The 72,089-nt window shown below is 38.0% G+C and overlaps 3 protein-coding genes and 1 long non-coding RNA gene across 4 annotated transcripts; all 4 read left to right on the top strand.

Annotated features, from left to right (window-relative positions):
* Window positions 1–23,090: 23,090 nt before the first annotated feature.
* On the top strand, window positions 23,091–26,662 carry LOC107780929 (BIIDXI-like protein At5g11420). The gene is made up of 3 exons (XM_016601555.2): window positions 23,091–23,282; window positions 24,929–25,429; window positions 25,879–26,662. Exons 1-3 carry the CDS (start codon window positions 23,195–23,197, stop codon window positions 26,460–26,462), a joined length of 1,173 nt encoding a protein of 390 aa, XP_016457041.1. The 5' UTR covers window positions 23,091–23,194; the 3' UTR covers window positions 26,463–26,662.
* Window positions 26,663–30,588: 3,926 nt separating this feature from the next.
* LOC107780928 (la-related protein 6A-like) lies at window positions 30,589–36,791 on the top strand. The gene is made up of 11 exons (XM_016601554.2): window positions 30,589–31,081; window positions 32,408–32,489; window positions 32,917–33,011; window positions 33,146–33,217; window positions 33,305–33,384; window positions 33,475–33,559; window positions 33,879–33,926; window positions 34,020–34,085; window positions 34,179–34,436; window positions 36,149–36,272; window positions 36,363–36,791. The coding sequence occupies exons 1-11, from the start codon at window positions 30,869–30,871 to the stop codon at window positions 36,488–36,490; spliced, it is 1,251 nt and encodes a 416-aa protein (XP_016457040.1). The 5' UTR covers window positions 30,589–30,868; the 3' UTR covers window positions 36,491–36,791.
* Window positions 36,792–38,595: 1,804 nt separating this feature from the next.
* Window positions 38,596–44,776, top strand: LOC107780930 (phospho-N-acetylmuramoyl-pentapeptide-transferase homolog). Its single transcript, XM_016601556.2, has 8 exons — window positions 38,596–39,034; window positions 39,128–39,205; window positions 41,204–41,427; window positions 41,637–42,084; window positions 42,169–42,233; window positions 42,787–42,980; window positions 43,194–43,402; window positions 44,273–44,776. The coding sequence occupies exons 1-8, from the start codon at window positions 38,867–38,869 to the stop codon at window positions 44,453–44,455; spliced, it is 1,569 nt and encodes a 522-aa protein (XP_016457042.1). The 5' UTR covers window positions 38,596–38,866; the 3' UTR covers window positions 44,456–44,776.
* A 3,542-nt stretch (window positions 44,777–48,318) lies between these two features.
* On the top strand, window positions 48,319–50,099 carry LOC107780931 (uncharacterized). The gene is made up of 2 exons (XR_001646920.2): window positions 48,319–48,517; window positions 48,899–50,099. It is a non-coding gene; the product is annotated as an uncharacterized LOC107780931 (long non-coding RNA).
* Window positions 50,100–72,089: the final 21,990 nt, after the last annotated feature.

Raw genomic sequence — 72,089 nt, forward strand, 5'->3', positions numbered from 1 at the left:
CACAAAATTAAACATCAATTAAAATAAAATCACACAATTTGAACATTAAATGCTAAAAAATGCAAAAATACATATTTTTGTGATTTTCCATTTTTGTATAACAAACTTGATTACTCCTAATTGTAGAATTAAATCCTAAATGCAAATGCGATATATTTTTTGTATTTTTTATTAATTTAACAAATAAACATGTCATACAAAAAATGCAAATAATACAAGGAAAATAACAAAAAATTCACAACAATTGCAAACAAATTAAAAATTATTTTCTTTTGAATTTTTTGGGAGTAATTCATATGTAGGGCAAGAATCACATGCTCACAGTCTTAAAAATGAGCATTTAAATAATTTAAGCCAAGTATAAATTACTAAGCGACCGTGCTAGAACCACGGAATCCGGGGGTGCCTAACACCTTCCCTCGGGTTAATAGAATTTCTTATTCAGAATTTCTGGTTCGCAGACTTCAAAAGGAAAGTCAAACTTCCTCGACTCAGGATTTTAAACCGGTGGCTTGGGACACCATAAATTATCCCAAGTGGGGACTCCGAATCTTTGAATAAATAAATCTCATTTCGATTGTCACTTTAATTGGAAAAACTCCCTTATATACCTTCGGGTGTAGGTAAAAAAGGAGGTGTGACAGCACTGACGACTCTGCTGGGGGAGGGAACCCAAAATCTCTAGTTCAAGGTTCAATAATTTGAGTTTAGAATAATTGTTATATTTGGCTTCTTCTTTTTTTATCTAGTTTTGTTCATATGTTTGTGCTTAATGTGCGAAATTTTGCTTTTTACCGCTTTGATATTATCTGAACTGTATATATAAACTGTTGCGAAACCTTTCTTCTTTCTGAGTCTTCTGAATTTATGGTGCACACGTGCGCGTGGCTCACCTTTCTGTTAGAAGTCATACCAAATAGAACGAAGTTGGGCCAAGTAACTAGGCCGGGTAGACTTTTGTGCTCCCGGTATGTTGCCCCCACTTCGGCTCAAGCTGTCCGCTTGGGTAAACCAGGTCTAGAACAGTATACCCCAGGTTTTACACTTAGAATAACTCAGCTTCATGCCGGATCCCTAGTAGGAATGTTTATTTGCATCATGTGCATTTGACTTCAGAGACTCAATACAGGGGTTGGGTCTGTCTAGGACAGGTGTACCCTGAAATGAAAAGACCATCCTGATGCATCTAACTTGTGCATTCATTTGTTTCAGATTTGCATGTTGACCAGCTTATAGAAAAAGTTAGAAAAGGAAAATCAAGGTGAGGACCGAGAAAGAAAATTGGCTATTTTTCGAAAAAAAAAACAATTTTCAAAATATTTTGAGATTCCTTCGAAATTTTGAAAAAAAACAAAAGAAGAAAATTTTGTGTTTCTTTTAAAAATAGTTTTATTATTACAAACTACGTAAGTTTGATTCTCGCCGGATGTGAGATACGTTCACATCCCACATCGGGCCCAACTATTTTTAAAAAAATAAAAAATAAATAAATTGATAATAAATAATTAAAATATGGGTACATAAATGTCATTGTGTTTTTGCAAAAACAGTCGCCTTTGGTCGTTTTTTTTTCTTTCAAAAAAAAATATATTTTACCGGCTAGTAAACACAACCTTTAAATCTTCTTCATCGAAGTGTTGTTTTATGAATTTTTTTTAGAAATATTAATGATTTTTTTCAAAATGAATCTTGATTTTGTTTTTTTTAAATTAAAATCACTCACACGTACAAAATGAGCACCATTCAAAACCCACCGTTCAAAGATGTAGATGGGTTTCTATTTCGGCTTCAGGTGTGGTAGTATGAGATGTGAGGAGATGGTCAGAAATGGGTCATTAAGTATTTGGGAGCTCTCATAGATATTGTGAAAGTTAAACCGCGCAATGATTTGATTACGGCACTAGTGACTTTTTGGGACCCTGTTCACAATGTCTTTCGTTTCTCTGATTTCGAGCTTACTCCCACATTAGAAGAAATAGCTGGATATTCCGGTTTTGACGGAGATTTGAGAAACCAGAATCTTATATTCCCAAAAGCTCCCTTAGTACATCGATTCTTTGATCTTCTGAATACCAGTAATCAAATCAGAAAAAGCAACGTTGTCAAAGGGTGTTGTTCTTTCAACTTCCTATATTCAAGGTTCGGAAATCCGGATGGATTTGAAATTCATGAAAAGGGACTTATTAACAAACAAACAAGGACACCTGGCAGATTCACCGATGTTTCGCTTTCATGGTAGCTTTTCTAGGAATAATGGTCTTCCCAAACAAAGAGCGGACGATTGATATTCGCATAGCCAGAGTCGTAAAGGTCCTCACTACCAAAGAACATCACACTCTTGCCCCGATCATTCTCTCAGACATTTATTGGGCGTTGACTTTGTGTAAATTTGGGGCAAAATTCTTCGAAGGTTGCAATATTTTGTTGCAAATGTGGTTGACTGAACATCTCCGACATCACCCCAAGATCATGCATTATGGTCCAAGCAAGGACAATTTCATCGAGAGTTATGAAGTTGGAATTTTGCATGAATTTAGGTCTCTGAACCTTGTAGTTAAATGATGCATAATTTGCATAGGGCCCTTGATTTCACTAGGAGTATATTTTAACATAGAATGTATATGGTGTCCAAGTGTGCTTTGCATATGATTAAGGGAGTCAATGTTTGGTTCAGGTTTAAAGATTTTATGAAAGATGTAGTATTCCCTCATTTTTTAAGGTTGACGTATCAAATTCGGTTGCCAGCATCAGTCCCTTTGCGCCAAACACCCCTCCTCCTTTATGCATTTTCGGTTCTCGATTTGTGCGGCATTATGAGCCCAATGGTGCTCATGTTTGTTAAGTAATAGGTCATTAGCAATTAGGCTTCAGGCCAGGCCAACCCTTGGAATAAAATAGAACGGATTCCACGTGTTGTTTTCTTGGATTAGCAAATTAAGTTTAAACTTTAGACGAAAGTAATTATAATTTCTTTAAGCCTTTCCTTAATTACTTAATTGGGCTCTTGAAAGTGCGCCATATTAGGCAAGATGTAGTTATGGCCCTCAAAAACGTAGTTTGAATTTCCTTTAGAAAATTATAATCGAGGTGCACCGTGCCAAATAAAATCTCAAAATGTATGACCTTTCGATAATTAATACTAACTCCTTTAAAACCGGGGTGTGCCATCAATTGAATTTTTCATGGCCTCCGCAAATTTCTTTTGTTATTTTGAACGATCGTAGTTTGCTTTAGAACCAATTTAGATTAGTAACATGATTATGTATACGCTCGCGTAACATAATTGCAAATTTAACTCTAAAAAGGGACTCGAGGGATGCGTTCGTGCAACTTCAACTAAATATTTTTTAAATAAACAAAGCGTTATTCATTATGGACACGTTCGCGTAACATGATTTTTGACGCGCCAAAAGAAAAGAGTATATGTACACGTAAGTCAATTCTTTAACTACGAGTGATCAAGTGATTTAAAAGCGGTAAAGGGTAAATGCATATAGGTCTTAAAAATGAGCATTTAAATAATTTAAGCCAAGTATAAATTGCTAAGCGACCGTGCTAGAACCACGGAATCCGGGGGTGCCTAACACCTTCCCTCGGGTTAATAGAATTACTTATTTAGAATTTCTGGTTCACAGACTTCAAAAGGAAAGTCAAACTTCCTCGACATGGGATTTTAAACCGGTGACTTGGGACACCATAAATTATCCCAAGTGGCGACTCTGAATCTTTGAATAAACAAATCTCGTTTCGATTGTCACTTTAATTAGAAAAACTCCCTTATATACCTTCGGGTATAGGTAAAAAAGGAGGTGTGACAAGGTGTTCTTAAGAATTTTATTGATTTTGATGCTAAATTCATAGTTGTTGATGTTATATAGATGATTTGATCGTACGAGCAAGTCCGTATGATATTTTTGGACTTGCATGCATGTTTGGTTTGGAGCCCCGAGGGTTCGGGTGAGTTTTGGATAGGCCGCAAAGTGTTTTAAACTTAGGAAAAAATTGCTGATGTGATTGCAGATCTGCAGACTTCACATTTGCAAAATCTGGCTCGCAAATACGAGCACCATAATTGCGAAGGTTTATCGCAATTGCGAAGACTGGGCTAGGCAGGGGACCTTCGCAAATGCGAAGTTCATCGTCGCAAATGCGACATGCACAATTGCCGCAAATGCGAACAATGTTCGCATTTGCGAAGACAGTAGGCCAACCTTCGCATTTGCGAAGCCTTGACTGCATTTGTGAGTTCGCATTTGCAAATCTATCATCGCAAATACGACAATTGCGACTGTGTTAATCATAACTTAGACAGAATTTTCATCATTTTTCAAATTCTCTCCAACCCTAAGCTCTTATAGGCGATTTTCCAAAGAGAGGTTCTTCCCCAAATCATATGTAAACAACTTTTAACTTATTTCTTTCAATTTAGTTCATCTTTTTACAAGATTTCATCATGAAATCTAGGGATTTTCATGGGAAATTGGGTGTTTTTGGGTGAAATTTGGGAATTTAGACCTCAATTAAGGTCGATTCCCAAAACCAATTGCATATCCGATCTCGGGGGTGAATGAGTAATCGGGTTTTGGTCCGAACTTCGGGTCTTGACCAAGCGGGCTCGGGGTCGATTTTTGGCTTTTTGGGGAAAATGTTGGGGAAAACTATAATTAAGCATCAAGTGTGAGTTCTTTAGAATTTATTGATGTTATTAAACTAATTATGACTAGATACAAGTGAATTGGAGGTGAAATCTAGAGGGAAAGCGATAGTTGAGGCTTGATTTGTGGCCGTAGAATCGAGGTAAGTGTTTGATCTAACCTTAGCTAGAGCGAATAGGTGTTGTGTCTTATTTGCTATGTGCTAGTGTTGTGTACGACGTATAGGTGTGATGATGAGTATCTATACGTTGGTGTCAAGCATGCCCATGAGTCTTATACTGTGATCGTTGTGATTCTTATTAAGTACTATCAATGCCTAAATTGATGATTATCCATATTGACTAAGACTTATGATCATTTCTCTTGGTATTTGTCCATTGTTGAGTATTCGCTCCAGTTGAGGTTCATTTTGTGAAGTTAATTGTTGGAAGAAGTAGTTGATTCCCTTGTCGGGACGTATTTATTTCTTATTGTTGATTCCCTTGCCGAGATGTTGTTGTTACCACTATTTGGGTGAGGAAAGAGTGATAAAACACGAAGGGTGATGCCGTGCACAATTACATTGATGTTGATGCATATGGTGATGAAGAAAGATAAAGCATGAAAGGTTATGCCGTGCACATTTCTAATATTCATATGATGATGAAAAGTGATAAAGCACGAAGGGTGATGTCGTGCACATTTTCATTATTGATTGCATGGTGAGGATTGAGAGTAAAAGCACGAAGGGTGATGTCGTGCATGCATTATCTGTTTGGTGTGATTACTTGTTGCTATTGGTTCAAGTGCCTTAATTATTTCATTTCGTTATTTCTGTGTTTCCTTATGTTGTTATCCCTCATAGTATGTTGCCCCTTCCCCTTAATCCATGTTTAGTTTCTATTATTGTTATTCTTTTAGATATTGTTTAAACTGCACAGGTTATGATGTTTGTATGTCCTAGCCTCGTCACTACTTCGCCGAGGTTAGGCTCGACAGTTACCAGTACATGGGGTCGGTTGTACTGATGCTACACTTTGCACTTTTTGTGCAGATCCCGGTACTGGAGCATACAGACCATAGTTAGAGGTTGCTGCCTTCAGTCCAGCGGAGACCCGAGGTAGTCCTACAGGCGTATGCAGGCCTTGGCGTCCCCTTATATCCTGTTTCTTTCTGTTCTTATCTATTTCGGAGATAGACATGTATTTTCTTTGTTCAGACCACTATTTGTAGTATTCGTAGATAGTCTGTGATATTGTGACACCAATCCTGGGTGAAGTATTATTATGGATTTCGTATTGGTATTAGCTAAACTGTTAATTTTTGTTCTTCTGCATTTCTATTTCCGCTGTTCACTTGCATTACTTGGTAAATTGTTAAAGATCAAGGTAAAAAGATAAAAAAAAATAAAAATCAGTAACGTTGGCTTGCCTAGCGGGTTCAATATTAGGCGCTATCACGGTCCCGACGGTGGGTAATTGTGACGACCCGGCCAATCATCTCATGAGTTACCGCTCTATTTTTTCAATTTCTGCTTCTTTATGCTTTGTTTATCCGTGTTATGTGATATCGGGTTGGTCAGATCAAAACCAAAAGGAATTTGGTAAGGTTTGAGACACTTAGTCTCTTTTAAGGAAGTTTAAGTTGAAAAAGTCAACAAGATGTTGACTTATGTGTTAGAGGGCTCGGATGTGAGTTCTGATGGTTTGGTTAGCTTCGGGAGGTGATTTGTAGCTTAGGAGCGTGATCAAAATGAATTTTGGAGGTCCGTAGTAGATTTAGGTTTGAATTGGCGAAGTTGATATTTTGGCGATTTCCGGTTAGTAGGCGAGATTTTGATATAGGGGTCGGAATGGAATTCCAAGAGTTGAAGTAGGTTCTTTGTGTCATTTGGGATGTGTACGCAAAATTTTAGGTCTTTAGGATGTGGTTTGGTTGGGTTTTTGATCGATAACGTAATTTAGAAGATTTTAGAAAGTTTGGCTTGAATCCGGTGTGTTTTGAGTGATTTAATGTTGTTTGAGGTGTTTTGATGATTGGAACAAGTTTGAATAAGGTATTGGGATATGTTTGTGCTTTTGGTTGAGGTCCCGGGGGCCTCGGGGTGATTTCGGGTGGTTAACGGAAAAGTTGAAAGGTTATTGCAACTGCTGAGATTTTTCTGCTTTTGGTATTTTCGCACTTACGGTTTGGGGGTCATAGGTGCGGCGTCGCAGAAGCGGGAGAGGCTTGAGGAACAGGAAACCGCAGAAGCGGCTAATGGGAGATTGCATCTGTGGAATCACAGATGCGGCTAGTGGACCGGTAAGTGAATTCCGTTGAAGCGGAGGGTTAGACCGCAGAAGCGGGTTTTGGACCGCACATGCGGGAACCCCTGGGCAGAACATATAAATTGTCTTTTTCGCGATTTTGAGCTATTTTTACCATTTCTACTTCGGCTTAGGAGCTTTTTGGGTGATTTGGGAGAGGGAATTCAAGGAGACTTCATTGAGGTAAGGATTTTGGACCTAAAACTTATTACTATGCTATTATTTCATGGATTAGAGCTATAAATAAAGGAAATTAAGGGTGAAAATTGGGGGAACTAGGGCTTGAGAACTTAGGCCTTTAATTGTGGATTTGAAGGACCATTTAGGGTCGGGTTTGAGGACTTTTGATATGTATGAACTCGTGAGGAGATAAGGAACCTATTGATGTAAAAATTATCGAATTCCAAGACATGGGTCCGGGTGTCGGGTTTGGTCAATTTCAGGATTTTCGGTATTTTTCGATTTTTTTTGCTTGGGCTTCGTTCCCTTAGCATATTTTGACGCTGTGATTCTGATTTTAAATAGATTTGACTTAAGTAGAGGCCAATTCGAGGTGCAAAGGCGTCGCAAAGTAGTATTTCACCGGTTTGAGATAAGTAACAATTGTAAGTCTAGAACTGAGGGTACAAAACCCCGGTATTTGACTTGTTTTTATAAACGTGATGGCGCACATGCTAGGTGACGAGCGTGTGGGCGTGCACCGGTAGGGATTGTAACTTGGTCCGCCCCGTAGTGACTATTAAGCCGCGTAGTTGATTTGGAAATATTATGTTATTCCGTATTTTGGGTACGTATACTGTATTATGGGTTGTATGCCATATTTGGGGCCTTGTGCCGACCTGTAGAAACCCTTATGGGCATTTTTGACTATTTTTCCTCACTTTACTTGGTAGAAGCAAATCCTCAGTCATGTTTTACCTACTTAAATGTCTAAAACTGATTTTATTACTCTACTCCTAATTGCGAGTATTGTTGGGCTGAGTTCCCTAATTTCTATTGTTGTGCCTGAGAGGCCATGAGGTTAATGACTGAAAGAGGTTGAGAAGCTAATTGTGAGGATATTTGTATAAATGTGAGTTATGGATCGGGCTGCACGCCGTAGCGATACTCATATGGATCAGGCTACACGCCGCAACGATATATATATTGGATCGGGCTGCGCGCCACAGCGATATGACGCTTGGGTTGTGCTGCGTGTTGCAGCGATATGACGCTTGGGCTATAGGAGCCCCTCCATAGTCTGTACACCCCCAATGAGCGTAGTCGATTATAAATAACGGATCGAGATGCACGCCACACAGTTACTTAATTTCTATTATTATGAGATACTAATGAGCCGAGTGTTGAGAGTGAGTACTGTGTGATGAGAGTTGAGTCACGAGTGACTGAGAGGATACCCGAGGGGCCATATTCTGAGTGATTCCCTACCCGAGAGGCCTTGTTATGATATTTTCACTGATTTCACTCTTCTTATAAATAAGCCTCTGTTTGATAAACCGCTAAGTATTTGATTCCAAACGTTTAAATTGGAAATGTGATTTTATAATGAAAACTGATTTTAAACCGTAAAGATGATCTGATATTCTGTTGATTTTTCAGTTATGTATTTTTGAACTGCTCGTCGCTGCTTTCACCCCATATTTACTCAAATTACTTACTTAGTTGGCGTACTCACGTTACTCCCTGCACCTTGTGTGCAGATCCAGGTGCCCGAGCGGCCGAGTGAGGGCTTTTAGCTGTTCCAGTATTTGACAGAGACTTTGAGGTAGCTGCATGGCCTCCGCAGCCCTGTTCTCTCCCTCCTATCTTATTATTTTTCTGCATTTCCTAGGCTATTGACGTATTAGGTATTCAGACTTGTATTAGAGGCTCTAGACTAGTGACACCAGATTGTTGGGGCTGTGTAGTTTATTGTTATTTTGACTTTCTGCATATCTTTTGTTGCCTTATTGCTTATAATGAATTTGGTATATAAAACTTGCGTTAGAAAATGGCTTAATGTTATTAGAAAGAGGGTTGTGGTTATTAATTAGTTGGCTTGCCTAGTAATGTGATAGGCGTCATCACGACCAATATTCGGGGCTGGACAAGTTGGTATCAGAGCCTAGGTTACATATGTCTCGCGAGTCATGAGCCGGTTTAGTAGAGTCTTGTGGATCGGTACGGAGACGTCTGTATTTATCCTCGAGAGGCTTCAAAACCTTTAGGAAAAACTTCATATTCTTGAAATTCTTGTCGTGCGAATTTGTTGATCCGAGTACTAAACTTCTGTTATTCCATTCTCTCACAAATGGTGAGGACATGTGCTACCGGGCAAGGTGGACGACCACCAGTTCCTCCAGTTGGGGCCACCAGAGGCCGAGTACGCGGTCGAGGCTGTAGTAGGGGCAGAGTAGCTAGGGCAGCACCTGCAGATCCACCAGTTGCCCCAATTCCCGATCAAGTCCCAGTTATGGACACTTCAGCAGCACCAGCCCAGGCACCAGCTGTGCCTATTGTGATTCTCGGTCTTTAGGAGGCTTTAGTTTAGATCTTATTAGTGTGTACCGGTTTGGCTCCAGCAGTCTCAGTCACTACGGCCGCAGCTACTTCCCAAGTTGGGGGAGGCACCCAGACTCCCGTTGCTCGTACACCTGAGCAGGTTGTATAGGGACTCCAGACACCAGGTGCACCTTCAGCCCAGCCGGTTGCACCAGCTCAGGAGTTTGTGGTACCAATTATGCCGGATGATAAGCAACATCGACTTGAGAGGTTTGGTAGACTCCAGCCTCCGACATTCAGCAGTGTAGAGGGCGAGGATGCCCAGGGCTTCTTGGATAAGTGCCAGCGGATGCTTCGTACAACAGGGATTCTTGAGACCAGTTGTTTGTCATTTACCACCTTTCAGTTTTCTGGGGCTGCCTTCACTTGGTGAGAGGCGTATGAGAGGCGTAGGCCTATTGGTGCAACGCCCCTTACTTGGCAACAGTTCTCTATTCTCTTTTTGGAGAAGCATATACCACAGTCGCGCCGAGAGGAGCTGCGCATGCAGTTTGAGTAGCTACATTAGAAGGAGATGACGGTGACGCAATATGAGATGTGGTTCTTTGAGTTAGCCCGTCATGTGGTTTGGATGGTTCCCACATATCGAGAGAGGATCAGGAGGTTTGGTGATGGCCTCACGTACCAGCTCCAGATTCTCATGACTAGGGAGAGGGTGATAGGTGCTACCTTCGAGGAGGTTGTTGATATTGCCCGTGAGATTGAGTCGGTTCGCCGGCAAAAGCGAGAGGAGAGGGAGGCCAAGAGGCCTTGGGGATCTGGTAGCTTTAGCAGTGCTCCTTGGCGGGGTCAGTCCCAGCAGGGCAGAGGCCATTCTTTCAGGCAGGCCTATTCAGCTCACCCAGGATACCGTGGAGCATCATCGGGTCATGGCTTTCACAATTCTCATTAGGGCCACTCATCACTTAGTGCCTTCCCAGCCCAGAGTTCATCCCGTGCTCCATCAGTGCATGGTTCTGCCATGTCAGGTCCTTCTACTGGTCAATCCGGTGCTAGGGGTTCCCTTCAGTCCCTATCTCCAGCATTGGGGAGTTGTTATGAGTGTGAAGAGTTTGGGCATATGAGGAGGTAGTGTCCTCGTCTACATGATGGTTAGTCTCAGCAGAGGTATCAGCCTTCGACTTCTGCCCCAGTTACTTCACCGCCCGCCCAGCCAGCTAGGGGTGGAGGTCAGTCAGCTAGAGACCGCCCTAGAGGGGGAGGTCGATTAGGGGGCGGTCAAGCCCGTTTCTATACATTCCCAAGCAGACCCGATGCTATTGCTTCAGATGCTGTCATTACAGGTATTTTTTTAGTGTGCCACAGAGATGCCTCTGTATTATTTGCTCGTTATTTAGGTACGCCCCGTGAGTTTCTTGTTTTACCTGTTCATGTATCTACCTCGGTGGGCAATACTGTTATTGTAGACCGTGTGTACCGGTCGTGTGTGGTGACTATTAGGGGTCTGGAGACCTGAGTGGATCTATTATTATTGAGCATGGTGGATTTTGATGTCATTTTGGGCATGGATTGGTTATCTCTATGTCGTGCTATTCTGGACTGTCATGCTAAGACAGTCACATTGGCTATACCAGGTGTGCCACAGATTGAGTGGCGGGGTGTGACTAATTATGTTCCCAGTAGAGTGATCTCATTCTTGAAAACCCAGCATATGGTTGGGAAGGGTTGTCATTTGTATCTAGCCTTTGTGAGGGATGTCGGTGTTGAGACTCCCAGTATTGATTTTGTTCTAGTTGTGAGGGATTTTCCCGATGTGTTTCCTACAGACCTGGCGGGCATGCCACCGCATAGGGATATTGATTTTGGTATTGACCTGATACCGGGCACTCAAGACATTTATATTCCACTTTATCGTATGACACCAATGGAGTTGAAGAAATTAAAAAAACAGTGTCAGGAACTCCTTGATAAAGGGTTCATTCGGCCTAGTGTGTCACCTTGGGGTGCGCTGGTTCTATTTGTGAAGAAGAAGGATGGCACTATGAGAATGTGCATTGATTATAGGCAATTGAACAAAGTAACAATTAAGAACAAGTATCCATTGCCTCGTATTGATGATTTATTCGACTAGCTTCAGGGAGCAAGAGTGTTCTCCAAGATTGATCTCCGTTTAGGTTATCACCAGTTGAAGATCAGGGACTCGGATATTCTTAAGACAGCTTTCAGGACCCGATATGGTCATTATGAGTTCTTGATGATGTCTTTCGGGCTGACCAATGCCCCAGCAGTGTTCATGCATTTGATGAACAGCGTGTTCTGGCCTTATCTTGATTCGTTCGTGATAGTCTTCATTGATGATATTCTAGTGTATTCGCTTAGTCAGAAGGAGCACGCAAAGCATTTGAGAGTTGTGTTGCAAAGATTGAGGGAGGAGAACTTTATACAAAATTCTCCAAGTGTGAGTTTTAGCTCGGTTCAGTGGCTTTCTTGGGGAACGTGGTGTCCAGCAAGGGTATTCAGGTTGATCCGAAGAAGATAGAGGCGGTGCAGAGTTGGCCCAGAGCATCCTCAGCCACAGATATTCGCAGCTTTCTTGGTTTGGCAGGCTATTATCGCCGGTTTATTCAGGGATTCTCATCCATCGCATCGCCCTTGACCAAGTTGACTCAGAAGGGTGCTTCATTTGTATGGTTGGACGAGTGTGAGGAGAGCTTTCAGAAGCTCAAGATAGCCTTGACCACAGCTCCAGTGTTAGTTTTTCCATCAACTTTAGGTTCATATACCGTGTATTGTGATTATTCGAGAGTTAGTATTTGTTGTGTATTGATGCAGGAGGGTAGAGTTATTGTTTATGCTTCTCATCAATTGAAGCCCCATGAAAAGAACTACCCTGTTCATAATTTGGAGTTGGCTGCCATAGTTCACACGCTGAAAATTTGGAGACATTACTTGTATGGTGTGTCTTGTGAGGTGTTTACTGATCATCGCAGTCTTCAGCATTTGTTCAAGCAAAAGGATCTTAATTTGAGACAGCGGGAGTGGTTGGAGTTGCTTAAGGATTATGATATCACTATATTGTACCATCCCGGAAAGGCCAATGTGGTGGCCGATGCCTTGAGCCGAAAGGCGGTAAGCATGGGGAGTTTGGCATATATTCCAGTTGGGGAGAGACCTCTTGCAGTTGATGTTCAAGCCTTGGCCAATCGGTTTGTGAAATTAGATGTTTTGGAGCCTGTCGCGCCCCCTTTTTCTCGCGAAATCGGGTTTATGACATTTGGGAGGACAACTCGTTCCCTTTTGGGAATTGGGTTTTTTTTATTTGAAGAGTCGTCACCTAATGATTAAGTGCATTAGGACACTAGGAAGAATTTGTTTAGAAAAATCAGAGTTTGGGTAAGGGCTAGAAATTATCTCAAGAAGAAGGTGTTAGGCACCCCTCAAGATCCACTAGAGTGGTTCCCGGCCATGCTACAATTGTGATTAAGTACAAACAATAAATAAGCAATTAAGGGTTTCAAATATGATGGGTTGTCACATTGTGATTGCAAATAAGTTAAAGTTTGTAGAAACGAGTAAGTTGAAATTTGAGAAAAAAGAGTTTGAAATTTTGAAAGTAATAAAATAAACAAGTAAAGGGAAGGGGGTCCTAGGTTTATAAATAATATGGATCACATCAATGCAATACCCGGTAATCACTCCTCAGAAGAGGGGTTACACGTGGTATTAGCGCACCGGTCATCATATCCATATCTACCCTTTCCCACCCCGTTGAGGTATTTAAACGCGGAATAGTTTCGTTACTTAATGCAAGCTAGTACCCACCCCAGTCCTATCAGTCCCGGAGGCATTTGGGACTACTAGTCCTAAAGGGAAGGGAAATGTGGGTTTTGTGTGGTTTAAAATGATAAAATTCTAAAGCGACAAACAAAAACACATACGACAGATTATGGGAAACACATAACAATTTAAAAGGCTCAGATGGGCCTCCTCACTTAAAGACAGATTGTTTAACATGTCTTACAGATATTGGTTATGGTCTGAATTAAACTTAAACGTTAAGGAGGCAGACTGGTCTATTACACATTTCAGATAAAAAACCAGAATCAGACCTGCCTGCTAGTTGGAATTAACAGTGTCTGATTCAATTAGCTAATTTTACCTTATAGCTTGCCTAAGTGAAACCTACAGTCATGACATCTAATAATGCAGAAGTGTACTGATTTTTACAAGAAGAAGGAATGTTGATTATAGAAAACATAAGTTCTGCAGACATTGAGTAACGTTACTACTGATTTTAGACTTGTAAACGATTCAGATCAGTTGGTTACTCCTATAGACATGCTTTCTAAGTGTTATTGAGTTTAACCTTTACGAAAATGCAGAAATCCTATAGGCATGGTGTTTAAAACGTTGATTTTTATTATTTAAGCCTATAAATGCGTTTGCCTAGTAATAAATGCATATGCAGAATTCAGGAAACTCTATAGACATGTTCTCTATGTGATAGGCAGAAACGCAGAAACCTATAGACATGGTCTCTATGTATGAAATGCAGAAGCTATAGACATGGTATCTATGTATGAAATGCAGAGGCTATAGACATGGTATCTACGTATGAAATGCAGAACCTATAAACAGGATTTCTATATGAAATACAGAACCTGTAGGCATGGTTTCTATATGAAAACGCAGAAGTGCAGGACTTGTAAACATGATTTCTATATGAAAAATGCAGAAGTGAAAACAGGACATGATTGCAACGGTAAATACATATGAACATGATATCTACCCTTATGCATACATGAGTGACCCTCCCTTTTTCACTAAGACCCCATAAGTTATTACAAATCATTACAGCCCAGAATGAATAAAGAAAAGTAAAATAAAATTACATTAGAAAGCTAAAAATCCCAACCAAGTAGAGCCTGATTCAGACTTTTGTGTGAAGCATGAAGTAAACCAACTCCAAAGATCAAATTCCAAAGCCTTTCTCCTATTAGGGATGTGTCAGAGTTCCCTAAGAGTCTCAAGTGGACTCCGAGTAGTGCTTACACCCAAATATATTGCAGAATTGGATTATAGTACAGTGTGGAAGGGCCAGCCCTCAAATGTCCAAGTTCAGAGGGAGCTCAAGGTCCCAAAGCAAGGCTCATAGGAGGGGGCAGAACTTAGTATCTAAGAGAGAGTGCAAGTGCATAGAGGGGTTTTTGGGGAAAGCCAAGACAGGCTGGTGGTCATACCCAACAATTGGAAGTGCTGGCACACCCCAACCAGCCTGTTAGCCATATTGTTTGGGAGTTAGGATCCATTAAAAGATCACGTCCAGACATGAGCAACAATTTGGATGTTGCCATGCTTTGAACTTTAACTCAAACACATAGAAGGGAATAAGGGTATGGGAAATTCATACAGCAATAGATGCAAAGAGACATCATATTCAATACAGAACATAAACATCAAAGTAGATAAGATTGTTGAAACTGTAAAGCAAACACATAGGGATGAAGCTAAAAGTTAGAACATACCAGTTTCAGGGAAATAAGAAGAGAAGAGTAGTAGTAAAGCCAAATTGCAAACACACAGCCAGAAGATTTCAGAAGAGAATAGAGAGTTGAATTGAGAATGTAAGAGTATTGAAATTGAAAGTGTTCCATAAGTGTTGTCAGAGTATTGAACTCAAGGTCTTAAAGAGTATTGAATTGGAAGCGTGTAAGAGTGCAGAAGGGTCGTGCCCTTTATAGTGCAATAAACAAGTAAGAAAAGGTAAGAAAATAGTTTCGAAATCAATCACATAAGGTCTCCCTTCAATTAAGGGATTCTGATTTCAAACGGGCAAGATAATTAAGGAAAAAGTTTGATCAAAATCTTTTCCAAAGTAGCACAAGAAGGGTAAATACATATAAGTTATTTAAGGCAAAAGTCCAGTGGTACATGGTTTGTGCAAATAAGGAAAGACGATCACTCAACAGCCAGTGAAATCAAAATTGCAGGCTTTGTTCGAATGAACCAAGTCAGGAAAAATGAGGAAAGGGTTTTACTTAAGGAAAATCAGTAACAATCAATCAAACCTTATTAAAAGGAATTCCGAATCAATCACAAGTTGACAAAACCTTTTGAAGGAAAAATTCCTCATATATAAAGCATACATACATATCGAACAAAAAAGAATTATCATGTGAAAAAGCCTAGTATAGAAGAGTTTCAGGTCATAACAAAGAGGCTCAAATCCAGTACATAGAATCAGAATGAGTTTGAGAGTGTCCAGGGTCCCAAAACACAAGATCAAACTCGCCAAAAAAACCCCAAATCCCAGGGTTTTCAACTCGAGTCAGATACAGAGAAGAGAAGACAAATAACTGAAACAGGCTCAGAGGTCTCTTTTAGGGGTTCATGTGAAAACAAATAGATAAAATAGCAGGTTCAAGGTAAATAGAATGAAGAACTGATTTGAAGCATAAAGAACACGTTTTAAGAAAGTTTGGAACTTAAACAAGTTTCATAAGAGAAATGAGATAGTATAGCATTTAAGAGAATAGTATAGGAAACATGTTTAACAAAGAACTTAAACAAAATCCAGAAGAAGGCAACTAAAGACCTAAAAGCTTAGTAGAAAATACAATAAAGGAATATAGGGTTAAACGAACACATAAGATAAACATGTGAAAGCATGATATAGAAGCCAATAGAAGAAAGAACGAAACACAATAGAAGGACATGCAAAATAAAGCAAACATAAGAACACAGGAGAAGGACATGTGAGGTAGAAAAAAGAACATAAAAACATAGCATAGACAGATTCACACAAAGAGAAGAAGAAGAGGAATTAGAAAACGTTTTAAAACCTTTTCAGAAACCCTAAACCGAAGAGAAGTAATTTTTGAAAGAAAATTAGGGAAAACGTTTAAGAACTCAAGTAGAGCACATACATAGCATAGATATAAGAAAACAACCAGAGAAAAACCTCGAATAGCTTATGGTTTCAGAGAAACCCTAGAAATGAGAAAGGCTTGGAAGAAGGTCCGATCTTGAGTCGGAGAGGTCAGAAATAGGCTTCTGATGCTTGAATACGCTGGAGCCAAGCCGGAGAGGCCATAGAACCTTAGATCTGTAAAGATATGAAAGGACACCATCGAGGTCGCACCTTGAAACTTCGAACACCTAGGGTTTAATGGTGGAGGAGGGTGAGTACAGGCCATCCATGACCTGAGAAACCATGGGTTCCGGTGAGATTGCGGTTGAAGGGGGGTGAGAGAGGCTAGGGTTTCAGGAACCTCCGAGAGAGTTTGAGAAAGGGAGAGTATTCAAAGGCGGCTGAGGGATGGAAATGAGGGGATTAGGGTAGAGTTAGTGAATTTAAAAAGGTAAGGGGTAATCGTGGTCGTTGATCTAAATGATCAACGGCCTGGACTGAAAGAAAGGGCCAGTCAGGTTAATCGGTTGGGTCGGGGATCGAGTTAGATTAGGATTGGGCCGATACAATTGGGTTTCAAAATTGGGTCAATTAGGGGGGATCAATTTGGCTATGATTGAAATAAAAATGGGCCAGGTTTTAAATAGCCAGTTTTTCCCTTTTTATTTTATAAAAAATAGCAAAATAATTTTGAAAGTAAACTAAGAGTACTGTATCAGTTAATAATATATAAATATATATTTAAAAATGTTGTAACCAATTTTATAATTATAAAAATGCTATTAAATCTTAAAGTAGGCTAGAATTGCAATTATATGCAATTTAGCTTTAAAAATACCAAATAAATTTGTAAAAATATATAAAACTTACGTTAACTATATTTTGGTATAAATATGAAAAATAAAACAAATTATCCACCAAAATGATAATTTTGGGAAAATATATTGATTTTTATACTGCTAAAATGAGCAATAAATTGATTTTAAAAATATTTAAAAATTGGAAAAAATACTAAAATACTTGGGCATGCTTATATATGTGTACATATATTATTTTGAAAGTATTTTGTATATATGAAAAATATACAGGGAAAAATTGGGAATCAACAGATCCCAGTCGGGTATTGGCTTGTGTGGTTTCTCGGTCTTCCTTATATGATCGCATTAGAGAGCGCCAGTATGATGATCCGCATTTGCTCGTCCTTAAGGACAGAGTTCAGCATGAAGATGCTAGAGATGTGACCATCGGTGATGTGGGGTATTGAGGATGCATGACAAGATTTGTGTGCCCAATGTGGATGGGCTTCAAGAGTTGATTCTGGAGGAGGCCCATAGCCCGCGGTATTCCATTCATTCGGGTTCCGCGAAGATGTATCAGGATTTGAGGCAGCACTATTGGTGGAGAAGAATGAAGAAAGACATTATGGCATTTGTAGCTCGGTGTTTCAATTGTCAACAAGTGAAATATGAGCATTAGAGACCAGGTGACTTGCTACAGCAGATGGATATTCCCGAGTGGAAGTAGAAGAGGATCACTATGGACTTCATTGTTAGACTTCCGCGGACTTTGAGGAAGTTCGATACTATTTGGGTGATTGTGGATCGACTGACCAAATCTGCGCACTTCATTCTTGTGTGTACTACCTATTCTTCAAAGTGGTTGGCAGAGATCTATATCCGGGAGATTGTTCGTTTGCATGGTGTCCCAGTTTCCATTATTTCAGATAGGGACACTCAGTTTACCTCGCAGTTTTGGAGGTCTGTGCAGCGAGAGTTAGGTACTCAAGTTGAGTTGAGCACAACTTTTCACCCTCAGACGGAAGGACAATCCGAGCGCACTATTTAGATATTGGAGGACATGTTGCGTGCTTGTATCATTAACTTCGGAGGGTCATGGGATGAGTTTATACCGCTTGCAGAGTTTGCTTATAAAAACAACTACCAGTCGAGTATTCAGATGGCTCTATATGAGGCTTTGTATGAGAGACGATGTAGATCTCCAGTTGGTTGGTTCGAGCCCGGTGAGGCTAGGCTATTGGGGACTGATTTGGTGCAGGATGCCTTATAGAAGGTGAAGGTGATTCAGGAGAGGCTTCGTAAAGTGCAGTCTAGGCAAAAGAGCTATGCTGATAGGAAGGTTCGGGATGTGTCCTACATGGTTGGCGAGAAGGTTCTATTGAAGGTTTCACCTATGAAGGGTGTTATGAGATTCGGGAAGAAAGGGAAATTGAGTCCTCGGTTCATTGGGCCTTTTGAGGATTGGGGAGGTGGTTTATAAGCTTGCTTTGCCACCCAACTTGTCGAGTGTACATCCATTATTTCATGTTTTTATGCTCCGGAAGTATATTGGGGATCCATCTCATGTTCTGGATTTCAGCACGGTTCAGTTGGATGATGACTTGACTTATGATGTGGAGCCAATAACTATTTTGGGTCGTCAGGTTCGAAAGTTAAGGTTAAAGAAGATAGCTTCAGTAAAAGTGCAGTGGAGAGGTCGTCCTGTGGAGGAGGCTACCCGGGAGACCGAGCGGGAAATGCAGAGCACATATCCTCACCTGTTTGAGTCTTCAGGTATGTTTCTTAATTCGTTCGCGGACGAACGTTTGTTTAAGTTGGGGAGGATGTGACGACCCAGCCAGTCGTCTCATGAGTTACCGCTCTGTTTTCCACATTTTTGCTTCTTTATGCTTTGTTTATCCGTGTTATGTGATATCGGGTTGGTCCGATCGAACCCGGAAGGAATTTTGTAAGGTTTGAGACACTTAGTCTCTTTTAAGGAAGTTTAAGTTGAAAAAGTCAACCCGATGTTGACTTATGTGTTAGAGGGCTTGGATGTGAGTTCCGATCGTTCGGTTAGCTTCGGGAGGTGATTTGTGGCTCAAGAGCACGATCGGAATGAATTTTAGAGGTCCGTAGTAGATTTAGGCTTGAATTGGCGAAGTTGATATTTTTGCGATTTCCGGTTGGCAGGAGAGATTTTGATATAGGGGTCGGAATGGAATTCCGAGAATGCAGTAGTTCCGTTTTATCATTTGGGATGTGTGCGCAAAATTTTAGGTCATTCGGACGTGGTTTGGTTGGGTTTTTGATCGAAAATATAATTTGGAAGATTTTAGAAAGTTTGGCTTGAATCTGATGTGTTTTGGGTGATTTAATGTTGTTTGAGGTGTTTTGATGATTGGAACAAGTTTGAATAGAATTGGGATATATTTGTACTTTTGGTTGAGGTTCCGGGGGCCTCGGGGTGATTTTGGGTGGTTAACGAAGAAGTTGAAAGGTTATTGCAACTGCTGAGATTTTTCTGCTTCTGGTATTTTACCTGCGGTTTGGGGGCTGCAGGTGCGGCGCCGCATAAGCGGAGATTTGGCCGCAAAAGTGGGAGAGGCTTGAGGAACAGGAAACCGCAGAAGCGGCTAAAGGGGGATTGCATCTGCGGAATCATAGATGCGGCTAGTGGACCGCAGATGCGATATTTGGTCCGGTAAGTGAATTCCGTAGAAGCGGAGGGTTAGACCGCAGAAGCGGGTTTTGGACCGCAGATGCGGGCACCCCTGGGCAGAACATATAAATTGTCTTCTTCGCGATTTTGAGCTATTTTTACCATTTCTACTTCGGCTTAGGAGCTTCTTGGGTGATTTGGGAGAGGGAATTCAAGGAGACTTCATTGAGGTAAGGATTTTGGACCTAAAACTTATTACTATGCTATTATTTCATGGATTAGAGCTAGAAATCATGGAAATTAAGGGTGAACATTGGGGAAACTAGGGCTTGAGAACTTAGGCCTTTAATTGTTGATTTGAAGAACCATTTGAGTTCGAATTTGAGAACTTTTGATATGTATGAACTCGTGAGGAGATAAGGAACCTATTGATGTAAAAATTATTGAATTCTGAGATGTGGGCTCGGGGGTCGGGTTTGGCCAATATCGGGATTTTTGGTATTTTTCGATTGTTTTCGCTTGGGCTTCATTCCCTTAGCATATTTTGATGCCGTGATTCTAATTTTGGATAGATTTGACGCGAGTGGAGGCCAATTCGAGGGGCAAAGGCGTCGCGGAGTAGTATTTCACCGGTTTGAGATAAGTAACCATTGTAAATCTGGAACTGAGGGTACAAAACCCCGGTATTTGACTTGTTTTGATAAACGTGGTGACGCACATGCTAGGTGATGAACGTATGGGCGTGTACCGGTAGGGATTGTGACTTGGTCCATCCCGTAACGACTATTAAGCCACGTATTTGATTTGGAAATATTATGTTATTCCGTATTTTGGGTACTTATACTGTATTATGGGCTGTATGTCATGTTTGCGGCCTTGTGCCGACCTGTAGAAACTCTTAGGGGCATTTTTGACTATTTTTCCTCACTTTACTTGGTAGAAGCAAATCCTCAGTCATGTTTTACCTGCTTAAATGTCTAAAACTGATTTTATTACTCTACTCCTAATTGTGAGGACTGTTGGGATGACTTCCCTAATTTCTATTGTTGTGCCCGAGAGGCTGTGAGGTTAATGACTGAGAGAGAGTGAGAACCTAATTATGAGGATATTTGTATAAATGTGAGTTATGGATCAGGCTGCACTCCGCAGCGATACTCGTATTGGATCGGGTTGCACACTGCAACGATATATATATTGATCGGGTTACGCATCACAACGATATGACGCTTGGGCTGTAAGAGCCCTCTGGAGTTTGTACACCCCCAATGAGCGTAGTCGACTATAAATTACGGATCAGGCTGCACGCCGCAGCGGTTACTATGATTTCTATTATTATGAGATACTAATGAGCTGAGTGTTGATGGTGAGTACTGTGTGACGAGAGCTGAGTCACGAGTGACTGAGAGGCTACCCGAGGGGCCATATTCTAAGTGATTCCATGCCCGAGAGGCCTTGTTATGATGTTTTCACTGATTTCACTCTTCTTTTAAATAAACCTCTGTTTGATAAACCGTTAAGTATTTGATTCCAAACGTTTAAACTGGAAATATAATTTTATAACGAAAACTGATTTTAAACCGTAAAGATGATCTGATATTCTGTTGATTTTTCAATTATGTATTTTTGAACTGCTCGTCACTGCTTTCAGCCCTTATTTACTCTAGTTACTTACTGAGTTGGCGTACTCACGTTACTCCCTGCACCTTGTGTGCAGATCCAGGTGCCCGAGCGACCGAGTGAGGGCTTTCAGCTGTTCCAGTATTTGACGGAGACTTCGAGGTAGCTGCATGGCGTCAGCAGCTCTGTTCTCTCCCTCCTATCTTATTATTTTTCCGCATTTCCTAGGCTATTGACGTATTAGGTATTCAGACTAGTATTAGAGGCTCTAGACTCGTGACACCAGATTGTTGGGGTTGTGTAGTTTATTGTTATTTTGACTTTCCGCATATCTTTTGTTGCCTTAACGCTTATAATGAATTTGGTATTTAAAACTTGCGTTAGAAAATGGCTTAATGTTATTAGAAAGAGGGTTGTGGTTATTGATTAGTTGGCTTGCCTAGTAATGTAATAGGCACCATCACGATCGGTATTCGGGGTCGTGACAGTAATTTGGGTCGTAACAAAAGAGTGACATTTCTTTAAATTAGGTAAAAAGAAAAGCATGACAAATAAATTGAAACCGATGGAATTAATAAGTGTATAAGATCTGAACAGTTCAACAAAGTTCCACTATTTCAAAGAGAAATTGTGCAAATCTTTTATCTTTATTACTTTTAATGATGTGATAATTTAAGTCTAAAGATATTGAGATCTTAGAAATAACAGTATGAGACATAAGTTAGTACTACTATTTTATGTACTGTACATGTCATTTGGCCTCATTGGTGTACGACCTGTATTATCAACACAAATTGGCATTAGTAATGGGATCAGGAGGAGCGTAAAAGGCCAAGCTGGCCACAAAAAGAATTTTTTTTGCTGTTTCTCAAATCAAATTTTAGAAAAGCAACATGATATCCTGATGGAAGAACAGTAATTCTGATCGGTGCTTTGTATCGTGGATGTAATACCAAAAGGAAGTTTGATGTACATAACAGAAAGATGTAGGGGTGTAAATATGAATAATATGAAGTTAGAAGAATCTTAATTCTCTCTCAAGAAACACCTTTTCTTATTGTACTAGGAAAAGCATAGGTCCTTCATCATTCATTGATCAAAAGAAAAAGCTACTCCTAAAAGCAAAGTAGCTAGCTGGTTTAAGTGGACGAAAAAACCCTTATCCCTCTCAACCCCAATCAAAAGCAAACAAAACAAACTTAAAATTTATAAGTATCAGAGATTAAATAGTACTCTAGTAAATACTTTTCTTGAGTCTTGACCCTATAACACTTTGTTTAAATTAATTTGTTAAAAAAATAATATTTTTTATAATTAAAAATAATTTAAATTTATCATTTACTTCTTAAAATATTTTTTTATAATCATAGAAATGCCATTACAAGTTTTAAATCACAAATTTTAAAATCTTTAATTATTATTTAAACTCTATGTTTAATCAAATATCATCGTATAAATTGAAATGAAAAGAGTAAATTTATCATAATTATAAATACTTACCTTAAAGTCTTAGTCTTAAATTACTGATTTGATATCATTAGCAAGTTAGCAACTAGTACTCCTACTTTACAACTGGTGGAGCAAATGAGATAGATTAAAAAATTGAAATGAAAAAGAAAAAGAAAAAGGAGGAAAAGATACAAAAGAGCCTGAAAAAAAGAAAAGAAAAAAAAGAGAGGTTGAACCTTGGTTAAAAGGACATTTACTCTTGCCCCTTTTCTTCACTCAAAGCTGTGTCTCAGTCCCCTTCTGTTCTCTGCTTATACAAGAGAGAGAGAGAGAGAGAGCATTTTCTTTTACTAGCCATGGAAATAGGTCGGAGCTCAAGATACAAATGGGTTACATCATTTCTTGTTCTACTAACTTGCTCAGCTGCTGGACAAGTTGAAGATGGTACGCCCTTCTTCTTCTCTTTCTACTTTACTCTTTTAAGCTACACCAAATTAAACTGCATTATTTTTTTCATTAATTAATTTCAATCTTGATGAGATGTATGTACCTGCTTGGAATGAGATCTGATGAAGAATTCCTTTTTGTCCTCATTTTCAGCTTAAATGTATGTTAATTTAAGCTTATAACAAACACTCTGATGCCATTTGGGGACTCAAATTCTAACATTGGCAGAAACATTTAATTTAAACAATACTGTGTGTGTTCTTAGATTTTGTTACCTCTGTCTCAAACAGGATTACTTTCCTCCAATTTCGGAGCAACATTTTAATATGTTTATATCACATGAAAATATTAGTATTAGTTACAGTTGATTTTTATAACATCAAAATATGAAATAGAGTTATTAAAGGCAGTATTATTAGCATTAATAAGTAATCATGTTGATGTTGATGATCATGAGGTGTTATTGCGACACCCTGTAAGAAACTAAGAATCATAACAATGCAGGGCTTATGGTCCTCACTCTACACAATTAGACCGCTATTTCTGTTTTGATATTTTGTGTACGTTTGATTTACATATTATAAGTTTATTTTAATTTCTTGATGTCGTACACAGTCATTAGGAGTGAGTTGTTCGAAGGGTTGAAGGGGAGGCAAGCTATAGTATCATGACTAATTTCAATAATTACCATTGGTTACATTTTTAGGCCTACAGAGTTACTACCCATGGGACTTATTTGTAAATGTTCCTTCATATGTGACCATATTTGTGAAAGAGCAGTGCCGTGTGAAGTGAATGTTCCTTCATATCGTGACATTATTTTGTGGTACGACTTTTAAATGGGCTCAATAATAAATACATTTTCTTTGTATGGGTGAAGACTCATTCCCTCTGTTTTTCGCATAATGTGTGCAAAAATATAAATTCATGTATATTTAAGTGTTAAGATAATAGACACTAAGCTTAATTTAATTCCAAAAATTAGCTTATGAAGCTTAATAAGATTCCATAAAGGAGACAATATTGGAAACAAATATAACTAAGTGGGCGTTTATAAGAATTGTAAAATTTTTAAAAAAGTGAAAAAAATTCAAATGAAAATGGTATTTGAAAATTAAAGTTGTGTTTAAACATGAATATAATTTTGGGTTATTTTTGAAGTTCTGTGAATGACCTGAGTGAATTTTGAAAAATAATTTTTGGAAGTGTTTCTAATTTTTTTAAAATTTCAAAATTCATCTTAGCCAAAATTTTATGGCCAAATATTAATTTCGAAAAAAATGAAAAAATTCTTATGTCCAAACGGGTTCTAAATCTCAACTACAATGAATTTATATTGCCTAAGTGAAAATATATTTTAGTTATATATCTTGAGTAAAAAATTTATTATGGAAATTCTGTGTTATCTTCTCTCAGTGCTGAAAGTAAAGAAAAACAAAAACAACCCCATAATATTTACTAACTTCCTCCATTTTAATTTATATGAACTTATTTAATTGAGCACCAAGTTTAAAAAAAATAAGACTTTTAAGTTATTTGTGCAGTAATTAAAAGCTTAAGTTAAATTATTTTCAAATTTAGAAAAGATTTTCTCTGCGAAATATTTTGAGTATTAAATTACCAATCCAACCTGGGTTTTGCAGGTCCGTTAGTTAACGGTGATTTTGAGACACCTCCATCAGGCGGTTTCTCTTCCGGCGACGGATTCTCTGATGGCCCTCTCGTACTCCCCAGCTGGAAAACAAACGGCACGGTGGAGCTAGTGGAATCAGGGCAAAAACAAGGTGGGATGATCCTCATCGTACCACAAGGTAGACACGCAGTTCGGCTCGGAAACGACGCCGAGATAAGCCAAGAGCTCAAAGTGGAGAAAGGCTCCATTTATTCAGTCACATTCAGCGCGGCTCGCACCTGCGCCCAGCTAGAGTCACTGAACGTGTCGGTGCCTCCGGCATCACAGACCATCGATCTTCAGACTCTGTATAATGTCCAGGGCTGGGATTCCTACGCGTGGGCCTTTCAAGCTGAGGAAGATGACGCGCGTGTCGTTTTCACAAATCCTGGCATGGAAGATGACCCTACTTGTGGGCCCATTATTGATGATATTGCTATCAAGAAGCTTTTCACTCCAGATAAGTCCAAAGGTAAGGTCACTTCTGTTTCTTATTTGGGCCCATTTCCAGCTGTTTATCACGACGTTTTGGTCAAAGATTTGATTATGATTGAAATATCTATGTGTTGGAGAAAAAAATAAGAATGACAATAAGGAAAAACAAAATAAGGTTTGGCATAGAAGTACTGCATATCTCAAAATTAGTTTTGATGTTTTCATAACTTCTCGTATTACTATATAAGAGAGTTAGAAAAAAAATTCAGATGATCAACATGAAGCCGAGAAATAGGTGGATTCATTCACCTTCTAGCTAGTTTTTCGACGACTTTAATGCATTTCTCACATGGCTTGTACTTGAAACTCGTGATGGATGCATGAAGAAAGATATTCTTTTGATGAAAAAAAAACATGAAGCAGAATGCAACATGTAAATAACTACAAATGTTGCTAACTTGTTCCTTATGTTGGCTATTGGAACAGATAATGCAGTACTTAATGGCGATTTTGAAGAAGGTCCATGGATGTTCAGGAATGCTTCCCTCGGCGTTTTGCTTCCAACCAACCTCGACGAGGAAACATCGTCACTACCTGGTTGGATAGTTGAATCAAATCGTGCAGTTCGGTACATTGATACATATCACTTCACAGTTCCAGAAGGGAAAAGAGCTATAGAATTGCTTTCAGGAAAAGAAGGGATTATATCCCAAATGGTTGAAACCAAGCCCAACAAGCCATATAGATTGACATTTTTGTTGGGCCATGCAGGGGACTCATGCAAGCAGCCACTGGCTGTTATGGCGTTCGCCGGTGATCAGGCCCAAAACATCCATTACACTCCCAATTCCAATTCTTCATTTCAGATTGCTAATCTGAATTTCACGGCTAAGGCGGACAGAACACGTGTCGCATTCTATAGTATCTATTACAACACAAGAAGTGATGATATGAGCTCTCTTTGTGGACCTGTTGTGGATGATGTGAGGGTTGAAGTATCAGGGTCTAGCACATTCAGGGTTTTGGGGTTCGGGTTTATGTTGTGGCTGTTAGTCTTAGTATTGGTTTAAATTGAATAGCTAGCTGGTTTACTCTATATATATGGTATCCAATGTTGTACTACAGCAGGGAGGTTCAGATCGGACACCACCCACGGCAAAAAAAGAAGTTAGCTGTATTAAATAGCAGGTATAACTGTATGTCTTCTCAAGTCCAATGTAGTATGTCTTGGTAATTTTGCAATCAAAATCTGAAAGTGCTTCCAGTTTATTAAGGTCAGTATTCTTGGGCTCCTTTATTCTCCTGTGGCGCTATGATAGATAATAGTACAACTACATTTCTCTTTGTCACCTTGGCTCTGTTTGCAGATTTCAAAATATTTCATCTATAATTAATCACTTAATAAGAGTAGTATTATTCGTCGAAGATCAAAGCTAATTTGTTACTCCATTTGAGTAATAAAAGTAAGTCAATTCAATTTCAGTCAAGGAGATATGTAATTTCTATTGAGTACTACTTGGCAGAAATTTGATCATTTCCGCCGAATAGACACCTTCTTCACGAATGCGTCTCTGCACCTGTTGAAACACCAACTCATTAGCTATAAATTCAGGTTTTGTCTTAATTTGAAGAAAGGGGAGAACATGACTGGAATGTGGTGCTAAAGAACATGTGACAAGATCGTGAGCAAGATTTGGACCATTGCTCCAAGATCTTGGGTTTGAGCTATAAAGACTTGCCCACATCCTTAAAACCTTGCTTCCTCTATCTATTCTGCACTTTTCCCGGAGGACTATGAAATTCCTGTATTCGAATAGATTAAAGTGTGGGTAGCTGAGAAATTCATAAGCCGAAGAGTAGAATTGCATTTGGAAGATGGAACAACTCCGACATCTCCAAAGAGGTGCCCTGTCTTTGTTTGTTCGATTCTCTGTTAATTATTGGGGTTTTGAAGAATCTAATATAGTAACAAGGCACTACCCCGTTGAAGTCAATCAAACATCCAAACTTTGGAGACAATGGATATATGCTACTGGAACCCCAAGTTTATGCAAGGTTGGTGCTCATCTCTGGTGTCAAACTATGAGCACGTTAAGGTTTCGATATTTCTAAACGCACCTTTAAACTCGCTGTATTGATTCTTCGCACATGTTAGAAATGACGTTGTTCAATAATTGCCTAAATATATACCTTTTTCAAGCAATACACACTAAATAAGTACAATCAATTGAGAAAATTCAACGGCAAATTTATATTAAACGCAACAAAAAATCATCCTCCAAGATGTTTAATCAAACTCTAGATAAAAAATTTAAGTTACTCATAATTGTATGCGTAACTACAATATTAGAATTCAACACCAATAATAGAAAAAGGAAGAAGAAAGATAAAAACTAGTTTTCGGATCTTCTCCTTGCTCCTTGCTTGTTCTTGCCTTCAAAGATGTTGTGTAACCCTTAATAAGTCATTTTTTGATATATTTATATTCCTTAGCATTTGTATGGGTGGAACTAATCATTCCATTCTCGGATAGGAAAGATGGAATCTGCGTCGCGCATCTATAGAAGCAGACTTAGTTTTTGATTTTCTTCCATTTCGCGAGGCGATCCGTGCCTTTGCTTCATTTCACTGTTTTGTGAATGCACTTGTCTCTTTTCGCGAGAATAGACGAGCTTCCAATTCTTCCGTCCTTTGCTTTTTTGCAACAAATTGACGTATTTTGATCCCTTATCATCCGAACTCACTCTTGCACACAAGAAACGCGTAAGGTGTATATTTCACTTCAAAAACCATGTAATCTCCAACAACAACAACAACAACAACAACAACCCAGTGTAATCCCACAAGTGGGTAATCTCCCAAAATTCTTATATAACTAATTCCTTCATAATTAAATCATGCATAACAAAACCGTACATAACTAAACATGCTATTTACATAACTAAACATGCTATTTGTATATCATGCCTCTTTACAATTTGTAATTTAAGAAAATAATTTTTTTTAATCTCTTATGTGTAAAAGACTGATCTTTATGTGTAAAAATAATTCTCTCATGTGTAAAAAAAGAGGTAGAGTCATAAAATTAAAAGCAATTATAAAGAGCCACAAAACCAATTGATCCACATAACTAAATCATGCATAATTAATTTCTATATAACTATATTATTAATACCTGCATAATTCTAACCGACAACCAAATGACCCCTCAATGGCTAGGTTCTTAAGTCATCCATCCTGACACTTTTTAAAGTTGAAAGTTTGACATCCACAATGGCATGTAGCAGAAGCAAAATTTAAATATTTATATTAAGGGTAACATTGTTTACTTTTATTAAATGTAGTACGTAATACAATTTTGAAGTGATAAATTCTCTTCTTTTTAGGAGTTAGAAAGAATCGCCCACGATGTTTCCCAATGCCTCAAGAGAGATTACGCTCCTTGTAGAGGTGATAATTTGGATGTTTGGGTTGAAAACAAGTCACGACAACCTAAGCTACGGTTTTGTACTTAGCTTAAATGGACTGGAAATGCTCATTAAATCCTTCTAACCACTTCTTAAAAAGATCACTTCCTCAACTACATTGTGCACGGTAGTCATTTGTAAAATATGACCTACTGTTGCATTAATTATTACTCCCTCCGTTCACTTTTACTTATCTACTATATTTTTATTTTTATTTGTCTATTATATTAAATCAAGAGAAAGACAATCTTTTTTCCCCTGTTTTACGCTTGTAATTAATTGCTCATTTTCAAAATAATTTGCCAAGACTTTTTCAAATGCTATCATTATTAGGGGTTATGTAATAAAATAAATACTACAATTATTATTTTTTAAGGGGCGTAAAAAGTCCAAAGTACATAAGTAAAAGTGAACGGAGGGAGTACATTAGTACGGATAAATTGATCAATTGTAATTCTTCTTACATTATTTTTATATAGGTTAAATATATTGTTACAAAAAAACTCAAAGTAAGGAAGTAAGCATAATATTATGTTCATCAAATCCCTCTAAACACCAAGGGGTCGTTTGGTTGGATGCATTAGATAAAATAATGCTTACATTAGCTTTGTGTATTAATAATACCTTGTTTGGTAGACATTTTGAACTTATGCATTAGTTATGCAAGCATTAGTTACACATCCTATTTGGTATTATCTTATGCATAACTAATGCATAGAAAACCATGGTATTAGCAATGCAATGAGTTTTAATGCATGCATTAGCTTAGTTAAAGACAAAATTGTCCTTCAAATTTATGCTTGATTAAAATATGCTAGTTATTATATTAATGCAAGTTTAAAATAATTCAAATAGTGGGAAATAAAATTATATCTCTAGTAAATAAATAAATACTTAGCATATTTCCTTTTTTATAAATAAATATTTAGTTCTATATTACAATATAGGTAGAAAAATCAAATAATTTTTTAAACTTTTTCATATAAAAATATTTCTCAACATATGTTTCTTTTAAAAAGTTTTAGAGTGATGGACTGGTTTTGAGGGTATTTTTGTAAACAAGCAATTCTTTAAGAAATTGTGTAATGCTTTAATACATCAAACCAAACAATGGATAAGAAATATGTCAGCATAACTAATACCAGCATAACTAATGCAAGCATAACTAATACCAACATTACTAATACACCATATTCAGCATTATTCTTATGCATCCTACCAAACGACCCCTTAAGATGCTATGGAGAGGTCTGTATCACAAGCTATTTTCTTTTCTATAGGTGTTTTTTGCTGAGTTTATTTTGCAAAATATGAGGATTAAAATATATATTCTTTTACCATTTTTTTTATAAAAAAATTCTAATACATGGGGTTATTTTTGTTATTGTAATCGCTTATTTTATTTTCTATCTCCGCATAAAATAATATATAAATTCTTTGTACCAAACATTACATTGCCAATTTTTTTTTTTTTTATGCAACGCAAATATCATAATTACCTTATAATTGCAGCCGGACGATTCACTAAGAAATCACTTTGTCAAGTCTAAACTACGTTAGGCATAGATCTACTGTGCATTAGTTCATTAGTAAAGATACATTATGTAGTTGTAATTTTTGTATTTCTAACAAATAAGTTAAAATAATTATTACAACAAAAAAAAAAAAAAACTCGAAATCAGGAAGGTAAGCAAGTATATATCATGAAAATGATTAACCTGTTACATCTGTTTGAAAGCTGAACTAAATTGACTAAATGATTCACTGAGAGTAACCAAAGTAAGAAAGGAAAAAAAAAGAGTGAAAAAAAAAAGGAAAAAAAAGTCCTTTCGTCTGAATTCATCTTTCCCTATATATACTTGCCGATTACCAGGGCGTTCTTTCGAGAGATTCAGGAGAAGAAGAATAACAAGGAAACTAAGGACGGAGAAGAAGAAGAATAATGGATTTTCTCCTTTAACCTTTCAGTTTTCCAAATAACTTCGCTCCTCTCTCTCCTCTTAACAAATATGGAAGCAGACGGTGAAGGAGTAGTCCCAGTACCTTCCCACTCCCACAGCGTTTCATCTCCACCGCATGATGATGATCATCCTGATTTTTCACCCGTTGGATCGCCTGAGTCTCACTTCATTGACGATCTTTCTCAGCCGTCTGATCAACACCACGCCCAAGTCACCGCCACTCTCCTCACCGACGATCTTCGTAACAAGATCGTCAAGCAGGTTTCTTTTTTCATATGGGTTCTTGCTTTCTTGGTGTTTTTTTTTATGTACTGGGGTGTTTTGTTTTTGGGTGATTTATTCAGCTTTAGGGTTAGTCAAGCTAAAAGGTCAAGACCTGGAGTGAAGTTTAGTCAGTTATATTGATGATTTGCAATTGGATGGGCGATATGCTTTTGAAGTTTGATTCTTTCTCTAAATGTAGATATGTTGACAGTGAAGTTATTCAATTGGATTGATGTGGTTGGTCGGTATGTGTTTTAATATGATTCTTGTAGTTCTTGAGACTTGAATTCTTTTGCTAAGTTAGGGTTTTTGAATTAGCTGATTAATATTTAAAAGTTAGAAATATTTGCTACGTCAGATAGAAACTGTAGAGTTATAGATTGGGAATTGCTTCATCTAATCTGAGACTTCCGCATTTGATTTTACAAACAACAACCACCCAGTATAATCCTACTTAGTGGGGTCTGGGGAGGGTAGTGTGTACGCAGACCTTACCCCTACCCTTCTAAATAGACCCCCGGCATCCTTCACTCCCCACCTTGCTCTTGGGGAGACTCGAACTCACAACCTCTTGGTTGGAAGTGGAGGTTGCTTACCATCAGAGCAACCCCTCTTGTCACAACCCCGCATTTGATTTTGATAATAAAAATTTGATTCCAAGTTTAGTTCTTTATCGTTAGATGTCCAAGATCACATATGGTTCTTGATATATGAACAGAACTTGAGAAAAGTTTGAAATTTCTAAGTTGTTTGAATATTATAGTTTTGTAAGCTATTCATTTCTCGTAATTCTGCAGCATATTACTGAAACTTGCAAATGAGCTAAGTATATGATAATGCTTGGAGTGGAACTTATAATTTTCTTGTGCAACTGTAAACCCCGGAAAAGAGCCTACGAACAAAGTGGTAAATTGTGCACTATCTTGAATTGTCTGTACTGTAAACTGATATTTCTATGACTCTTTGGTGAATTTTCTGGACTTCCGTATGATTTCTGTAAAAGATTTTCTGCATCTATCAGAATGGATAGCAAATGCATGATTTCACTGTCTTGCAGAAACCTTTCTTTAGCAAATGCATTTGTTTTCTCAGATACATACTTTTGTATTCCCATATGAGCATTTGGCTGTGCACAACCTTCAGATATTAGAGTTTAGCAATAACTCTAGCCTTTTACTATTCCTTGGTGGCTATATCTTTGCTGCCTGTCTTAGTGGCTAAATTAGTAGTATTAAAAAGCATATAATTTCTACTACATGGTTGTTTTTATTATAAAAGCATGAACGAAGAAAGCATGTCCCTGAAATTTTCTGTGTCTTGCAGGTTGAGTATTACTTCAGCGATGAAAATTTGCCTACGGACAAGTTTCTGTTGAAATATGTGACGAGAGACAAGGAAGGTTTTGGTAAGTATTGGAGCGTATTTATTTATTTATGATGAGGAAGGATCTCATACTGCCTTCATGTTGCTTTCCTACCCCCCTTTCTGTGTTCACCCATTCTTGAAACTGTTTTGGGGTCTGTATGTTTTATATCCTCTAGTTTCTCTCCTATACCACTGCACTCCACTGCCTTCTTATATCTTTACTTGTTACCTTATTTTCCACTTATTTTTCAAAGCTATAAATACCCTAAGTCTTTCATTAACAAGACACGAACAATAGTTCAGAACACACACACACACATTCAAACTCTCTCTTCTTTTTTCTACACCCATTCTTGAAACTGTTTTGGGGTCTGTATGCTTTATATCCTCTAGTTTCTCTCCTATACCGCTGCACTCCGCTGCCTTCTTATATCTTAAAATCTCAACTGAATGGCTGTATCTTGCAGTCCCTGTGAAAGTAATTGCTTCTTTTAGAAAAGTCAAGAAGCTCACGAAGGACACAGCAATAATAGCAGCTGCACTTAAGGAATCTTCTCTTCTTGTAAGTCTAACTGCTTCTCATTGACTATGAAGAATGTTGCTTTGTCCTCCTTTTAGTACCTTTTGTCTTTCTACAAATATTCCTAGGTTATTAACGTCTTTCATTCTCTTTGCTCTTTTTTTCTTATTCTGGAGGTTGTAAGTTCTGATGGGAGAAAGGTGAAGCGACTTCATCCTCTTCCATTAAGTGAGATTATAGATCCCAAGGTATTGCTCTACTTTTACAGCAACTTGATAAGTATCATCTAGACTGTAGTTGGCAACGAAGTTATCCTTCTACTTACCATGTTCTAGGTTTGTACCGTATTGGTGGAAAATTTACCCGAGGATCATTCTGTGGATAACCTTCGGCGCATATTTGGACAGGCTGGGAAGTATGTTTCTTTTCCCTTTCTTACTCTATTTTCTTTTTGATTGTTATTATTTTCTTAAAAGCAATGGTCTTAAGAAATTTGGACTTCCAGTGTAAAGCATATTACTGTACGTGATCCACACACTGAAAGAGATTCGCGAAAATGCACAACTGCAGAGAAGCTACTCAGTGGTAAGGTATGCAATTACAAATTCTACATCAGAGCATCTGAAAATTTCTAAGACCTGACTGGTCTGAAGCATGGGGTGGGTCTCAAAAGATTTGACATCTATAGCTTCATGTTGAGTGATGAAATGCTTACATTTGGAATTTCAGTTTTCCCTCCTGTTCATGAGAAATGTCATTGCTTTCGAGGTTCCAATTTGCTAAGCTGCTTGTGTTTGCATCTAACTCATTGAAGGATATATGAGAAGTTTTTGAAGTGGGCTGCAGCTTCTTTCTTCACACATGCTTTGGACATTGATTGATTCCTTTTTTTTTTGTTTCTCATTGTAGTTGCATGCTCTTGTGGAATATAACACCGTGGAAGCTGCTGAAAAAGCTGTGAGTGTGAAGAAAGGTTCTTATTTCTAGTTTATTTTGGCATTGGCATTTCAAAAAAGCTGATGGTGTTCATTTTGGTGGTGGCTGTTTCAGGTGGCCATTTTGAATGATGAACAGGATTGGAGATTTGGCTTGCGAGTCAAGCTTCTCAAGAAAACAGTAACCAATCTGTCACCTTGTTTTCTTTTCCCTATACACTGGCTAATGTCGTCATTGATGTATTGCAGTAACATATTATGTCAATCTTTTCAGAACAAACCTGGCCAAAATAAGAAAGGATGGAGAGATCCAGATTCTGATAGGAATATGAATATCCAAGCATCTGGTCAGGCAGTTAATGAAGAATACCATTCAAGTGAGCACCGTGTTCTTCAGAACAAGCCTGGCCAAAGTAAGAAAGGCAGGAGCGATCCAGATTCTGATAGGAATACCACTATCCAAGCATCTGATCTGGCAGTTAATGAGGAGCACCATTCAAATGAGCATCATGTTGATTCACCAGACGAAGAGGTTAATCTTAATCTCGTTTGCAATCTTTAGATTTATGTCCAAATGTAGTTGCTTATTAGTAGTGTTTTGGAGTTTGTGTTTAGAAAACATGAGTAAAGGTGTGACGAGACAAAGGAGGAACACTGCTCGATAATTCATATTTCTTATTTTTACTAAACATACCTTAAAAAGTACGGGTATAAAGGAAAAATAAAATAAGAAAAAAGTAGATGAAAAATGAGTGCTAAAAGTCAGGATGTTACTGTTGGAAATCAGTACAAGAATTAAGAATGTAGTTTAATATTCTTGATGATCATGTCAAAATGATTAATAATCCCAATAATAAAAACTTACTTTGTTTCGTTAGCTTAAAACTCCTATTTAAAGAGCCTTCTTATAAGTTGTTTTGCCGTTATCTGCCAAAAAGATTGTTCTCCTCCTCTTCTTCCACATAGTATTAAAACCTCCTTTATGATGTAGCCACTTCTTTGATGATCATTTGGTGGCACCATGTCTCTTACCAGTGGCCATACTGATAACACTGCCTATCTTGGTACAAGTTGGCCATTCTTCGAATGAATTCTTTAGCACTTATTCTGGTTACTGATCTAGCACTTTTCTGGTTATTCTTCAGCTACCAATTTAACTTTGTAAGTGCTGTCTTGGAGACTTGCCATATCTCTTCTGTTTTGGAGACTTGCCATATCTCCTCTGTTTCGAGGACTTGCCATATCTCTTCTGTTTTGGAGACTTGCCATATCTCTTCTGTTTCGAGGACTTGCCATATTTCTTAAAAGAATATAACAGAAATCTAAATTTATGCTGAAAATAGAGAGTGGACAAGAGGAAAAAATACTTGAAAAAAAGAGAGGAAATTAGGGGTAAATAACATGTGGCAACGCATGGAAAAGTCCCCTGTTCTCATTTGGTTATATCTATCACATCACCACTCAGGTTTGTATTAGATACATTTTGAACAAACAGGGTAGTATTAGGTTGCCTGCAAAATATAAGTTTTAACTGATAATTCGAACTAGTTCAGGGGAGGAATTTATGCATTCTTCCAAATGTGAAATTTCCTTCATACCAACACATCTGCCAAAGGTGTTTAAAGTGGATTATTCTTGAAAACTAAGTATGAAAGAATGGGAGAACAAAGAGTTTAGATGTGCAGACTAGCTTAATTGTGTAGGAAAAGGGAAAAAGGAAAGGAGTAGCATAGTCACCTTCAAGCAAAAAGGTAAAACAATACCCTCTTTTTGGCTCCCTCTCTTTTCCCGATTATGTTATGCTTATCCACCAATCATTCTAGTGCCAGTCCTGTTTCTTTTCCGTTGTGCCATTTGTCAAACCAGCTGACCTGTCATCTTATGCTGTACACATGACAAATAAATTTGGCCGGCCAAAGGCGGATCCAGGATTTAAAGTTTATGGGTTTCTACAATGACCTCAAATTAATATACTATAATAACTGGGTTCACAACAAATATTTATAGATATTTAGTGGATTTTTAATACATACACAAGGTCCGTGCAAAAGCTACTAGGTTCCGGTGGACCCGTACCTTCCACTCGGGATCCACCACTGGCCAACTGCCATGCTCATTGATAGCTATAGTAAAACTCTGCAGTTTATGGTTTCTTGAGGATCAATAAAAGCAAAATTTCAGGAGTTGCGGAGTACGTTTGCTTTCAATGTTTGTTGATATATGTATATTTTTTCTGCATTGCAGGAGGGAGACCATCGATCAAAGGAGACTGTTGGAGAGCATGCACAAAAGGAGAAAAATGAGCATAGGGTGCAAACCAGAAATCGAGGCCGTGGAAGAAGAAACAAGCGTGGCACAAACGGACATGGTAATTTGACCGAGGACACTACACTTACGTTCTCTCTTGCTTCTACTTATTTTCTTGATGTTGATCTTATTGTTGTTTAAACATCACCAGGCCATGGCACTACTTCTTACAATCATGCGGTTGAACCATCGAAACCTCCTCCTGGCCCAAGAATGCCTGATGGAACCAGAGGGTTTGCTATGGGTCGAGGCCGACCTGTTTCTTCATCTCCAAGCTAATGGTGTTTCCTCAAATGTTTGTGGATTTTGTTGCTATGTTGTCGTTGAAAAATGCTTGGATTATGAATACTGTTGGTTGCTTCTCGAGTTTGCAAATGAACTCACCGTGTTACTGAGGGTTCCTGGGGACAAAGGTATATAATCTTGTGTTTGCTTTCTGTCATTATTGTATTTTTGTGGCAAGTATGATGTCTTTGTTTTGTGCAGTAATTTAAGGGTTGAGACATGTGTTTTAAATATGCATTGTGGTACGATGATTTGCTTTGTCATGTACTAATGTCCAATCTAATTTTCAGAGTAACACCATACTCTAATCCTTTGGTGTGCAGGAGAAAGATCCCTACAACAATCAATCTTTTTTTATGAAACTTGGAGAGCATACCAAGTTATAAAGTTTACACTAGGAACATTTAAAATCTTGGTTGTAGAGAAACCTAGTGCAATTCTTGAACAATCAGACATACACCTAAAATAAAAAAGCAATAAAGAGTTATCCACAATTGAACTTCATACTATAGTAAAGTAAGTATCTCAACTTGTTTATCTGATGAGATATATTTTGTTATTACCGATCTCAATTAAGAAAAGCGACATTTGGCGACCGAACGTTTATCACCTTGCCTTACCAACCTTATCTAAAAGTAAGATTGTCTAAAATAAGCTCTCTCCTTATTAGCACTGGGAAAAGACAACTAACCGGGCCTTTTCAACTTTTGGCTTGAACATGACCATTTTGTTCCATTTGTGAAAGTATTCTTTGACCTCGACTCATATCTAATAAAGAAAGAAAAGAAGAATATCAGACGTAAAAATGTAATCATATCCTCCATTGGGTTAGTAAATTATATGTGAGATTTTTAGAATTTGTACCAAGTAAAGGATTTAGTGGGCGTTTTGGACATAAGAAGTGTAAAATTCAAAAAAAAAAAAAAAGTAAATTTTTTTAAAGTGAAAATGGTATTTGAAAATTAGAGTTGAATAAGTACATGAATATAATTTTGGGTTGTTTTTGAAGTTTTGTGTGATCTGAGTGAACATTTTTAAAAACAGTTTTTTGGATTTTTTCAAATTTTCGAAAAATTCAAAATTCATCTTTAAGCGAAAATTGAAAATGTTATGGCCAAACATTGATTTCGAAAAAAAGTGAAAATTTTTCGAGAAAAAGTGAATTTTTTTTAATTTCCAAATCGGCTCTTAACATCCGCATTTAACCATTTGATTTTGATTCAATGGGACACATTCTCGTCTATCATTTCATTCTCTTAAAACAACGAGCCTAAATATCTGAATTATTTACATTTAAGCACATAATGCACACAATCTGACCTCATGAAGTTCACTCTTCTTATATTGACAAAGCTTGCATGCATGTATTCAATCTTAAATCTACCTATACATTTGCTGGTTTCATCAATTAGCACGACTTGTCAGCAAAATTTTAATACAAACTAAATTTTCTTTTCAGATTTGCTAATAGTTTGGAGTCATATTAGTCTAAACTCTAAATTACACTTTCCATAATTTACAAAGTTTCTCGGAAACGCTTCAAATGGTTTTTGTAACTTTTTAAATACTAATGACAAAGTGAAAGATTTGGCGTCGTTTCATTCTTTGTTACTTAGGGCATACACTTACGTCATTAGAAAAAGAAAATAAAGAGTTAATTGCACTTTTGATCCTCCAATTATAAATAAATTTTAGTTTTGGTTCTTGTGATATTTCATAAAATATGTTTAACCTCGAATTAAATAAAATATATTGTTTTTCGTCAATTGATATATGCAATGTGTTTTAAAAATATATCATCCTTAAATATTTGTAAAAGTGTAAATTTACAAAATAGATGAGTAATTAAATAGTTTAGCAGTTAATAATTTGTTAGATTTGTGAGAAAACACAAGCACAACGATCAAAAGTATAGATTCCATCAATTGAAGGTTAATATGCTTAAGTAGATATTACAAGGACTAAATCAGAACCTATCAATATTTCAAGGACCAAACGTTAAAAATATCTCAACAGAAAAAACACAGTTTCCCTCAGCCGCAACCAAGCGACCATCCCAATTTTCTTATATCCTACGCGCTCTAGTGGAGCGTTATTCTACCGCTTCCCGCAAAGCTTTAAGCTTCCTTCCGTGGATTTCGAAGTTCAGGGGGATATTTAATTTTTCCCTCTTTATACATTCTCCTTTTCAGCTCAGTATATTCCCTTCTCTCTCTCTCTCTCTCCTCTCTCTCTCTCTCTCCTCTCTCTCTCTCTCTTTCTCACGCACAACAAACCAGTATATACATATACATATATAATCTAATATTAGGATAGATCTTCGCTGCTTAATTTATATTTGTATAAGCCTTAAGATTTTACCCTTGAAAAATGATAGTTATGCGAAGGTCTTGTGCTTCAAATTTAGATTGGAATTCTGATTTCTATAGACTTGGGTTTTATCAAAATGGAAAAGGGTCTCCGAATCTGAAATTTCAGCATTTGTTGATCAACTTTTATCCTCATCATATCAGATTAAGCCCGCATCTTCCTTTGAAGGTAATTTTGTGAAATATTGCCGTGTCTTTCTTTGTGGTTGCTGTACCTTCAAGTGGATTATTGATAGGTTGACGTTCTTGTACGTTGATATAGATCTGTAGATCAAGTGCTAGGCGTTACGGGTTATTATGTTTGCCTCCTAGGCTTCTTCAAGTTCGAGCAATGGATGGGGTAAATATTCTTCTTTTATCTTTTTTACTATTAGTTGAGCATATGTTGTAGACGTTAGCACTTTTACTTTAGGTATTATACTCTCTACGAGTGGTCAGTGACGATTCACCAACCCCAACTTGTTTGGGACTAAAGCATAGTAGTAGTTGTATACTATTCCTTTATGGTATTGTTGCTCTTTTCACTTTAGCTATGTCTGTTCTTTACCAATTTAGATATATTTTTTGATTTACTCTTCTGTTTGGTTGGGTGTTAAATGTTTTTGACAGAAAATGTTGTTTCATGAAAATTGTTTTACCTAAGAAAATCAAATATTTTAAGTCATTTTGGTCTAGACATTATGTTGGTGAAAGTATCATATTGGTGGAGGGAGGAGAGGTGTGCCCGGGATGATTATAAGTAACAAGGAATGAAAAGAAATGATTTATGTTGATAGGACAAATTGCTATGAAGTAAGAGTTGAATAGATAATCACAACAAGTAAGTTGTTTCACGTAGGAGACTATTTTCCTCAAGAAAAACCTTTTCAAAACTTTTAGCAACCAAACAATGTCTAATTGGAGTTTTACTTTGATGGGAAAATATGAAGACTGTAATTGTTAATATAGATTGGAGTGAGATTGTCAAGTGACTGCTTAAGAAAATATTTAAGCAACAAGAAGCAGCATACAAGGATGCAAGTATAAATAGGAAAAGAAACAGATTCATACTAGATCAAGGAGACACTGCACGAGTTCTCTAAGGTCAATTGAACGTAAATTGCAGATATTCTAAGCCCATTGAGTTCAATACATGTGCAGGGGCAGCATCATTTCTAAGCATCTTTTGTCTTTCTTTTCTGCCAAATGGACCATAGAGGAAGGCAAAAGGCCAAGGTCATTGCTTTGGAAAGAGCTCATAGAGCTTGAGATACTGGGGGGTTGACCAAGTCGGTGCTTAAAAAAGAGAAGGTCAATTGCCTAGATTATCCTACAAAATAGCTACAGAAGAAAATATCATTCATAGGAAAAAACTCCCAGTGAGGCATGCGTCATTAGTTGGCCAGATTTTGCCTCTTTTCGATGTCATGCGGAGTAATCAAAAATGAAAACTTAGAAAAGTGCCAAACTATGTTGGGGCTTAAAGCATAAAGTGAAATTAGAGTGCGGGTTTCGGGAAGAAAAAGATAAGAAAGATTTAAAAAAAAAAAATTAAAAATGTAATCGTAACACAAACAATAATTACTTGACAAACAAATGGAAGACACTGTAATGAAGCTATCCAGTGAACAGGATGTAAATGATGAAAATAGTATGTTTGATTTCATCAATTCACTACAGGAATCAATTTCTGTATAGATAGATAGGTGCCCCTCTTTTTGTTTTTGCACTGGGGATTTTCTGACTTGTACCTACAGAGCTCTTTCTTAGTGCTTTGCTGTTTGTTTTAATAAAGTACTTACCAGTTCAACCTTCCAAGAAAACAAAAACATATCAACCAAGTTAAAAAACTGTATTAATTTTCTGATTTTGATGAAATGATGTAGTTTTAAGTTATTAGTGGCTAGTTTTCTGATGATGTAGTTTTAAGTTATTAGTGGCCAGTTTTCTTATCCTAAATTTTAGTTTCTTATTCCTAATTGCTAAAAGTTTCGTCACAATGTTGTCAACTATATTTATTGTCTAGCATTATGTTCTTAGCGACAGAGCCTATTGGTGTAGAGACGCACAACTTAGCGCCTTAGTGCCTACGCTAAAGTGCCAACTAAGCCAGGCGAAGAGCAGCACCTTAGCTTAACCTAGATTCAGGGCTTAAGTCCGCCTTTAGTGAGCCTTTAACTATACTGTTATTATAAAACTTGTTGTGCTTGACTATGAGATTGTTATGTAACTATACCAATGCTTGAAATGAATTTAGCATAAGACGGCATTACAAAACTATAACCATTTCCTACTGCTGCCATGGAACAAACCTAATACTAGTTCAGTATCATACATATTTTTCTTTTTTGTTATGCAGGATTTTGGGTTCTCTTCACTCCATGACTGGGGAGACAATAATGGAGCAATTGATTATAGGCTCTCTGCAAGTGAAGGTGAAGAAAGCGATGGAGATATTATACTACAGCCGATCACTGATGTTGATTTGCCTACCCCCAAGGAGCAGTTTTATCCAGCCGACGACTCCATAACAGCAACTGCCCACCGGTTATCAATGCTTGGCAGAGCGTACAAGAGAAAAAAGTAAATCTGCTTGTACCCATGGAACGGGTATCTTATATCTTTCTATGCATTTTATGTGTCTCATAATTTGTTGCTATAGAACTATTGTACTGATGAGCTTAAAGGAATGAAGATTGTGTGTTTAGCATTACTCTGACCAAGTTTATTTTTTGGGAATTTTGTAAAGTTTTCTCCATTCTCACAGCGCCTTTAAAACCCATATAATGCAGGACAAAATATGGCATTCTAAACAACATAGGCCTCATAACATTCTCAGCGGTGCTTCTGTCTCTTGTGGATTGTTGTGCGTGGAAGATTGTCAGACTGCCCCTGGCTCCACTTTACCTGATGCGTCCCTTTCTCATTTCTGCAGTGGCAGTGTCTTGTGTAGGTTATGTCTGTGTCCCATTATTTCGCAGTTTTAAACTCCAATCGTTAATCAGGAAGGAGGGGCCTGCTCGGCACTCTAGTAAGAAAGGAACTCCTACTATGGGTGGACTGTATTTTGTCCCCATTGGAGTAATTGTTGCAGAAATTATTGTTGGGTTTTCTTCTCCGGAAGTTTTCGGAGCATCTGCAGCAACTTTAGTTTTTGCAGCAATTGGATTACTCGATGACTTGATAAGTATGAGGAATAATAATGTTGGCTTATCCGCTCGATTTAGAATCATATTGGAGGTGAGACCTTTTTTTGTATCCTTTCAAAATCATAAGTTTGCTCTTGCTGCTCTGGAGTTGACAGTACTCCTCTCTGGTACACAGGTAGTTGCTGGGACATTCTTCTCCTTTTGGCTGTACACGTCGGACATACCGTCACCCTACAGCATGTATACATTCTTGTAACTAATTTCATCAACCTTTTTATGATGGTAACTCACAAATCTATCTTATGTTAACAATAAGTTTTTCTCATTCAATATATTAACAAGATTTAATTCATGTATTTTCATTCCTCAAATTGATGCTTTTAAATGAACTGGATTAGTCCCTAGTGCGCCTTAGGTCCTAACAAATTTAGATCCTGAATTTTCACCCGTTGACTTGCTATCTAATTGGTGAATGTCGCATCATGAATTTTGTATCAACATCTCATAGTTGGATAAAGAACTCAGTTTCTTGCACAGCTCCTGGAACATTACAATTTAAATGTTTGAATACAGAAATATTGAATAGGGAACTCAAAGCTTATGAGGCCTTGCTTGAATCTTAGAGTTAACTGGATATTCTGCTAACATTACTGAAGAATGAAGATGCAAACATGCTTTCCTGTATATTACAACAGAAATTTCTTCTTTCTCGGCTAGTGTTAAATCCTACGTGGTATATGCATGGAAATTGGTTTCATATCATGTAAGATTAACATCTTCTATGCGTATGCAGGAAAGCAGTGGTTCCCCTACCTGCGCCTCTTGGGCTCGTATGTCTTGGAAGACTCTATCCTTTTTTAACCTCGTTTTGCTTTGTTTCCATGGCTAATGGAATTAATCTTACTGATGGTCTCGATGGATTGGCTGGAGGAACTGCCACATTGGCGTTCATTGCAATGTCGATTGCAGTGCTTCCTATATGTTCTGGTCAGTTTGTGAACTACTGATCCTTGTGGCTTTCATTGCAATTCAAGTGTACTGACTTCATTGTGTTACTCAGTTCAATGTTATTCACGGAAATTTTTGTGATGAAAAAGTTACCATTATTTTAATTTCCAAGAGAAGCAGTGTCTTGAGACTTGCATTTTCTAAATTTTCACGATTCTTGCTGAGTATGGATTTTTGTGCTTCCAAAAACAGAGCTTTCCATATTTGGAGCATCCATGGCAGGAGCCTGTGCAGGTTTTCTTCTGCACAACCGGTACAAAGCATCAATATTTATGGGTGATACAGGAGCCTTAGCCTTAGGAGGCGCACTTGCTTCTATGGCTGCTTGTACAGGGATGTTCTTTCCATTGTTCATTTCATCTGGTGTTTTTATCCTGGAAGCACTATCAGTTATACTGCAGGTAACCTATATCTATATAACCACTCTGTAATTCTTTACTCATGGATAATGCTCTTTCTCAACACTTCTGGATGAATTATCAGTTTATTTGCACATATGATATTCCTAGTGTCCCACTTTCTGATTCTGGTAACTTTATCCTTTCTGGCTTTCTTGTTCGAACTATGTAATATAGAGATGCTTCTATAATCTACTTGTGTCAATATTTAAAATTTTGGAAGAGGAACTCATTGCTCTCCTTTTGCCCCTTTCATTTTTTATTTTTGGTACTGTCATCGTTCCCCTCCCTCTCTATCAACCTACCTACCTACCCATGCAACTTAAGGTTCTTAATTTGGTTTCTCTTTCTCTTGCTCTCTCCTGGTCCTCTCCATGTACGTGCTTCTATTCATAAATGTAGTCATGGAGGGAATTAAGGAGAATTTAACTTGTGTGGAAGGCCAAACAAATTATGCCCTTTGCAATTCCAATAATTTACTTTTGCTTATTGTCTTTAGGACAAGAGAAACGAATGTGGCCTTCATATTTTGAGAAGTTTGCATCATTCTATTTAAATTTGCAACCTGATTACTTTTAGGATCTTTTACTGTACAAATGTAATTAACTAATCAAGCTGCCTTCTTCACTCTAATACGTTCGGATTAATTAGCTTGAGATGTGTTCCTTGTTCTTGAAACTCGGTTAAGGTTGAAATTTTTGCTGCTATCTTTATATATATGTAAAAATGAAATTGCTGTCTACTTGCGCATGCCACCTCCATGACCTGATTGACCTCACCTGTTTCTTAAGAAGGTTTGTTTGTATCCAATAATCTAAATTAATATGTTTGCACTTTTAAGTTCCAACTGACAGAGACTTACCTCTGTCTCAGGTTTCCTTCTTCAAGACAACAAAGTATTTTCGAGGAACTGGACGCCGCTTGTTTCGGATGGCACCCTTTCATCACCACCTTGAATTATGTGGGGTAAAAGAACCTGTCATAGTTGCTGGTGCATATGTTTTTTCTTGCATTTTAGCCTTGAGTGCCGGATATGTGGGACTCACTTCAGTATAACCAGAGGTCATGGAGCTTTGGACGCCTTTGGAATATCTGACTGCATATATTGGCAATCTGGAGACACTTCCTGCAAGTTTTCTCCTTTTTAATTTTTTTTCCCTTCAAGCTTAGAATAGACTGAGGAAACTGTTTTTCTTTTACTTTTTCCTCGTAATGTTGAAATACCGGAAAAATGGCCTTATATGTAGTATTTTGGTCACACTCTGTGACCTAAGTAGTATTAAATTGTTATCCAAATATTTGAGAATCTTAAAACTATTGTCATGCCCGATTTGTTGTGAATATATTACTAATATTCAGGACTTGAAATTCTTTTATTTAGTATATAAGAATACAGAAGGTGCTCACATTCTTATTTAGTTTTTTATTTCTTCCATTCAACTTCTAAATGATTTTCAGATTTAGTATGACCATGACCGAGCATAAGTCTAACTAGCCATAGCTCTCATCGATCATCCCCAATTGCCTTGCATCTTGAAGTGATTACCATGTGTATATTATCTTTAATTTAGGCACAAGAGGGTTATGATTCAACTTTTAGTAATACCAATAATTTGGTATTACTAAATTGGTCGAAACTATCTGCACTAGTAGGAGGTGATGTCTATGAGATACTATTACGGATTGTAGTAGCCTATATAGGAAAGAAAAATTACAAACTATGTTGGAAGTAGTTGTACCAAAAGCATCATAAACAAGTCAGTGGGAGAAACTACCACGTCTCACTACACTTAGAGTGGACAATACAATCAAATAACCCAACATCCCACCGAAACAACCCATTAATAACACCATGGATGAAGACGCTAACCCAACACATCCTATAAGGAAATGCTACTAGACAAGAAAGAAACAACTTAAACTCAATACTATGAAAATGAGCCTGGCATAACAGGAGGAGACCAAAAGGGAAAGGAAGATCTGGGCCCAATCACCCTCTCTCAAGATGATAAGAATCGCTTATATTAGCCATGCCGCTTCTCGATTATTATCAAAATCTTTAGTCGAAGAATGCCACATCACCTCATACGATCCAAACTAATAGCTATGGAATTCCTCCGAACAATTAATCTTTGATTGAGCTAGGATGAAATTTTTTTATAGTCAAATTTGGAAAAGAGGATAATATGATTAAAGCATTGCACCAAGGACCATGTTTCTTACCTAGGAACTTCCTCTCAATCAAGAGATGGAAACCAAAATTTGTCCCACAAGAGGCAATACTGTCTTTTACCGCTATATAGGTACGGTTGTCACAATTACCAAAGGAGCTTTACGACAAAGAAAAATACTGAAAAAGGTTGGGAGAAAGTTCGGATGCTCCTTAAAATAGATACGTACACGTCGGCTACCCTAAGGGATAGATACGCGTGAATTTGTATCCAAGCACCACTGGAAACGCCAGTAGAAATATCCATTACAATTGGAGATCACAAACAAGTGGTGGTATATGAAGAAAAAAGTGTCATATGCACGGGATGCGGAAGGATAGGACACACCCTAAAATCGTGTACTCATAGACAAAAATCACCAACTCCCTCCCAGGACCAACCTGAATGCTCATCATCAAGAATCAACATTGGGGGGAGGGGGGGGGGGTGGAGGGGTGGTGGTGAATGGAAAACAATTATTTTTCCAAGAAGAAGGAAACATGGCCACCCCCAACACAAAGTCAAACGAGATCGACACAGACAAGCAATCCCAATGCTAATGCCACCCCAACCAGGGGTATCCAGGTCAAAATGTTCGATGCAAACTCCGGTAAGTTCCTTGAAACTAAGACATTTTAATATAATTCTAAGACTAACCCCAAACAAGTAATCTGAGATCATTCTACCAAGATAAATAATTGTTCAAAAAAGAATACCCCCCTCAAAGAGTCATCCCACACAGGAACAACCCAAGACGAGCACAAAGCGGAAGGCGGGTGTCACGCCCCAAACCTTCGGAGGCGTGTCCGGCACCCGATATCGTACCGGCCCGAGCGAACTACTCTGTAATTCATTTTTCTTCTTTTGTAACTATTATGGGTCAATATGGACACAACTCATAATGTATAACTATAAGTGGGCAAACGTTGTATCAATGAACCATCGTTCTTAAAACATGAATACATATGAGCCGTCAGGGACTCTGACATACTGTAAAAAATGAACCTCTATCTATAGAGCCTCTAAGATTATTCGACATCAAATGGGACAGGGCCCCTACCTAACCATAAGTTTGTAGCAAAACTCTAACACGATGATTTATAGACTCGGTTGCACTCCGAATGAAGTGGAGTCTTACTGATCATTCGCTGAATGCTAACCTCATCTACTATAAGGGCTCATCAAACTGATTACCTATACCTGTAGGCATGAATGCAGCGTCCACAACAAAAGGGCGTCAGTACGACTAATGTACCGAGTATGTAAGGCAGAACTGAAACATAACAATAAATCAACATTAATTAAAGAGATATAAGAATCAACCTGAATTTCTGAGGTGCCACCATATATGCATATATATATATATATATATATATATAATGCTTCTCTTTGAGACTATTATCCATATCGTATGATACATGACTGCCCAATTGATCAGTGGTAACTGCCCGACCGGCCGTCGTACGGTGGTAAATGCATGACCGCCCGACCGGTCGTAGTACGGTGGTGGTCGTAGCACAGTGGTAAATGCATGACTGCTCGACCAGCCATAGCACGGTGGTAAATGAATATGCATGACTGCCTAATCGGCCATAGCACGTTGGTCAATGAAGATGACTAATATTTACCTCAAACCCCGTCTAATCAATTCAAGTCCAAAAAAGGACAGCAAAGAAACCCAAAAATGGATCAACACATCAAACCCCCAATCGTCTTAACCTCCACTCTGCTGCTACCGGACCACACGCTGACATCATGGCTGGAGCTGGCACTACAGGGCTAGGGACTGTGCTACGATTTTCATTTGGGAAATCAACCCAACACCCTCATCATCCAAAACTCGGCCCATCTAGCAAGGATAACAATGGAGGCGTTGTTGGCATCCAATTTTGTCCCCTCCATTCTTCCGAACTATTTCTTTAAGCTTCTAATATCACTAATAATGTAAGAGTAGTTATTTTACCATTTTAGCACAAACTAGACCTAGTTATTATTATTTACTTACTATCACTATTACTAGTATTATTAATGTTGTTATTATTATTACCACCATTATTATTATTTTTATTGGTATTATTATTATTATTATTAATGATATCTAACGTCATCATCACTATCGTCTTTATCATTCATACCTTAATAGTATTTATTGTTACCTTTCACGAAAAGTATTTTTATTTTTTTTATCTCACTAAGCGAGAATATTTTTTGCACGAAATTATATTTAATAAATCTTGCCGCATCTTACAATTAGTATTTTATTTAAACATCAGTAATTATAATTAGGCATAATAAATAAGTTACTTACTTGCTTATTTTTAACATTAATATTATTGTTGATTATTAGAAGCCCAATGAATTTGGAAAGAAGAAAGGAAATTCGGCCAACGAAAGGCCCAAGATTATCCTTTACAAGTAGCCCATCCTAGTAATTAAATGTCTTTAGACCTGATCCTCCAGGCCCAATTTGATTTAAGAACAGCAGTGTCCCAACAAAGCTCAATTAGCTTTTAGACTATTCCATTAAAATAAAATTACTTGGCTCTTCACGTGATGACTTTATGTTTTAACCAAGACCCTACAAAGTCTCCTTACTTTTTAATATCTTTCCCTTTTATGTCTCCTCTTCTCTGTACTTTTTTAGCAGAAGGGAATCACCAAAATGGTGAAAATGATGCTGTCATCCTTGCCACTTCAACGGCTCTTCCTAACGTTCAAATTAATTCATAAAATTCAAATCCCGCTTAATAATTGAAACCCTAAAATTTTCTTTATAAATACCAGCCTCAGAGAACTTTGGAAAGAGCCGTTGAAGTGGCAAGGATGACAGCGTCAACAAATCCTGCTTAATAAGTGAAACCCTAGAATTTTCCTTAATCACGTCAGAAGCTTGCCTCGCCAATTTTGAGTAAGTATTTTGTCTCTCTCTTGTATCTCGTGACTCCATATCTCACACACCTGTCCTTGAGGATATTTGGTCAAAGTAAAACGCCAAATAACTTTTGAGAAATCAGAGTTTTTCTTCTGAATAAGGAGGATCATTATTGAAAGCTATGAGATTCTTTAAATAGCTCTTTAACTATTTGTAATTTGAAATCTCGCTCAGACTTTTATCCAGAACCCAGACTTTTCTCCTATAAATACTACTGTTTTCTACAAGTGAAGGAGAGACTTTTTTGGCTGCCGCTCGAGCATATACTATTTTTCGACTCTTACCATTGTTTTCTTCCCTTAGAAACTCTAAGAAAGAACTTTCAAACATTTTATTTTCTGCCTCGATGTACTTTAGCCGGGATAGAGGTGTTCGAATTCCCTTGGCTCGAGGTTCGGATCAGCTCAGAACGAGAGAGTAGATTCAAGATCGAAGCTACAGTTCACTGCCCACAAAAAAGTTAGATCTAAACCTTTATTGCTGTATTTATTTGTTTATTATCATATGGTAAAAATCACAATATAGGAAATCATTTGATATAGAAATCATGTCACTATTTCAATATTCTGTGTTAGGAATATTAGTCTAAGAATAACATTTCATAGCTTGAGAGTTATTTTAATTAAAGCAACTTTAGTGTATTATGAATATCTAGTCTTATTTAAAGTAGGATTATTCTATCGACATAAGTTTGTTTCCATTAGCTAATGATGATACGGGACTTAGTTAGTCTTTAAATACACTGAATGATTTGGGGTCTTAGTATATAAGTTAATTTGAACTATAGGTTTGACTTTGTTTCTCTATTTAACAAATGAAATAGATACATGTAGAGTTAGACACCAGCTTTTAAAATTCTTAAGTGACAGAAACCATGTCGTAAGTAGTAGAAATCATGTATAGTATACATTTTCTTAAATTCTAAGAGCTCTTCTCTGTTTGTTACCGTTAATAGTATGTACCCTAAGTGGGATCTTGTGCTCGTTTATTAGTACATAAGTATTAACCTAGTACCATGAATTTGTTGGTGTAGTTTAAAGACTTGAGATTATAAAACAAGTATGACCTATTCCTTTGTCCATTCCTTATGAATGTGTAAGAATCAATTTATGTTAAGTAAGAATTTGGTCTTTTGAGTCTTTTGGATAATGTGACATGTATTAGTATATGTTTTAGTATAACTTTGCAACTTATTTTCTCTATTTGATATCTTTCTTTAATGTTAAGAAGCATATGTTCCCCACTAACTTTTTTAGTTTTTCTTTATTTTCGCATGAACATCGGAGCCAAAGAGTTTCTCTTTGAGACTCAACAATGTCGTAAAATCGCATGGAGTCAGCAAACTTTTCATGTTCTCACCGCTAATGTAGCGACATACCGCATGGGATGCTGGCGGAGAAGCCAGTCAATTGTCTTTTTGATTTCTACGTTAATCACAATGTTGCTTCTTTGTGTTTGGTGACAGTTTAAATAGTCATATGTTAGAATCTTAATTGTTATGTGGTACTATATCAATTTAGCGGGGTGTTTAATTCTAGATAATAATAGCGATACTCATCATATCACATGGAACATAGCATCTAGACATAAGGATTTTAAATTAGTAGTTGGGGCAATAACAGACATTTCAAATGACCAGTTTTAAAAGCCGCACTTTGATTTTTTTTAACTGACTACTTCCTTTATTTGCTAAATCTAAATTAATTTTTGAAGATCAACTTATTGGTCATGACTTATTTGGCACCTAATTTTGTATCTAAAATTGTTTGAAATAGCTTGTGGACTTCTTCGACTACGTTATAATGACTTCTTCAAAAATATCTCTTAATTTATCCATATATACTTTGAACAAAAGGACAGTCTTTTTGAATGGTTTAAATACAGTAACGATCCTGATTACATTCAATATTTAGCTCTAGCCTTAATTAACTTTAATTCGATCAGTAAACCATTTAATATGGATCTTAAAGGGTACCTTAAAGACCTTCCTTTTAGAGTAATTGAACCCTTACCTAGAATCTTTAGGTTAAGTAGATCATTAACAGAGTCATACTTTATTAATTTACTTTAATCAATTTAGATTTCCTAATTCACCTTAAAAATAATTAGGCGGTGACTCTTTAACTTAAATCAAACCTGAAATTGCCTATATGTTTTACCTTACTTTAACCAATTTAAAATGGGGTATAACAACATGATGACTCTGCTGGGGAAACTAGGTTCTAACCATAAAAACTTAGGTTAATAATAAAAATTTATTTGTGTGTTTGTAATAATTTATGATGCTTGTCTAAATTGCCTTTATGTTTGTCTTATATAAATTGCTTACTTATTTGTAACGATCTGGTCGGTTGATTTGAGAGTTGTACCCCTGTTCCCCTATTTACTGCTCATTTTATACTTAATTGTTGCTATGTGACTTGCCGGGGTAGTTTGTTTGGGACCGAAAATATTTTGAAATGAGTTGAGACACTTAGTCTCAAGGCTGGAAGCTTAAGTTGAAAAGGTTGGTTGGATGTTGGCTTATGTGTAAACGACTCCGGAATGGAGTTTTGATGGTTACATTAGCTCCATTTTTTAATTTTAGAATTAGGAGTGTGTCCGGATAGTGATTTGGAGGTCCGTAATTGAATTAGGGTTGAAATGGCGAAAATTGAAAAATTTGAAGCTTTGGAAATTTAGAAGTTTGACCGAGTGTTGACTTTATGATTACCGGGCTTCGATTGGGGTTCCGAGCGTCATTTATGACTTGTGTGCAAATTTAAGGTCAATCATACATGATTTGATAGGTTTCAGTGTCGAAGGTAGAAGTTAGAAGTTCATAAGTTCATTAGGCTTGAATCGATGTGCAATTCGTGGTTTTACCGTTGTTTGATGTGATTTGAAGGCTCGGCTAAGTTCATATAGTATTTTGGGACTTGATGATATGTTTAGTTGAGGTCCTGGGGGCTTGGGTGAGTTTCGGATGGTTAACGGATCAATTTTTGACTTCGTGTTATGGCTGAAGTTTTTTGGTGTTTGTGTCTGGTTTCCTTGTACACGATCGCGTGGGAAGGTCCGCGATCGCGTAGGCTAGTTGGGGAATCTAAGGAAATTGTTCTATTCGATCGCCAGTTATGGTACATGATCGCGTAAGCTAGAGGAGTTAGTGCATCACGAATGCATGGGCTAGGCCGCGTTCGCATAGAGGAAGTGAAGCAGCAGCTGAGGTCACGCGTTGTTCTTCGCGATAGCATGAAGAGAGACGCGATCGCTTAGGTTGAGGGAAACAATTTTCGTGTTCGCGTGAGGACTGAATCGCTCGCGTAGTCTTGAATTTCTAGGCAGTTGAGTTGTGCTTCACAATCGCGAGGCAATTTCCACGATTAAGGACTCCTAGGCAGAATATTAAATCTCAAAAAATGAGGGTTTGAGTTTATTTCACAATTTAATTTTGGGAGCTCGGTAGGAGGCGATTCTTGGAGAGATTTTCAAGAGAGTGATTGAGGTAAGTGATTCTTACTTAGTTTTGATTAAGTTCCATGCTTATGTCTTTGATTTCATCATTTAATTAGCGATTTGGGTTGGAAAATTGGGAAAAAATTGCGGAAAGTTCTTAGGCTGAATTTTGGGTATTTGATCGAGATTTTGGTATCGAATTTGAGTAATTTTGGTATGGGTGAACTCGTGGTTGAATGGTTATTCGAATTTTATGACTTTTATCGGATTCCAAGTCGTGGGCTCGGGGGTTGACTTTTGGACTTTTGATTAAGAACAATGGAATTGATTCCTTTAGATCTTGTTGATTGTATCGAACTGTTTCTAACTAGATTCGAGGCATTTAGAGGCCGTTTTGCGAGGCAAGGGCTTGTTGGAGTGGAGTTCTGCATAGTTTAAGGTAAATAACACTTCTAAACTTGGTTCTGAGGGTATGAAACCCTGAATTATGTGTTATGTGGTTGTTGTTGAGATGACACACATGCTAGGTGATAGGTGTGTGGGCGTGCACCATAAAAATTGTGACTTGGTAATTATCTTCGAGAGGCTGCCGAACCCTTAGGAAACTTCACATTCTTATATTCTTATCGTGCGGATTCGGGAATAAACTTCTATTATTATATTCTCACATAGATGGTGAGGACATGTGCTACCGGATATGACAGACATCCACCAGTACCATCGGCTAGGACCACGGAAGGCCGGGATCGTTGTAAGGGCCACGTTAAAGGCAGAGATGAAGCTCGTACAACAGCTGAGTAACCTGCAGATCCACCAGTTGCTCCAGCTTAGGAGTAGGTTCTAGATGTGGTAGATCCAGTGGGGCTAGCTCAGGCACCAAAGGTGCCCATTGTGATTCCAGGACTTTAGGAGGTTTTGGCTCAGATTTTGATGGTGTTCACTAGCCTTGCTCAAGCGGTTTCTGTTCAGACCGTGCCAGCCACTTCTTAGGCCCGGGGAAGTACCTAGACTCCCTTCGCCCGTACTCCAGAGCAGGTGATGCAGGAACTTCAGACACCAGGGGTTCTACCAGCCTAGCCAATTGTAGTTGCTTAGACCCATGTGGTCCCATTATGACTGATGATGAGCAGAGGAGACTAGAGAGATTTGGGAAACTCCAGCCTCTATCATTCAGTAGGGCTGAGTCAAAGGATGCCCAGGACTTCTTGGATAGGTGCCAACAAATTCTTCGTATGTCGGGTATTCTAAAGACTAGTGGGGTCTCGTTCACTACTTTTCAGTTTACTGGGGTTGCCTTCAGATGGTGAGAGGCCAATGAGAGGTGGAGTCCAGTCGGTGCAACACCCCTTATATGGCATGAGTTCTCCGTTCTTTTCTTGGAAAAGTTTGTACCATAGACTCGCAGGGAGGAGTTGCACAGACAATTTGAGCAGGTATGTTAGGATGGCATGTATATGACCCAGTATGAGATTAGGTTTTCAAAGTTGGCTAGTCACGCAGCTTGGTTGGTTCCCACTAAGAGGGAGAGGATTAGGAGGTTCATTGATGGCCTCTACTATCAGTACCATTTTGTTATAACTCGGAGAGTGTATCAGGTGCTACATTCGACGAGGTGGCCGACATTGCTCGACGTCTAATGATGGTTCGCTGCCAGGAGCATGAGGAGAGGAAGTCTAAGAGGCCTCATGGTTCGGGTGATTTTAGTGGTGTTCCTTCTAGGGGACAGTCCTACCAAAGTAGGGCTCCTTATAGGCCCACTCAGATGGCTCGCCTAGTTCATCACGGTGCATCGCCCAACCATGGTTTGTATTGTGCTAGATTGTGTCAGTCATCTCTCAGTGCTCTCCCAGCTCAGAGTTCATCTCATGCACCTTCAGTTCAGGGTTCATCTTCACCAAGTTCTTCTGGTAGTTATTCTTGTTCTCGGGGTCCACTTCAGTATTTGCTGCCATTTTTCGAGAAGGGATGTTTCAAGTGTTGAGCGTTGGGTCATGTGAAGAAGTTTCCTCCCACTTGGGTCATGTGAAGAAGTTTTGTCCCGCCTTATGGGAGGTCCAACTCAATAGAGAAGTCAGGCCGCGACTTCAGCACCAGTTAATTCACCGCCCGCCCAGCAAGCTCGGGGTGGGGCCCAAACAGCTAAGGGTCGCCCAAGAGGGGGAGGCCGATCAGGTGGCGGTCAAGCCCGATTCTACGCTATTCCTGGGAGGCCAGATATTGTTTCTTCAAACACAGTGATCACAAGTATTGTCTAAGTATGCCACATGGATGCTTTTGTATTATTTGACCTTGATTCCACTTATTCGTATGTATCATCATATTTTGCTCGTTATTTGAATATGCCCTGTGAGTCCTTAGTTTCATCTTTTCATATATCTATGTTAGTGGGCAAATTATTGTGGATCGTATGTATCGGTCATGTATAGTGACTATTGGGGGAGTGGAGACTAGAATTGATCTCTTATTGCTTGGTATGGTTGATTTCGATGTGATCTTAGGTATGGATTGGTTGTCTCCCTGTTATGCTATTCTGGATTGTCACACTAAGACTGTGATGTTGGCAATGCGGGGTTTGCCGAGGATCAAGTGCAGAGGTTCTCTAGATTATGTTTCCAGTAGGGTGATTTCTTATTTTAAGGCCTTTGTGAGGGATGTGGATGTTGGTACCCCTACTATTGATTCTATTCCGGTAGTGCAAGACTTTCCGGATGTGTTTCCTACAGACCTACAGGCGTGCCGCCCGACAGGGATATTAACTTTGGTATTGACTTGGTGCCGAGATCTCAACCTATTTCTATTCCTCTATATCGTATAGCACCAGTTGTGTTGAAGGAATTGAAAGAGCAGCTTCAAGAACTTCTGGATAAAGGGTTTATTAGGCCTAGTGTGTTACCTTGGGGTGCACCGATTTTGTTTGTGAAGAAGAAGGATGGCACTATACGGATGTGCATCAACTATAGGTAGTTGAACAAAGTTACAATCAAGAACAAGTATCCTTTTCCGCGCATTGATGATATGTTTGACCAGTTTCAGGGAGCGAGGGTGCTCTCTAGGATTGATTTGAGGTCTGGGTATCACCAATTGAAGATTTGGGGCTCAGATATTCTAAAGACAATATTCAGGGCTCTTTATGGTCATTATGAGTTCCTTGTGATATCTTTTGGGCTGACCAATGCCCCAACAATATTCATTCACCTGATGAATAGTGTATTTCAGCCTTATCTCGACTCATTTGTCATAATATTCATTGATGATATCCTTATGTACTCACGTAGCCAGGAAGAGCATGCCCAGCATTTGAGGATTGTATTACAGCGGCTAAGGGAGGATAAGCTTTATGCCAAGTTCTCCAAGTGTGAGTTTTGGCTTAGTTTGGTGGCGTTCTTGGGGCATGTGGTGTCCAGTGAGGGGATTAAGGTAGACCGAAAGAAGATAGAGGTGATTTAGAGTTGGCCTAGCCCGTCCTCAGCTACTGAGATACGAAGCTTTCTCGGCTTGGCCAGTTATTATTGTTGCTTCGTGGAGGGTTTCTTGCCTATCGCATCGCCTTTAACCAAATTGACCCAAAAGGGTGCTACTTTCAGGAGGTCGGATGAGTGTGAGGAGAACTTTCAGAAGCTCAAGATTGCCTTGACCACAGCTCTAGTTCTAGTTTTTCCTTCAGCTTCAGGCTCTTATATAGTATATTGTGATGTTTCTCGGATCGGTATTGGATGTGTCTTGATGCAGGAGGGTAGAGTGATTGCTTATGCTTCGCGTCATTTGAAGCCTCATGAGAAGAACTACCATGTTCATAATTTGGAGTTGACTGCCATCATTCATGCATTGAAGGTTTGGAGGCACTATCTTTACGGTGTGTCTTGTGAGATATTTATAGATCATCGGAGTCTCCATCACTTGTTTAAACAGAAGAGTCTAAACTTGAGATAGCAGAGATGGTTGGAGCTGCTAAAGGACTATGATATTACTATTCAGTATCATCCCGAGGAAGGCCAATATGGTGGCCGATGCCTTGAGTAGAAAGACGGTGAGTATGGGTAGCCTTGCATTCATTCCTGTTGGTGAGAGACCGCTTGCAGTTGATGTTCAGTCCTTGGCCAACCAGTTCGTGAGATTAGATGTTTCGGAGCCCAGTTGGGTTCTAGTTTGTGTGGTTTCTCGGTCTTCCTTATTTGATCGCATTAGAGAGTGCCAGTATGATGATCCCCATTTTCTTGTCCTTAAGGACACGGTTCAGCACAGTGATGCCAAGGATGTTACTATTGGGGATGATGGGGTGTTGAGGATGTAGGGTCAGATTTGTATGCCTAATGTAGACATGCTATGTGAGTTTATTCTTGAGGAGGCCCACAGTTCGCGGTATTCCATTCATCTGAGTGCCATGAAGATGTACCAAGACTTGAGGCAGCACTATTAGTGGAGGAGGATGAAGAAGGATATAGTAGAGTTTGTAGCTTGGTTCCTTAACTGTAAGCAGGTGAAGTATGAGCATCACTGACTGGGCGGATTGCTTTAGAGGCTTGAGATTCCGGAGTGTAAATGGGAGCGAATCACTATGGATTTTGTAGTTGGGTTCCCACAGACTTCCAGGAAGTTTGATGCTATCTGGGTGATTGTGGATTGGTTGACAAAGTCCGTACACTTCATTCTAGCGGGACTACTTATTCTTCAAAGCAGTTGACTGCGATTTACATCCATGAGATTGTTTGCCTTCACGGTGTGCCGGTGTCCATCATTTTAGATCAGGGCACACAATTTACATTGCAGTTTTGGAAAGCCATGTAGTGAGAGTTAGGCACATAGGTTAAGTTGAGTACACCATTTCACCCTCAGATGGACGGGCAGTCTGAGCGCACTATTCAGATATTGGAGGATATGCAATGCGCTTGTGTTATAGATTTTGGGGGTTCTTGGGATCAGTTTTTGCCGCTCGCAGAGTTTGCCTACAACAATAACTACCAATCGAGCATTCAGATGGCTCTGTATGAGGCTTTGTATGAGAGACAATGTCGATCTCCAGTGGGATGGTTTGAGTTAGGTAAGTTTAGGCTATTGGGTACTGACTTAGTTTAGGATGCTTTAGACAAGGTTAAGTTGATTCAAGATCGATTTCACGCGGCGCAGTCCAGACAGAAGAGTTACGTCGACCAAAGGCTCGCGATGTTGCTTACATGATCAGGGAGAAGGTACTGCTCAAGGTTTTACCATGAAGGATATTATGAGGTCGGGAAATAGGGCAAGTTGAGCCCTCAATATATTGGGCCGTTTGAGGTGCTTCAGAGGATTGGAGAGGTGGTTTACAAGCTTGCCTTGCCACCTAGTCTGTCGAGTGTTCATCCAGGGTTTCATGTTTCTATGCTTCGGAAGTATGTTGGCAATCCGTCTCATGTTTTGGACTTTATCACGGTTCAGTTGGATGGTGATTTGACTTATGATGTGGAGTCGGTGGCCATTTTGGGTCGGCAGGTTCAAAAGTTGAGGTCAAAGGACATATCTTCAATGAAGGTACATCAGAGAGGTTAGCCAGTTAAGGAGACTACTTGGGAGACCGAGCGGGAGATGTGGAGCAGATATTTATGCATATTTGAGACTCCAGGTGCGTTTCTAGACCCCTTCGAGCACGAACGTTTGTTTAAGAGGGGAAAGATGTAACGACACGACCGGTCATTTTGATAGTTGTAGCCTTGTTCCCCTATTTACCGATCATTTTATGCTTAATTGTTGCTATCGCGCCCCCTTTTTTCCTCGCAGAGTCTGGGTTTCGGCACTTTGGGGACAACTCCTTTCCTTTTGGGAATTGGGTATGAGATTTGAAGAGTCGTCACCTAACAGATTAAGGTGTGTTAGGGTATCTAGAACAAATAACTCGTGTACTAGTTTACATTACTAGAGATTAGGTAAGGTCTTGAAATTACCTTGAGAGGAAGGTGTTAGGCACCCCCTCGAGATCCACAACGGTGGGTCCCGATCAAACTCAATTTAAGCGAATTAGTCTTATAAGCAGATAACAAACATATATTACTTTAAAAAACAAGGAGTAAATGGGTCCTAGATTTTTTAGCCTATAGGATCACTTCTGTGCAATACTTGGTAATTGTCCCCAAATTGGGGTGCTACACATAGCATTAGCGCATAGGTCATCATATCCTTTACTACCCGATTACCCTCTCCTTAATTATTACCTAAGCGTTCTAACAACATCAAATACGTATCTTATGCATGCACTACCCATACCTTACTTGTGGCTCTGGAGGTGTTTAGGACCTCTATTTAAGGTGGTTCTAGACTCACCTATGTTGTTTAAAAGGAAAAAATTAAGCGACAAACAAAATTCAAATAGGACTACCACATGAAGATGCAATTAAGGGGACTCATATTTACCTCCACAAATAGACAGAACAAGTGAACGCCATTCAACAAACATTTTTTATAATTTTAGGAGTCCTATAGACAAGATATCTAAATGAGTACAAACAAAGTATACATCAGTTTTATTTAGGCGAGGCAGTGAGTACCTATCAGTTTGCCTCTTGATTTTTTTTATCACTTACTGAATCTGAGCACATTTCAAGCAACAAGGAAATCACAATTTTATACCTAGGATTTAATTGTCCTACAGGCTTGCCTAAGTGATAATTGGCAGAATCCTATAGACATGGTATCTAAACATTAATCAGGCCATAATTTTATTAACCAGTGATTTAACAGGCAGATTTCAGGTAGATTTTATCCTTTAGACCCTACATGCATGCTTTCTAAGTGCTAAAACTGATCACAAGCGTTATTTCATGACACAGAAAACCGATTTTATACACGTTCCCTATAGGCATGATATCTAAATCATCAAAATTGATTTTAAACATGATTTCCTATGGACATGATATCTAAGTGATAACTCCCCCAAAAAAGATCTTATAGGCATGATTTTTAATGCACATTGAGACTTGAGGATATGCATGAACATGAATTTTGAAACAGAATTGAAAAACGCCTTAGAAGCAAGATTTCTAGTGATGCAAAGTATGAAAATTCAGGATTTTAAAGAATGAGATTAAGTCCTATAGGCATGGTTTCTAATGCATATGAGTAAACAATTGTCACAACAATCTAAAGGCATGACTTCTACTGCATATAAATAATCACAACAATCCTATAGGCATAATTTCTACCCGATCCCACCAAAGATATATGATAATCCCTCCAGTTTTACTAATAACCCTAATATCTGTTTTTACAAAGATTATTATTACAGACCAATATAAATGAATTACATAATGAAAATCACTATACTATAGGGAGCCTTCATAGGCCCAACATCAGCCTAGAACCAAGCCTTCAAATATAGCACATCTGAGCATAGTGGTAGCCCATCTATAACACATAAAGTTGGTTCCTGGTGTGTCAAAGTTCCCAAGGGCCTCAGGGACCCCGGGCAATGCTCACACCAGAATCAGATGTTCAATAAGATTCACAAAGGATTGAAAAAATTAGTCCCAATGTGTTAGAGTTCATAGGAGTCTCATGGACCCGAAGCAGTGCTCACATTGGGGGTGGCAAGACCTTAGTTAACTAAGAGTAGGAGTTGAAAAACAGTACACAAGGATGGGGATAGTTTTATGAAAACAGTTTATTTTCATAAGTGAATAAAAAAAACAGATTGCAAACATAACAGGACCATGTTTCAACAGATTAATTTAAACTTAGTTACCAGTAATTAAGCAAATAGGAACACTGAAATTATAGACAGAACAGAGTCACAAACAAGGTTTCACATTGCTAGAGCTGATTTAGTCTATTAACTATTACCCAAATGGAATCATATAGACATGTATTTAACAAATAGGAACATGCTAAGGCCAATGACTAATCAGACAACCATACAGAAAAGATAGTAATAATCTAAAGCACATTGTTCTTGAAAGAAGTACACAGAAACCATGAGTTGATCAGGAGCATGCTAAGGCAGACTATCAACACATAAAACAAGACATGAATTGGGGCATGCTAGTTGAGAAATGGTAAATAAGTGTCATGGGTCAAATAGGAGCATGTTATCATATAGAACAAGACAGGACCTAAGTCATGCTGGTTAAGAGAAACATAGGGCAGAACAGAAGCATGTTAACCACACAATCACATGGGATAAGACTAAAGAATACTAGTTAATATAAGCAAGAAGCTTATAATATACATGCATAGGTTGAATTTCAGGGTGAGCTAATCATATAAGTCATATAGAATAGGAACTAAAGCATAGTAGTTGAGAAAGAGATGGCTAAGAGGCAAGTATCAAAGTAGAATTGTACTGAGACACATAGCACATAGGAGATATTATGGCAACAAGAATAAGGGCATACCAGTTAGGAGATAGCAAATAGGAAGGTGAAGGCAAGTTGAATCCAATAGCCTACCCTTGGCTTTCAGCCGACTAAACAGTGCAACAAACACAAGTAACAGAAAAAATTACAATGGAGAGTGTGTGTGAATAAGAGTCTGTGTGTGTTTTTGTATCTTTCTGAGTGTGTGTGTCAGAACAATGAAAGGCTTTTATAGCATACAATAGAGCAAACAAATAAGGTAGGAAATCAATTGCACACAAATATGGCAAAGAGATCAGTTAATCGGTCAAATAGGGCTTGTCACACCTCCTTTTCACCGCGCCCGCGGGGCGCGTGGGGAGTTTTCTCCAATTGAAGGACAGTCGAAACGGGATTTGTTTATTTGTTTTAGAGTCGCCACCTGGGAATTTTAAGGCGTCCCAAGTCACCAACTATAATCCCTGAATCGAGGAGAATATGACTCTGTTTATTATTCTGCGAACCAGAAATCTTGAGTAAGGAATTCTGTTAATCCGGAAGAAGGTGTTAGGCATTTCCGAATTCCGTGGTTCTAGCACGGTCGCTTAACTGTTTTTATTATTGGCTTAATTATCTTGATTTTTATTAAATACTTTTGTTACATGATTTATTCCGCTTTTACTTATTGTGATTAGGGACCCTTCTTTGAATCGAATTACGCGTACGTATATTCGTGTTATAAATTAAAAAAAAATGCGGAATTGTGTCACGCGTACGTGTACACAATAATTTTTGATAATATATTTATTAAACAATCATTTTTCGAGATTATGTCGAATCAAGAATATTGTTTTTCTTGAATAGTGAGCCGTACATCTCAGGTTTTTTGTGAAATTGATTTAACGCCTTTGGAAAAAATCTTTTTATTAAATATTCGCTCGAAGTTGCGCGTACGCATAATCCGAATTTTTTGCTTTTAAAAATATAATCAGGGTACGCGAACGTATCCCTAATTGTGCAAAATATTCGTAATGATATTAGGGATTTTCCACAAATTGTTTATTATATCTATACATTTTTATGTGAAAGTCATGATAAATTCCCATTTAAGGTGCCCTTAAATTCTTGGAAAAGAATTTACAAATTATTAAATGTTGACCGTTGATTATATTTTCCGAATATAAGTTATATTCATTCCAACTATTCAATTTCAAAGGACAGAATAAAAAATATGATTAATACTATTTTAAAAAAACAAATATGACATATACATATATATATCAAAGAATAAATTGCATATGAAATTGAAAATATATATATATATATATATATATATCAAAGAATAAATTGCATATGAAATTGAAAATGAGCGATTCATAAAGGAAGGAAATATTTTCAAATTTTTTTCATGATTTACTTACTGCAAATTCTATTTCTAATTACCATTGATATCAAGTGTTGCAATTGGTACTTATACATCTCGTTTCATTCTCATATACTCGCTTTTAATCTAATAATCCTAATTATTTGATCAATTTGTCTTATGAAGGTAGATAGGCATCGAGTTTATAAGAAAGGAATTATTATACAAGTTAATTCAATAAAATTACCTTACATGCAACTTAACTGTATATCGTAAACATTCATAACGTTTTAACATTGTACCAAGCTACATCATATCACCTTTCGCCAACTTTTATACACACATCTATTATCTTATAAAAATATACCAACAACACCATCTTAACCTTATTTAACAATAAATATCACTACTGTAGTTTTCTTGGCACTTCTACATCACTTCTTACTTAACCAACAACAAAATTAAATAATGACCAACATTCATGCCATACTCCCTACTTTGACAATTTAATATGATTAAACTAATGAGATAATGAGCTAATATTATTACAAATCTTTATACGAACTTTCAAAGTAAGACAATTAGCTCATAACTATCAAATTGAATTCACTACTAATTAACTAACATAAAACTAAAATGAAATTTAAATTGATGAACTTGGACAAATAGAAAACAGAATTTCAATTCAAACTTCATTGATGAGTCATGTTGAATCTCTTTCCAACTTAAAATTTAAAAGACATGTACCTGAAAATGAAGGTGGAAGGAGTAAATTTCAGCAGTAGCAGCAGTAACAAATTCAGCCAAATACCAGTATTCCCACAGATTTAAACAATAATAAGATCCGAAGAAAACAGATGCACGGTATAGTTATTTTTAAAAAGGCACTTCAGATGTTAACTGAATCAGTGGAACCAAATAAGGTTGAACAGATTCAACAAAAGAAACAATATTTCAGATTTCAATTTCTTTTCAGTATCAAATTCCCATTTTTTCTGATTTTTCTGTTTCTGCTGCTGTACATCTGTGTGTGTGTATGACTGTTCTTTTTGTTCCTTTTCTGTTTCTTCTTCCTCTCCTAAATTCTCTCAAACTAATCTTCTTCTGAAAACTGATTTCCCTCCCTCTGAAAACTGATTAAAAACTCTCCTTCTGTCTGAAACTCCCTTCTGTCTGAAAACTGTATTCAAGTTTTCTAAAAAAAAAACTCCTTAAAAACTCTCTTAAAAATTCTCTCAGGTCCCCTCTAAGGTCTGTCCAGCTCCTGTATTTATACAGGGCTGGTTGCACCCTATTAATGTTGGATGGACCCTTTCTTTCTTTTTAAAAACAGAAAATCCCATTCAAAATCTGCTTTACTATTTTAAATCCCATTATGTAAAACCTTTTCCCTGATTTTCAGCACTCCCATTACCCTTTGTTTCCCATTATCCCATTAAATTATAGCCACTAACATTACATTATAATACACTAGCATTATTACATTACCCTACTGTTTCATTCCTCAAATACCCCCTGAAAACCCCTTAATATTACTGTTATTACTGCCCCAGACCAAAACTGCTTAAACATTAACCAAATTATCTGAATTAATCCTGTTTAGCAGCTAATAACCAATTCCTAAATCAAACAAACATTCTGTCTTTACATATTATGCTAAACAGGGAAATGCAATAGCTAATGTACAAGAGCTAAATTCAGATTGAACACTGAACTTGCATCCAATCATATTAACAATACACAGAACTCAAAAGAACATTTCAACTGAAATTCAAAATCGAACAAAGAGCAACAAATGCAGGAACATTGTCAGTATTGACACTGCCCCGAACTTAATGTTCAAAAATCATACATAACACCTACTTGATGAATTTACTGATTTGTAAACAAACATGATTTAATTGACAAGTATCAATCAGTAGACTATTTACAACATTTGTCCATAATTGGTCTAAAATAATAGAAGCAGACTATTTTTATTAGCTTTATCATAAATGAGAATTCATAATATAACTAATCGACGAACTTAATCGAGTCGATTACTTACATTATGAACAATCACAACCAACTGAAACAATTTCATATTTTGATCAGGTAGATAGGTAAGAAACAGAAATGACAGAATTAATCAAAACACAAATATAAAAAATTAACAAGCTATTAATACAGTCAACAATACACGTAGAATACACAAAATAATAGAAAAAATACCTTTGAATCTTCAAACTTCATATGAACTCGAACTCAAATTTGGATTTCGGATTTTTTGTTTGAAATCAAACTGACCTTAGTCGAAGTATTTTCCACTGAAAATACTTCGACTAAGGTCGATTAAACCTCAATCTTCATTTAATATGAACGGAATCCAAAAGTTTGGTATTCTTAGGGTTTCAGGTTCTTGGATCTTAAATCCGATCATTTCCGGGCAGATTCGAAGGGAACCAAACATGATATAAGGGTGAGGGTAGCCTAGGGGTCATTTGGTGTTAGTTTGAAACGAATTCTGAGCTTGTTCTTGTTTGGTCCGAATCTTCAAAAGAAGATTCGAGAAGCTCGGAACTGATTCGAACCAAACAAACGACAGATCCATACTCAGGATGACTAGAGGAAGCTATGGTGTTAACTAGGTGCTGATTGGTTTAGATCAGGTTTTCAGGCCAACCTTCGATTTAAGATTCGAAGGGTTGGGGCCTGATTCGAAGGAAACTAAGGTCGGATTCGTGTAGGGGATGTTCAGGAGGTCCTAGGGTGTTAAGTTGGTGACCGGCGGTGTTGATGCCGCCGGGTTTCAGGCGGTGGAATCCTAGGGCAGCTAGGGTTAGGAGTAGGGGTTTGGGGGACGATGATGAACAGTGTAGGAGGGGGGGGTGTTTAGTTAGGGGCCGGGTAAAGGCTCGGGATTTATATAGGGGTGGGGTGGATTGGTATCGTCCGTTGGATCAAGTAGAATGGATGGCCAGGATTAATTCATTAAACCAAACGACGTCGTTTGGTTTAAAGTTGGGGTCGGACTGAATCGGGTCATTGGGTCGGGTTATGGGTTGCGGGTAAGGGCAGGGGATCTTGACCGTTGGTTGGATTTAATCCAACAGCCCTTGATGAGAGGTGACCATACGACGTCGTTTGGTCTTAGTTTGGGACTGGACCGGATAGGCTGTTTGGATTGGGCTGAGGAAGTGTAATTTGATTTGGGCCTGGATTTTAAATCCAGGTCCGATTTTTTTATTTCCTTTTCAATTATTTTCTAATTTTATTTTCAATAAAAAAAAATCCTAATAAAATTATAAAACAATTTTTAACCTTACACAAAAATATTAATTACTTCATAACAACTATTTAACACATAGAAAAAACCTTAATCACACAGTAACACATTTAAAAATAGGACGAATGCATATTTTTGTGATTTTATTTTTTAATTAATTCTTAAAATGCCTAATTAAATCCTATATGCATGCAATATGTATTTTATTTTAATTTTGTTTAATTATAACAAAGCAAACATTTTACGGACAAAACACAAACGATTAATAAACGCAACACAAATTCTAAAATTGCACACTGAAAGAAATTAGTTTTATTTTTGATTTATTTGGGAGTAGTTTTCGTAAAGGCAAAAATCACGTGCTCACAGGGCTAACATGAATCAATTAATAAGCAAAATTAAGTAAGTATCCCTTAAATTAAGGAGAATGTCACATGGAGTATATCAGCAGACAAAATTGAGGTTTGAATAAGGTAAGTAGTAAGTCTCGAGATCAATCAAAACACAAAAATCAGACCAGTACAGGAATTAAGGGAGGTAGTACCAATTATTAATCACACATAAGGAAATATCAGTTTTAAAGGGGAGCACAATTTCAAATCCTAATTAGGCAGGTAAATCAATTAATACGTTAATTGACAGAGCTAGGTAAGCGGGCAAAACATTATAACCAACAGTCAGATAATTGAAAACCCGAAGGTGTAAAGTCATTAAGATGAAACTCCAGTAAAATCAGTCGAAAAAAGCAAAGAAGAAAACCAGAGTTGGAAAATGCCTAAATGTTTAAAACATTTTGCAGAAATCTCTTAGAAAAATTGAAACCCTAGCTTTTAGGAAAAAATGAAATCGGTTGACAATAATAGTAAAAATAGAAAAATCTTAAAGGAGAAATACCAAATAAACCAAAACCCTTCAGATATAAAGATCTAACGGATTCAACCAAAAGTAACTAAGTTTATATTAAAAAAATGAACAGAGGTGGAAAATCTGGTTTGAACCACAGATTTGAAGTCATGAAAACACGAAAGTGATAGTACTCACAGACATAGGGTAGAATATAGGCGGATTAATTGAAAAGATGAGAGATTTGAACTAAATCTGGTTCAAATCCCTTGAGATCCCACCAAGTAACATGAAAATCGAACAACCAGTAGAGGCAGGAGGTCGGATAAGGTGGTAAATCAACAAATGATTCCATATCCGGTTGGGAATCAAAGGGATTTGGGAGGACTTTTGAGTGATGATGCTCTATGGTTTGAGAGCGTTTGAGAGAGAAGAGGAGAGGAGAGGATTCAGAGGTGGTGTAATTGGAGAAGTGTGAAGGTTTTTGGGTGTTAGGATAATTAAAAAAAATGAAAGAGGGTCTTGGACCGTTGATCTTTTGAGATCAACGGCCAGGATTGATTCCGGGTTGGGGCGGGTAATTTGGATATTGGGTTATGGGTTACATTTAAGTAGGCTAGGGTAGATTGGGCTAGGTTTTAATTGGGCTGGGGTAGGCTAAAGTCTGAAATTGATTAAGAAACAGGGGCTACTATTACCCAATTAACTCAATAAAATAATTTTATAAAATAACTTATAAATGATAAAATATCATTTGTGAATAAAAATGATTTAAAATAATTACTTAGTATTATAAAAATATAAAAGTCATTTTCCTATGAAATAAGGTAATTATGCACACATGGGCTATTATTGCAAAGTCATTGCAGTTATAACCCTAACATGTACATATGGCTATTCATGAAATAATCAAGGCTTAATATACATATAAGATAATAAAAATAAGCAGTAAAATTATCATAAAACCATTTGTGATGCAATTATAATTATTTGGATAATAAAATGCTAGAACAAATTAGTTAAAATCCTTTTACAATTACAGAAAATTATGAAAAAATGATGGTTGATGCTCATGCACTATTTTGAAAGTATATATGCATTTTTAAAATATACGAGGGAAAAATTGGGTATTAACAGTTGCTATGTGACTTGCCGGGGTATTTTGCTGAAGATGTTTCGGAATGAGTTGAGACACTTAGTCTCAAGGTTGGAAGCTTAAGTTGAAAAGGTTGACCGGATGTTGACTTATGTGTAAACGACTCCGGAATAGAGTTTTTATGGTTATGTTAGCTCCATTGGATGATTTTGGACATAGGAGTGTGTCCGGATAGTGATTTGGATGTTCATAGTTGAATTAGGCTTGAAATGGCGGAAGTTGGAAAATTTGAAGCTTTGGAAATTTAGAAGTTTGACCGAGAGTTGAATTTGTGGTTACTAGGCTCAGATTGGGGTTTCAGGAGTGGGAGTGGGTCTATTGTATCATTTATGACTTGTGTACAAAATTTTAGGTCAATCATACGTGATTTGATAGGTTTTGACATCGAATGTAGAAGTTAAAAGTTCATAAGTTTGTTAAGCTTGAATTGATGCGCGATTCATGGTTTTAGCGTTATTTGATATCATTTGAAGGCTCGACTAAGTTTGTAGGATATTTTGGGACTTGTTGGTATATTTGGTTGAGATCCCGGGGGCCTCAAGTGAGTTTCAGATGGTTAACGGATCAATTTTGGACTTGGTGTTATGGCTGAATTCAGTTTTCTAGTATCTGTGTCTGGTTTCCTTGTATGCAATTGCGTGGGAAGGTCCGCGATCGTGTAGGCTAGTTGGGGCAACTGAGGAAATTATTTTATGTGATCGCCAGTTATGGTACGTGATCGCGTAAGCTATGGGAGTCAGTGCATCGTGAACACATGGGCTAGGATGCATTCGCGTAGAGGAAGTGAAGCAACAACTGAGGTCACATGTTGTTCTTCACGATCGCGTGAAGAGGGACGCGATCGCGTAGGTTGAGGAAGCAATTCTTTGCATTTGCGTGACGGCTGATGCATTCGCGTAGGCTTGAACTTTTGGGCACTTGAGTTGTGCTTCGCGATCACGAGGCAATTTCCGCGATCGCGATTAAGGACTCCTGGGCAGAATATTAAATCTAAAAAATGAGGGTTTGAGTTTATTTCACAATTTGATTTTGGGAGCTCGGTGAGAGGCGATTCTTGGAGTGATTTTCAAGAGAGTGATTGGGGTAAGTGATTCTTACTTAGTTTTGGTTAAATTTCATGTTTATATCTTTGATTTCATCATTTAATTAGTGATTTGAGTTGGAAAATTGGGGGAAATGGAGGAAAGTCCTGAGGCCGAATTTTGGGAATTTGATCGAGATTTTGGTATAAGATTTGAGTAATTTTGGTATAGGTGAACTCGTGGTTGAATGAGTATTCAGATTTTGTGACTTTTATTAGATTCCGTGACGTGGGCCCGCGGGTTGACTTTTTGGCTTTTGATTAATAACTCAATATTTTATTATAAAATTAATTCCTTTAGCTTGTATTGATTGTATCGAAGTGTTTGTGGCTAGATTCGAGTCATTTAGAGGCCGTTTCATGAGGCAAAGGCTTGTTGGAGTAGAGTTTTGCACTGTTTGAGGTAAGTAACACTTCTAAACTTGGTTCTAAGAGTATGAAACCCCGAATTACGTGTTATGTGATTGTTGTTGAGATGAAACACATGCTAGGTGACGGGTGTGTGTGCGTGCACCGTAAGAATTGTGACTTGGTCGATTTTCGTAGAACTGTATAGTTGAATACTCTTGTTGTTACCCGTATTTTCACCATGTATTAGAGCAATTGAGGGGTCAGACATGTTAGAAATCCTGCTTAGGCTCCATGTTGGTACTGTTGGGGCCCATAGAGGTCGTGTTACATGTTGAATTATTTGCTTAATTTGTCAATTTGTACTCAATCACAACTATTATTTGCATATTATGTATTAGTCTCCGTTGTCCTTTATTTGATACATCATATCATCATTGTTTGGGATGATTATCATGATGCTGGTGAGCCCGAGAGACTGGGGAAATTAATGACTGAGTGAGGCTGAGTGTCTATTGTGAGTGATATTTATGGGATCGGGTTGCACGCCGCAACAGGCTTTATTGATTCATGCCAGGATTTGGATTATTATAGCGCTTGGGCTGGATCAGTTCTTCCGGATTCTGCACATCCACAGTGGGCACAATGCTAGCAGTTATGTACATTTGGGTTGGATCTACCCTGGTTTATTTGCATGGTATTAACCTAGTACCATGAATTTGCTGGTGTAGTTTAAATACTTAAGATTATACAACAAGTATGACCCCTTCCTTTGTCCATTCCTTATGAATGTGTAAGAATCAATTTTATGTTAAGTAAGAATTAAGTCCTTTGAGTCTTCTGGATAACATGACATGTATTAGTATCTATTTTAGTATAACTTTTAAAGTTGTTTTCTTTATTTGCTGCCTTTCTTTAATGTTAAGAAGCATATGTTCCTCTCTAACTCTTTTATTCTTTCTTTGTTTTCGCATGAATATCGGAGTCGAAGGATTTCACTCTGAAACTCAAAGACGCCGTAAAATCGCATGGAGTCCGCAACCTTTTCATGTTCTCACTGCTTATGTAGCTACAAAACAACAAAATTATCCCGCATAGGATGCTGGCGGAGAAGCTAGTCAATTGTCCTTTTGAAATCTACGTTAATCACAATGTTGCTTCTTTGTGTTTGGTGACAGTTTAAATAGACATATGTTAGAATCTTAATTGTTATATGATACTATATCAATTCAACGGGGTGTTTACTTATAGATAATAATAGACATACTCATCATATCACATAGAACATGGCATCTAGACATAAGGATTTTAAATCAGTAGTTGGGGCAATAGCAGATAGGGGCGGGCTTCGGTCAGTTCGGTCGGTGATTATGAAAGTACGGTTCGGTTTATCAGTTTTTGATTTTGTAATATTAATAATCAAATCAAACCAAAGTATATTTACAGTTCGGTGCGGTTTTTCAAGGTTTGGTTTGGTTATTTTCGATTTAGTTTTTTGGTTATTAACGGTTCAAGACTTTTATAATACGGAGTGTGTGTTGAGTTATGTTCACTCATCCCCTAATGTAACGACCCGGCCGGTCGTTTCATGTGTTACCATTTTGTTTCCCCCTATTTCTGCTTCTTATTGCCTTGTATAACTATATTATGTGTTATCAGGTTGGTTGGCTCGAGTTCGGAGAGGTTTTGGTAAGGTTTGAGACACTTAGTCTCTTTTGAGGAAGCTTAAGTTGGAAAATTCAACTGGATGTTAACTTATGTGTTAAAGGGCTCGGATATGAGTTCTGATGGTTCGGAGATCTTCGTGAGGTGATTTGGGACTTAGGAGCGTGATCGGAATGTATTTTGGAGGTCCGGAGTAGATTTAGGCTTGAATTGGCGAAATTGAAATTTTGGCATTTTCCGGTTGATAGGTGAGATTTTGATATAAGGGTCGGAATGGAATTCCGGAAGTTGCTGTAGGTTCGTGTGTCAAATGTGGCGTGTGTGCAAAATTTCAGGTCATTCGGACGAGGTTTGATAGACTTTCGGAAGATTTTTGAAACCTTAGGCTTGAATTCGATATTGTTTGAGGTGTTTTGAAGATTGGTATATGTTTGGATAGTGGTATATAACTTGTTCGTGCTTTTGGTTGAGGTCCCGGGGCCTCAGGGTGATTTCGGATGGTTGACGGGAAGTTTGGAGTTGGGGATTTACAGCTGAAGCTGCTGAGTTTTCTGTCATAACCCCACATGCGGCTTGGGGACCGCAGGTGCGAGGCCGCAGAAGCGGAAGGCTAGCCATAGATGTGGAAGTTGGCGTGAAGGGGCTGAAGCGCAGGTGCGGAGGATTGGTCGCACTTGCGAGACCGCAGGTGCGGAGGGTGAGGCGCAGGTGCGGACTTCCGGTTTTAAGTGAAAGCCGCAGATGCGGTGTTTTGGACGCAGATGTGGTACCGTAGGTGCGGTGAAGGGACTGCAGGTATGAAAAGCCTGGGTTAGAACATATATATTTCACCCTTCGCGATTTTGAGTGGATTTTCACCATATTTCATTCGGGAAGAAGGTTTGGAGAGCTAATTGAAGGGAGAATTCAAGAGGGTTTCTTAGAGGTAAGGTCCTTGGTCCCCTAAACTCGTTTTTATGATGATTTTTAAGGTTGTAAGCTTGAAATCTATGGGAAATTCAGTAGCAAAATTGGGTTTTAGGGCTTGAAAATTGGAGACCTAAAATTAGGGATTTGAAGGGTCATTTGTTGTTGGATTTTGGTACTTTTGATATGAATGAACTCGTGGGGGAATAAGGATTCCATTGATGTAAATTTGTCGGATTCCGAGATGTGGTCCCAGGGGGACGGGTTTTGACCAATTTCGGGATTTTGATGTAATTTGATTATTTTCGAGTGGGCTTTGTTCCCTTAGAATATTTTGATGGTTATATACTGATTTTGGTTAGATTTGGAGCATCTGAAGGCCGATTCGATAGGCAAGGGCATCGCGGGCTAGAGTTTGGGCCGGTTAGAGGTAAGTAATGATTGTAAATGCTTTTCTAAGGGTATGAAACCCCAGATTTCACATCGTGTGCTACTTTGAGGTGATGCACACGCTAGATGACGAGCGTGAGGTTGTGCACCATTGGGGATTGTGACTTAGTCCATCCCGCATGATTATTAAACCGCGTATTTGATTGAAAACTATTTGCTGTCATCATGTTTTGGGTTGAATGTCATATTTGGACCTCGTGCCAACTGTTTTGGACCCTTAGGAGATTTTTACTACTATTCTTCACTGTTTTGACTTCGTATTTGTACTCAGTCATACTATATTCTACTTTTTTCACAACTCAGCCACTTTTACTTCTTTACGATATTTTAAATGATATTTTTGGCTGAGCATCATGTTTTACTGTTGCCCGAGTGGCTTGTGAGTTTCTGACTGATTAAGGCTGAGGGCCTGTGTTGTGAGGATCGGGCTATGCGCCGTAGCAGTGTGGTACTGATTCATGATTTTGAGGCCGAGGGCCTGATTTGTTATGCCACGAGGTGGCTTGTTAATATGAGGCCGAGAGCCTATTTGATTATGCCACGAGATGACTTGTTATTGCGCTTGGGCCGTAAGGGGCCCCTCCCGGAGTCTATACACCCCCAGTGAGCGTGGGTACCCATTGTGATATGAGATATAGCCCGAGGGGCTGATGATGTTCCATGTTATTGCCCGAGGGGCTGATACGAGTGATTGTGAGATAGCCCGAGGGGCTGATTCTATTGGTACTTTGCCCGA

The sequence above is a fragment of the Nicotiana tabacum genome, chromosome 3 (genome assembly GCF_000715075.1).
Source record: "Nicotiana tabacum cultivar K326 chromosome 3, ASM71507v2, whole genome shotgun sequence".
In the NCBI taxonomy this organism is placed as follows: Eukaryota; Viridiplantae; Streptophyta; class Magnoliopsida; order Solanales; family Solanaceae; genus Nicotiana; species Nicotiana tabacum.

What these genes read in the sequence shown, in the direction of transcription:
- LOC107780928 (XM_016601554.2), top strand. Translation starts at nt 30,869, where the DNA reads ATGGAAGCAGACGGTGAAGGAGTAGTCCCAGTACCTTCCCACTCCCAC. An exon ending in GTAACAAGATCGTCAAGCAG is followed by an intron (nt 31,082 to 32,407) that starts GTTTCTTTTTTC and finishes TGTGTCTTGCAG; the next exon opens with GTTGAGTATTACTTCAGCGA. An exon ending in TCAAGCTTCTCAAGAAAACA is followed by an intron (nt 34,086 to 34,178) that starts GTAACCAATCTG and finishes CAATCTTTTCAG; the next exon opens with AACAAACCTGGCCAAAATAA.
- LOC107780929 (XM_016601555.2), top strand. Translation starts at nt 23,195, where the DNA reads ATGGAAATAGGTCGGAGCTCAAGATACAAATGGGTTACATCATTTCTT. An exon ending in TGCTGGACAAGTTGAAGATG is followed by an intron (nt 23,283 to 24,928) that starts GTACGCCCTTCT and finishes TGGGTTTTGCAG; the next exon opens with GTCCGTTAGTTAACGGTGAT. An exon ending in CACTCCAGATAAGTCCAAAG is followed by an intron (nt 25,430 to 25,878) that starts GTAAGGTCACTT and finishes CTATTGGAACAG; the next exon opens with ATAATGCAGTACTTAATGGC.
- LOC107780930 (XM_016601556.2), top strand. Translation starts at nt 38,867, where the DNA reads ATGATAGTTATGCGAAGGTCTTGTGCTTCAAATTTAGATTGGAATTCT. An exon ending in GATTTAGAATCATATTGGAG is followed by an intron (nt 42,085 to 42,168) that starts GTGAGACCTTTT and finishes TCTGGTACACAG; the next exon opens with GTAGTTGCTGGGACATTCTT. An exon ending in AGTGCTTCCTATATGTTCTG is followed by an intron (nt 42,981 to 43,193) that starts GTCAGTTTGTGA and finishes TTCCAAAAACAG; the next exon opens with AGCTTTCCATATTTGGAGCA.